The sequence below is a fragment of the Cryptomeria japonica genome, chromosome 1 (genome assembly GCF_030272615.1).
Source record: "Cryptomeria japonica chromosome 1, Sugi_1.0, whole genome shotgun sequence".
Lineage (NCBI taxonomy): Eukaryota > Viridiplantae > Streptophyta > Pinopsida > Cupressales > Cupressaceae > Cryptomeria > Cryptomeria japonica.
This window is the reverse complement of record NC_081405.1, coordinates 53,702,460-53,774,548: the sequence shown is the minus strand read 5'-3', so window position 1 is coordinate 53,774,548 and position 72,089 is coordinate 53,702,460. Positions and strand designations below refer to the sequence as shown.

The window sequence follows — 72,089 nt, the reverse complement described above, 5'->3', positions numbered from 1 at the left end:
ATCTCCATTGATCTTGCTTGATATATTTGCTCTCAAATTTTATATGTGCACAAGAGCTCAACAAAGAACGGAAATGTGGTTGCAAGTAGGATCGCATATGAAAGTGCAAAGGCGTAGTGTAGTCAATTGATCAGGTAGTTAGTTAGAATTGATAATGAAGGAAGCATCTCCTTATATAGAAGACACTATATGAAATGGAGAGATAAGATTGAGACGTGTAAAAGATAAATGGTCGGCTATGATTAGAGGGTAGGTAGAAGAAATAATAAAATAATCAGAGGGTAGGTAGTGTAGAAATTAAGAGATGAATGAGATGTGTCATGGGTAGAAAAGGCTAATGAATAAATTAAATAAATAAAGATTTATTTAATTAATAGAGGAAGTGGGATCAATTAAATAAATAAGATATTTATTTAATTTAGTAGGAAAGGATAATTTAAATAAATAAATGTATTTATTTAAATGATAAATAAGGCTAGAAGAGGATAAATGAATTAATTAAATAAATAAAGATTTATTTAATTAATAGAAGAATTAGGCTCAAATAATTAAATAAAGAAAATATTTATTTAATTGGACATGACAATTTTAGGTGTCTACATTTTGCCCCTCTTTGAGACAATGCAACTTGTCGCGTTGTTTCAAAGAAGATAAGATGAACTGATACAAAGTTGCCCCAAGATGGGAATGATATGCCCCCTCAAGAGATTGGATGAAAATGTCTTGAAAGATCACAGACAATCTCCCGATAAGAAAGAAAGGCTAGAATGGACTGACAAGATAGAGTGATAGAGTCACAGGATAAAGAAGACTAACTCGGGAAATGAGGGCTAGGGCTAGGGCTAGGGCAGTCTATAAAATAGACCATGAGGGGAATACATCTTCATTGTCATCCATACATCCAAGAAATTAGAGCGCAGAGAGAGAATAGAGCAATAGCAGTCAGCAGTTAGCAGCGATGGCATTGGTTCACAGATTCAATCACGTTCGCCAATTTCAGAGGCTAGCAGATGCAGGAGAGCCAGTGAGTACCACAAAACCTCCTTGTACTTTGTTACAATAAATGTTGTCATTAATGCATGTTAGGTAGCGCAATACATACGCGTTTAGGCATGTCAAACAAGGTCAAAAAATGTTGAGGCGTGTCTGTGTTGGTGCTAGGCGTATCTAGGTTAGCTAGGCGCGTCTGTGTTTGTGCCAAGTGCGTCTGTGCAGGAAAAGGCATCTATGTCAAATGCAAGCGTGTCTGTGTTGTGTAGGTGCGTCTGTGCAATGTGGACACATCTATGCAAAGCAGGCACGTCTATGTATTTCAAGCACGTCTATGCAGAGCAGGCGCATTTGTGCAATATGTAAGCGCGTTTATGTCATGAAGGCGCGTTTGTGTCAAAAATGTGCATTTATGTCTTTTAGGGCAAATCGGCAGTTCTGTGATGAACATATGTTGTCGATTGGGTAAGCGGCTGAGAGGATACACTCAAGCAAGTCCTCTAGGGATGACTAGGATAGATCGAGGCACTTTGTGATGAACAGGGAGTACCAAGACATAGTACTTTGTGATGAACAAGGAGTACTAATATGAGCAGCACTTTGTGATGAACAGGGAGTGCAAATATGAGTAGCACTTTGTGATGAACAGGGAGTGCAAAAACATGTAGTACTTTGTGATGAACAGGGAGTACCACTAGGATAGAAGAAACACTTTGTGATAAACAGGGAGTGTCACTAGGATAGAAGAAACACTTTGTGATGAACAGTGAGTGTCACTAAGATAGAAGCAACACTTTGTGATGAACAGTGAGTGTCACTAGGACAGAGTATCATATGATAGATATAAGCACTAGGATAATAAGCAACATTTTGTGATGAACACTGAATGCCACTTTAACTGACACAGTTGATTTGCTTGAGTGCAAGAGTACCTACCTATGCTGGAGTCACAAGAGAGATTCCCATTGACTCAAAGGTTACGACCAGAGATGACATTTGAGGACAAAGCCGCGATTGAGGTTATGGGTTTGAGATTTACTCTGTGTGTGCCTAAGTTTGGGGTGAACATGGGGTTGCTGACTGCACTGGCTAAGAGATGGCACTCAGAGACTTGCATGTTTCATTTGTCAATGGGTGAGATGAAAGTCACCTTAGAGGATGTATACAGGATACTGAGGATACCAATCAATGGGGAGTTGATACCCTATGATCGAGGTGGAGATAGGGATGCTCTAAGACAAGTGTTCCAAGATCTGGGATTGGAGATGAGGGCAGGACATGCCACCTGGGATACCATGACAGTGATAGGATTGGCACTACCAGTGGTGCTAGGAGGAGTGATCAGTGGGTTCTTGTGTTTGGATAGGGTGACACGAGGGTTGGCTGTGGGCTGGGGGAGCACCTTGGAGACGCTGGTGACATGGCAGACCTAATATGCCTAAGGACCATGCGTGCTGGCGCATTTGAACTATAAGCTCCATCAGTTCGTCTACCATGGATCTGTAGGATTGGGCTGCGGAGTGACATTGTTACAAGTATGGGCTTATGAGCATCTACTGGTGACCTGACTAATACATTTCAGAGGCAGGGGCCATGGGCGCAGTTTTGTTCACTTATATGATATGATTACATCTCAGCCGCAGATCGGGAGACTGGAGCACTGGTGCAGGGTCATCGATGAGATTGACACTGTGGTATGGAGGCCATACCGAAAGTGCGAGGAGTGGGAGGATGATGCAGTGGAGCTACCATACACCTTCAGGAGTAGGTATCTAATTGGGAGGATGCCCTATGTACTGGAGAGGTAGTTGGTTGACAGGGTTTGCAGGTAGTTCGACAGGATTTAGTAGATGCCATGGGGTTCCAGGATGTATGCTCGAACAGTGAGAGATCAGGCACACTTCGGGCCTTGTTATAATATGATCAAGTCATGATGCAGCTAGTAGAGATGACTCCCTTACCATGGGATATGTGGCGAGAGATCGAGGATGCAGGGATGGATGCAGAGTATACTACATATTTGGCAGAGAATCCATTTCCACGGTTGACAGATCCAGGAGAGTTGATAGATGGAGATGGCAGAGGGGATGAGGATGATGATGGAGATGGCAGAGGTAGAGGTCAATGAAGGAGGTGAGGTGATGATAGGAGAGAGGAGAGTGGCTCCACGGAGAGAGGGAGGAGAGGAGAAACAGGCTTAGGTGGTGAGAGGCCGAGGTGGTTTACCATTATAGATGCCAGCAGCATAGGGTCCTAGACAAGTACAGGGATAGGGACAGGGACGAGGACAGGGGCAGGGATAGCCACATGAGTAGCCATAGGTACAGGCACAGGAGTAGATACAAGGGAAGGAGTAGCCACAGGTACAGAAGGGAGAGGAGGAGGATGAGCTATTGGAGTTGAGGGAGATCTGCTAGGGACAGGCAGATGAGATCCAGGATCTGGAGAGGGAGATAGCTAGGCTCAGGAGATAGCTAAGGGACATAGAGCAGGAGCGGGATCAGGCCATTCAGCACTACAGAGGTTGAGATGACACTGAGGGCAGGGAGGCAGGCAACAGAGGACACAGAAGCTGGTTATGCTTATGTTCTATGAGCTGGAGAGGAGATAGGCTACTAGAGAGACCTATACTATTGAGCCATGCCACCAGAGCAGGGAGCTAGGAGCTTCTGAAGACCATCATGAATAGCGACGACCACTGGAGGGAGGGACACGAGACAGGTGTCCAGCGGTGGGGTTATGGGTCCTCCACCACCACTAGATAGAGGGGATAGGAGAGATGATCCTGGGGTGGGTCCTTCTAGGGCTCAGACTCCGTCGAGGCCAGGCAGCTCTGAGGGAGGGAGTTCATCATAGCCTTAGAGGGCTCCCTATGTATCAGTTTTGTACCATTTTGTATGATGATGTAGACACCTTCGGGTGATTGTAGCCATATGATTTTGATATCATTGTATCATGACACTTATGATTTTGAGATATATATAAGAGATGATTCATCTTTGCGGCAGCTATATGCATGTGTACCTATGTGATGAGATGTTCCATGATGTATGTTTCTATGTGATGATTATGATATGGATGCAAATATGTACATGATAAAATGCACTATTTTTGTTCTTTTATGTTTTTAATATGTTATGCATATGTGAATGTATGAAATGTAGATGAATATGATAATGCAAAGAACTATTTACATGATGAGAATGTAAAATGTGCTAACATGTGTTGTGTGCAAGATGTGATGCAATTGTGATATCTATATGTATGTATGAAATGCTTATATGTGGTAATGCAGGTGCAACTACATGAAATACAAATGTGTTTGGCATGTCATTATACTCAGTCATGTGATAGCAGGCTACACGGACTCAAGAAGGACGATGGAAGTCAATCAAGAAAAGGGGATGAAAGGTAGAAGATATGAAAGTGAAAGAGCTTCTTGTGCATTATCATCATTGAGCTTTATTATGGCAAAATAGGTTATGATGATCGAGGCATATGTTTGACCTAGAAAGTCATTGTACCTGTTTGCATGGAGATAAGACAGTCACAAACAAGGAATGCCCCAGTTTATACTAGACTCACAGTGTCCTCATATCCTTGGACAAGTCATAGCATTACTAAGAGACAATCCACAGACAACAAAAGAAAAATAGGTGATGATACCCCATCCTTGCCTTTCTAGTCAAAGACATATTGGAGATAGAATCTCTAGTCAGAGACATCCCAAAAAAGCTAAAAGACATGTCACCAAAAAGATAAAATCAAAATAAAACCAAGACTCGACACCAACATCCATTGTAGTCCTCAAGTTTAGTGTCTCTTGTCACTTGTATGAGTCATATTTGATTGTGGTCACAATGTTAACTTTCACAAAAAGGATAGATAGCACTAAACCATATATTGTCTGAGTCTGTTGAAAGATTTGATTTGTTGAAGTCCATTGTTGTTGTTGTGTCTCATCTGAAATTGACTGAATCCATGAAACAGATACTTTATTGCGAAGAAGATGAAACTTTACTATGGACTGGCGATGCGAATGTTGCTTTATTGTGGATTGGCGATGCAAGTGTTGCTTCATTGTGGATTGTGCATGGATAGACTGAAGAAAGTTGGAAGAAATTGTACTCCTTGAAACGTGTGATGCTCTTAGTTCCACACCCATCACTAGACGTAGGATTTGCCTTAGCCACATATAGGAGCTGATTTATTATGGATGGAAAGGGGTGAAAAGGGAGGTTTATTATGAATAGATCAATAACAAGCCATGATGGGAATGTGTAAAGTTTATTATGGATGAAGAGGTTGTGAGTGTGTGGAAAGTGAAAGGATGCGATGGAATTCTGAAGGAGGGAGGAGCAATGTCTCTACGCATGGTGTTGGTGACCCAGTTTTCACCATGGTACTTGCCCAGGGCACCACCGAAGTGGTTTTCACCGTTGGACGAAATATTTTTCTATTTTTCAATTTATTTATTTTTTTGTGTCACAAGGCGCCTGTTTGCCAGGTTTTCACCAAGTAACGATTTTTTATTTTTATGATTTTTTTTGTCTTTTTGAATTTTATTTTTTGTGTGTATTTTTGAATTAGGATACTCTGAAGAGCTATGTGTAAAACCTACGAAGGTGCATGTTGTTGATAGGATCATCCTAAGGTTCACCATCTGTGGTTGAGAGCTGATATGCACTAGATCCATATGTTGTTGTGATGGTGTAAGGACCAAGCCAATTTGGTTCGAATTTGCCCTTCTTCTCTCTGTCTTGCTGATTTTTAGGATTTTCTCTGAGAACCAAGTCACCTACCTCAAATGTGTGAGGCTTGACTTTATGATTGTAGCTGCGACTCATTCATTGTTGATAAGCCTTGAGATGATTAAAAGCAGTTTGTCTTCATTCATCCAATAGTTCAAGTTCTTGTAAGCGAGAGACCCTTTAGTCTTCATCACTGATAATGTTTTGCAAGGAGACTCATAAAGAGGGTAACTTTACCTCAATAGGAAAGATAGCTTCAGCGCAGTAAACAAGTGAATAGGGTGTAGCTCCCGTAGGTGTGCGGATGCTTGTACGATAAGCCCAAAGTGCAGGATTAAGTTGGATATGCCAATTGCGGCCAACGTCGTCGACTGTCTTTTTTAGGATTTTGAGGATTGTTTTATTAGACGCATTAGCTTGACTATTACCTTGGGGGTAATAAGGTGTGGAAAAATGATGGGTAATATGGAAGCGGTCACAGAGTTCATGAACATCCTGATTTTTGAAGGGATGCCCGTTATCAATGATGATGGAAATAGGAATACCGTATCGACAAATGATATAGTTAAGAATGAAGGTAGCAATTTGTTTTCCAGTGACTTGTGTAAGAGGCACGGCTTCGATCCATTTTGTGAAATACTCTATGGCAGTGATGATGAATTTATGATCATTGGAAGCAGGGTTAATCTTGCCTATGAGATCAAGTCCCGACTGATAAAAGGGCCAAGGAGTCGCAATTGGTTGAAGTTCTTGTGTTGGTGCATGGATGAGGTCTCCATGAAGTTGACACTTCTTATATTTCTTTACAAACTGATATGAGTCTTTTTCCATATTGGGCCAGTAATATCCAGTCCTGATGAGTTTCTTGGCTAAGGTAGGACCACTAGAATGTGGACCACATATCCCTTCATGCACTTCACGTAACACAATTTTAGCTTCGTCTCTTTCTAAACATCTAAGAAGAGTGCCATCTAGACGTTGATGGTATAGGATATCGGCTAAAATGACGTATCAAGAAGATTGGCGAATGAAAGTGCAACGTTGGTTATTGGATAGGTCAGAAGGAAGGTTATTGTCACGAAGGTATGTGAAAATGGGACCATATAACTGGGACTCAAGACCGACGACACATATCATCTCAGTAGCAGTGATCTCATATGAGGGAACCAAAAGGTTATCTACCAAGAACTCATAGCGGGTCTCATTCTGTGGTAGATCGATTAGTGAAGCAATTGTAGCCATGGCATCCGCGGCTTGATTCTGGTCTCTTGATATCTGCTCAAAGTCTAACTTCATGAAATGTTGTTTTAGGTCATCCACCATTCTTTTGTAAGGCATTAATTTCTCATCCTTTATTTGGTAGTCATCAGTTGCTTGATGAATTACAAGTTGAGAGTCCCCAAAAACATGAAGTTCTTGGATCTTCCACTGAACTGCAATCCGTAATCCAATTGTTAATGCCTCATATTCCACTATGTTATTAGTGCAAGGAAATGATAATCGATATTATTTTGGTATAGAATCCCCTTGAGGAGTTATAAAGAGGATGCTAGCTCCTGCCCCATGCTATGTGTATGAGCCGTCAAAGTATAGCTGTCAAGGCTTTGCATGTGACACTATTAAGATGGATTCATCTGGAAATTCTAAAGTTATAGGAACATCATCTATCATGGGAGCATCTGCTAACTAATCTATGATAGCTTGTCCTTTTATTGCTTTTCTGTCCACATACTCAATATCAAATTCACTCAGGAGCATCACCCATTTGGCTAGTCACCCAGTAAGCGTTGCTTTATTGAGAAGGTATTTCAATGGATCGATCCTTGCAACCAACTTAGTTTTATGAGTTAGCATGTAATGTCATAATTTCTGTGAAGCAAAGACCACAGCGAGACATGCACGCTCAATTGGTGTGTAATTTAGCTCATATCCCACCAATCTACGACTGATATAGTATACTGCCTTTTCTTTGCCCTCGGCAACCTGTTGTGCTAAGAGTGCCCCCAATGTTGTTGAAGTAGCTGATATGTATAGTAATAGAGGTTGATCTGGAACTGGCGGCATCAAAAATGGCGGATTCAGAAGATAATCTTTGAGTGCCTGGAAAGCTTGTTGACAATTATCATCCAATTTGAATTTGATGTTTTTATGTAGCAAGTGCTGAAAAGGATTACATTTATCTGCAAGTTGCGCTATGAATCTTCATATGGACTGGAGTCACCATTGCAAAGATCAAAGTTGACTGATATTTCTTGGTGGTTGCATCTCTAAGATGGCCTTGACTTTTGTTGGATCGGCTTCGATTCCTCTTTTTGAGACAATGAATCCCAGGAGCTTCCCGGAGGTTACTCCAAAGACACATTTCTTGGGGTTTAATCTTACTTTGTATTTTTCCAACCAATCAAAAATGACTGAAAGTATGTCCAAATGTGTATCTCTGTCTATTGATTTGCTCAAGAGGTCGTCAACATAATCTTCCACAGTAACGTGCATGAGATCATGAAAGATAGTAGTCATGGCTCTTTGGTATATAGCGCCAGCATTTTTTAGCCCAAAGGGCATGACATTCCAACAGAAATTTCCCCAAGGACAAGTAAATGTTATTTTGTGCTAATCCTCAGATGCGATTTTTACTTGATTATAACCAGAGAATCCATCCATCAAAGATAAAATCGCATGACCTGTTGTGAGAACAATGATTAAGTCAATATTCGGTAATGGAAAACCGTCCTTAGGACAAGCTTTGTTGATGTCTCTGAAATTTGTACATATTCGGATGCTACGATATGGTTTACTGATAGGCACTAAGTTAGAGATCCATTCAGGATAATCAATTAGGCGTATGAACCTGACATCCAATAATTTCTTAAGCTCTGCCTTGACTAATAATGCCACTTGTGGATGCATCTTTCTTAATTTGTGTTTCACTGGTTTTGCCCCTGGTTTAACTGTCAAATGATGCATTACCAAATCCAGATCCAATCCAGGCATATCAGTGTATGACCATGCAAAATTGATTTGTCGCTCTGTGAAGAAACTCATGAATTTTGATCTTTTTGTCTCTGTCAAAGATTGAGCCAGGAATATGTTATGTGGAACCTCTTCTTTGCCAATGTTTGTTTTGATGGTTTCCTCTACCAGCATGGATGACTTTTCTTCATAGGATGTTGGGAGAATGTCAAGCCTTCCATCCTCAGGTGCCTCAGAGAGGTTTTTGCCCTCAGATACGTCCTTTCTTTTTACTTTTTTGGGGTCAGACAGTGCCACAACATGGTTTTCACCATAAGACCCTTGATTTGTTTTTATTTTTATGTTTTTGTGACTGGAAGGTCCGACACCCTCACCAAAATATGCCACATTGTTGAGTTCTATAGTGTATCCTTCTTTATGGTCCCTAGGGGGAAGATCATCTCGTATGCCTAGATAATCAATAAAGGCTTCATCATTTTGGAATGTGTCACACTGTGCAAGTCCTTCACGGTCCCAGTCAATAAGTTGGTGGTGAACAAGGGGAAGGCCTTCGATATCTTCAAAATTAGCGGGGTTAAGAGTGAAAATGCAATTATATTCAGGTATGTTGAGGTAATCATCGAGGTCATCGTTGGCACTCCCCTCATCTGTCTCGATCATGAACGAATCCAAATTAACATCACTAGTAGCCCATTCTGGGATAGGTGTTCTCATTCTATGTGATTTCGACCTAGAACCTAAAAGCAAGGACTGTGTGGGATCCTCAGGGGTTGTTTCTTGACCAACTTTGAATTTTCTATAAAATTCCCCTTCTTCTGTGGGTTCACCTAGTTCTCTGAATGTCTCGGTGAGTTCATAGTCACTGGAGGATTTGTCTGAATCCCATTCCCATTCATTGGAGTCTGTGGAATAGCGATTCTCTTATTGAATTTTTGCAGCTTTGATTTGTAATGCTTCTTTTGTCTTTTGAATGTTTTCCTTGGAAGACATGAAACCAAGTCCTTTCAAGCATTCCTTTTTGAATGTCAATTCAGGTTGTAAAGGTTCAATGATGCCTTCCTTTCTTAAGCCAAGAGGACTTTTGCCATCATACCCAAATTTTTGTAGGATCTTGAATCCTATGCCATATTTTTCACATGTTATACTGATGTGATCTTGTGTATCATTTTCAGGGTCTTTGTAAAGCATTTTGTATAAGTCTTCTTCTTCCAGTTCACCCCATCTTTGAAAGATAGTAGGGTCCCATTTGAGTATAATGATAGAGACCTTCTTATTAGGATGTGGTGTTCCATATTCTTTTGGTGAACTCATAACTTGTTGCAAGCACATGGTTTGATTCAAAGTGCATTCACCCATGCCCTTGTCCTGATATTTCCCTTTAATCTCACCTTGTTTTGATGTTGAAGGCTTTAATGATTCAGGATCAATGTATGCAGAAGAAGGGACAGCTTCCCTATTACTTGGAATGATCGTCTTAGTTTTTGGTCTCAAGTTATTGCAGTATATGAATGGATTAGGATCACCATTAACTGTTATTTCAACTCCATTGTGAGGAAACTCAATGCATTGGTGATATGTAGATGGGACTGCCCTCATTTCATGAATCCAAGGACATCCTAGTAATATATTGTATGTGAGATCCAGGTCTAGGACTTGAAAAACCACATCCTTTGTAACTGTCCCAACTCTGAGAGGCAAGGTGATTGTGCCTTTGGATGAACACTCTTCATCATCATATGCCTTGATGGTAATTTTGTTTGTAGAATTCACAACTTTATCTAAATATCCCAATTGTTTAATAGTGCTCAATGTGCAAATGTTTAGACCTGCTCCTCCATCTATCAGGACTTGTTTTATTCGATGTTTGTGTATGAAGGCTTCAATGTGTAATGGTGCATTAAGTGGCTGACTTACGGAGGTGTCATCGGCTTCTGTGAACTTAAGGGAGTGTGGAACAGAAAAGTATCACACCATGGCTTGAAACTAGTCCACGTTCAGATCAGTAGGGATAGCCATGTCTCTCAAGATTTTGTCAAGAATAGCTTTATGTGCGGGGGATATGCGTAAGAGCTCAAGGATTGAGATAAGCGCGGGTGTCTTCCCTAACTGTTCTACAAGGTCATACTCAAGTTTGGTCGATGAAGAAGCAATGTTTTTAGCTAGAGCACCTTGCAAAGTGAATTTACCTTAACGAGTTGTAACATTACATTTAGAGGTAGGTTTGGAAGAAGATCCAATTCCTTTTAGGATGATTTTGGGCCTTTGGGTAGAATTATCAGGCGTTTTTTCCTTGATGATAATGGTAGAGACATAATTATCCATTGAAATGTGATTGATAGTTGAATCGTAGTTATAGGATGCTCTGGTATAGTTGGTTTGGTCATCCATGGCTGTAGCTTTTCCCTTGTCATCTTTTGGGAATGGTTCCTTAAACATCTCATGTTCTTGATTGGATGAGTGTCCTTCAATCTCAATGTCACCTCTATCAATGAGATCTTGTATGATGTTCTTCAGTCGATGATATTTACTTGTTTTATGACCTTTGCTCTTATGAAATTCACAATATTCATCATCATTCCACCAATTTGGTTTGACCTTTGGCTCATATGGAAAAAAATATGGAATTGTGATTATCTTGTTTGCCACTAGCTTCTTGAAAATAGACTCAAGTGGTTCTCCCAATGGAGTGTACTTCCTTCATGATTTGGAAGTTGTTTGAGTATTCACTTGATTGTTTGTAGATCTTGATCCAGAAAAAATGATTTTGGGTCGTACCATATTGGCATTCACAACACCATCATTGACTGTCTTCTTGTTTTTTTTCCAAAATCTTGGCTTATCTTTTCCTTTAAAGTCGTCTTTATTTTCTTTGAATATCTTAATGACTCCTTGTTCAATTAGGACCTTTTATGTTGCCAAGCCTTTTTCAATGACATCTTTGAAGGTGGACAAACAAGCTTTTCTTAGATCATAACCAATATCTTTGTTAACATTCTGGATGAACATCTCTACCATTTGTTTTTGTGGAATTTCACAAGAGCATCTGCTAGCTAGATTTCTCCATCTTTGTAAAAATGATGAAAAAGATTCTCCATCCTTTTGCTTGGTATTGCACAAGGTAGTGACTGATATTTCTGTCTCTATGTTGTATGAGAAATGTTGGATAAATGCCTCAGTTAAGTCACCCCATGACTTAATTCTAGGTGGAAGTTGGGAGAACCATTTCATAGCTTGATCTCCTAAGCTCTGTGGGAATAATCTCATCAAATATGTCTCTTCTGCTGCTACCTCAATGCAAGTTGTAAAAAACTGTCTTATATGTGCCTTTGGATCCTCTTTTCCTCTATACTTATCAAACTTAGGTGTCACAAAGTGTGTAGGAAATGGAGGCATTGGAATGCTTTTGTCAAATGGATAAGGACATATGTCTCTCATTGTGTAAGTTGGATACGGTGTATTTATGTCCTCCATTTTCTTTTGTAAGTTCTTGATTTGTTGTTCCAAATTGTTCTTAGGTGGAGACTGACTTCTTGGACCATACCCCATGCCTGAACCATCGGGTGGAGAAGGAGCATGTTGCATATATGGATGATATTGATCATACACATGTTCATACGGAGGAGGTCTATAATGATGTTGTGTATATGGACCACTTGGTATAGAGTCATGATGAGGAGCAGCATATCTGCTTTGTCCTTGTATGCCATACTCTATAGGAATGTTATGAGTTTGTTCTAGTGTGTTGCCCCCAAATTTGATGCGGGGTTTCCTTGTGTCCAAATTTTGAACATGTCTTTGGATATCCAATTGCTTTGGTGGTTGGCCCTTATCATGGGCATGTGATTGAGCATATTTTTCTGCATAAGACTTCCAAGATGGTCTGCGAAGATGAGTGTCATATGCTTGACCATGTGTGTATGGGACCTTTGGTTTTTGAAAAAAAGATGATGGCGATTCAGGCACCATATGCGGTCCTCTAGTGCCTCCACTATTAGGCCTCCTTTGATCCATGTTGGAGTGACGTTGCAAAGGTCGATTTTCCATTATTTGAGACATGTCAAAATCATGAGGGATCTTGGCTCGACTTTGTGCCATCACTTGTAAGAAATATTGTCTATCTCTCCTCATTATTTCCTCAACCAATCGATTGAAACGGGGATCCATAATGGTGTCTTCCACTTCTACTGAATGTACTAAAAAGTTATCCATGTTGTCATTGTGTGTATCATTGTTGTTTGTAGTGTCCATGTTCTCAATATTTGGAATGTTTCTATAAGCATCCATGTCAGGTAATGTAGTATGATCAAAATTAAAAAATATATCATTGTCATACTCATAGGAACTCATGTTTGCAGACTCTTGAGCCTCTTTAGCTTCTCTCCTAGATTTTTGGGAACGGGTTTCAACCATGAACTAGGTATTGACCAAGATGTGTGAGACTAGATGAAAATGGAAAGAGTATGGAAGACCAAGAGTTGGATGGAATGTAAATGAATCTGAAGTGTACTTGCAATGTCCAAAGTGTAAGACCAAGTATGTATGTAGTAGAGTAGGTGTGGCTTCCAAAGAGGTGATAGTTTCTCTTGATGAGGTAAGTTGACCTTGACTCTAAGTAAGACCAAATGAGACCCAAAGCTGATAGACCTTGATGAGGGACCACTTAGCAAAATGTTGTTGTATGTAATGTGTTGACAAAATATGATAAGGACAAGCAAGTGACCTTTTGACTCAAGTTTAGAAAAATGTGAATGTAATGAAAGGTGTAAAGCAATGATGGACTTTGTGAGACCCAAAGACAGGTTGAATTCTAGATGAAAACCCAGAGAGATAACCTAGGAAGCTCAATAAGTCTGAAATTGCCTGTTCTTGTTTGCCGAATTATGAAAGTTTTCAATCCTGAACACAGACGTGTCTGTATATTTCACAAACACGCTTAAAGGACACAGATGCTATTCTGTCAAACGCAAACGCGTTTCTAAGATGTTGTAAATGCAATGTTGCTCAAAAGACACATACGTGTTTCTGCCCTTCACAGACGCGTTTAGATGACATAGACACGGTTCTGTCAAACACAGACGTGTTTCTGCAAACTTTGTGCAATGTTTCCAATCTATGAAGTTGTTTTGTTGTGACCAAATCTAAATGCTTGACTATTTTTTCATGACAAGAGGACTCAATGTTTGCAAGTGTTTAGACTCAAAAATGACTCAAAGAAAAGTGTGTTGTTTGATGTAAAATTGTTTTGCATACACTTGAAGACACAAAAGACACAATGTTTGGATGTTTCGTCTTGAATGTTTGAATGTTTAAAATAATTCAAGCACAATTCTTATGGCTGGCCAGGACAATAGTTATTGATTCCCACATGGGGTTTCCCCCGAGGCTATGCTATTTAGAACGGATACTTAGATGCTTGACCCCACTGGCTCCACCCTCGACACTCACTTCTCGGGGCAGCCAAGCATCAGTCCCCATGAAAACTCCTCGTGGTGAACTTTGTATCTCTACTAAGAACCATATGTGTGTGGGCCGCTCTAGAGGTCCGACCTCTTGCCCCAACAACTAGAAGGATTTTGGCTTCTAAAACAAAAAGGTGCTAGTAAGGGCATCCGCTCGTGTGGCCATACATGTGGCACTTTCAGCTCTGTAAATACAGAAGGCTCCCAGTGGGTAGGGGTTACGCCCTACATCTGATCAAATAAATTTGATCAAACGGGTTTATGGGGAGACATAGTGTCGGTATGAACTAATCAGCACACGTTATCTATAGTTTTCACCATGAATACAGTTGTTTATAGAGGTTTGGAAGAGGTGGGTTTTCCTCGCTACCACTTGTGTCGTTCTCTCCTCACTAGTAGTCCTAATGACCACACGGGGAGACAGGCCCTCTAGAGATTAAACAAAAAGAGCCTATTGCTCAAGACACAAAAGACAATGGTTCAATTTTAGTGCACCAATTGAAGTGTTTATTAATCTATGAAAACAAGGCACATAATAAAGATCAAAAACCCTTGCCAAGGTCCTGCAACAAAGATCTATTAGTAGTTTGGATTGTTTCAAATGATCACCCCTTCCTGCAAGTACACAAGTTAGATAAATTTTAGATCCAAAAGACTTTGTAAAAATAGGGGCCTTCAACAAAACAATTTTGCTTTCAAGACAAGTTGCACCAATTTCATTAGCTTGATCTGAAGATGTTAGCTCAAAATAAACCAGATCTGAAATTCGAATGATGAAAAACCAAATCAAAGAAACACAGACGCATTTATCAGAAACACAAACGTTATATAAATTCACAAACGTGGTTCAATTTGACACAGACGCGGTTCTTGAACACAGACACATCTGAAAACCTCACAGACGCGACTAGGGAACACAGACGCATTCCCGAAAATCTACAAAGAAAAAATAAAATACTGTCGAAGGCGCAGAAGCGATTCCAGAAGTCACAGACACGGCAGAATATCAAAGATGTGATCGGAGAGTTTGCAGACGCAAAAATATCACAATGTTGTTGGAAATGTCAGATCTGCAACTTCAAAAACACAAAGTCTGCAACAAAAGATGTTAAATGCAAAAAGGGATAGGGGTCCCACCGGGCGTGCCAAAATGTATATGGTGAAAATGGATAACAACAATATTGAAAGACTAAATGAATTCAACCACAAAACCCTAGCCTAACAACAACAAAGATCCACCATAACATATGAAGATTACCTAAGACAATGCAAAACAAATGAAATCACAAAGATTATACCATCACATGTCCAATAGGGTTTGGATCTCCATTCTTCCTATCTCCATTGATCTTGCTTGATATATTTGCTTTCAGATTTTATATGTGCACAAGAGCTCAACAAAGAACGAAAATGTGGTTGCAAGAAGGATCGCATATGAAAGTGCAAAGGCGTAGTGCAGTCAATTGATCAGGTAGTTAGTTAGGGTTGATAATGAAGGAAGCATCTCCTTATATAGAAGACACTATATGAAATGGAGAGATAAGATTGAGAGGTGTAAAAGATAATTGTTGGCTATGATTAGAGGGTAGGTAGAAGAAATAATAAAATAATGAGAGGGTAGGTAGTGTAGGAATTAAGAGATGAATGACATGTGTCACGGGTAGAAAAGGCTAATGAATAAATTAAATAAATAAAGATTTATTTAATTAATAGAGGAAGTGAGATCAATTAAATAAATAAGATATTTATTTAATTTAGTAGAAAAGGATAATTTAAATAAATAAATGTATTTATTTAAATGATAAATAAGGCTAGAAGAGGATAAATGAATTAATTAAATAAACAAAGATTTATTTAATTAATAGAAGAATTAGGCTCAAATAATTAAATAAATAAAATATTTATTTAATTGGACATGACAATTTTAGGTGTCTACAGTTCTCTTTAGCAGCTATTTTGTTTGGAAAAATTTCATGATTATATTTTGTTCTGTTGTATTTGTTATCCATGCTAGACATCTCCATCTTGTGAAGCCATACATGGTTGCAGTACAGAGCAACAGTGTAGTTTTTGTTAATAAGGCTTTGAATGAAATTTATGTAGAAGAGGAATATTATGATAGGCTTCAAGAATCTATAGATATGCACGATAACTTTGATCAGATAGGGCTTGCTCAGAGGGTAAGAGGAACTTCTCTATTGGTTCTTTCATTTAAGTTAAAGTGGGATGTAATTTAGCATTTGAATAGTTTTGTAATGATCTTGAATTTTAATTAGTTTGAGAAACATGAACTTCTTGAATTCCGGTTAAAGGCTTTTCTATAGCAAATTTTCGAGGAGGCAAATGATCTTTGAATTTTGTCTAGTTATATTTATTGCTTGCTGAAAATTATGAAATGCTTACTTATAAATGTTTATGAAGTTGTGCCTGTATAAATTAAAAGGATGATTCTTTGATGATTGCTTCTGAAAATACTTGATTTAATTATATCAGATCAACAATAGACCAGTGCCTTCATCCCTTACTGATTTCATACTATTTCAAATTGAAAGATCCTATGTATAACCATGGAGACGGTTTTAATAACTAGTTTTTAAAACAAGACCATCACATCAAAAGCATCTATATGGATTGTAACTGAAATATAAAATGTAGTTAGTCTTATTAAATTTTAAATCTACTTTGAAAGATCAATAAGACAATTTGAAAATTACCAACCAACCTTTCAAACTGATGCTCAAACTAGAAATTAGTCTCAATCACAATAGCATAAGATAGCACATTGACGCAATCTAATAAAATAGATTTATCACATGGAACTAATCAATCAATTGAAAAGAATATACCATTCAGATTGAAGAACACTTGAAATTTATATTGAAAATAGATAATCAAACCAATTGATTTCAATATGTATCATCCATCAACTTTGATATTTCCAGAAAATAAACTGCATAAGTGTTGTATAAAATTGTCTTGATAAGATCATAAAACTTGAGGTATCTCCCCCACTTGTTCTAAAAGATCCTCCATTTATAGATGATGATTCAGTTTGAAAGTGAAAGGGCATACCCTTTCATTAAAACAAAAACTAACTAAAAACTAACTTCCTAAAAACTGTCTTTACAATATGAACATATTGTAAAAACTTAGAAAAACATGACTCTGAGCTCCAACTTAGACATCAAGTCTAGTCTCCCAGCATCTTATCGTGGTTCTGGATATGCTCCAAGTACTTCTCTGACTTATATGTGTCTGCATCATGGATTATATCCCTTACAATGACTTCCAGCGTGATAAATTTTTCTATCTGTTTCACAGTCTCTTTCAATTCAATTTCATCAATTTGGGAAATATCAAGGGTGGCATTGAGAAGACTACGGCATTTCAAGATCCATTCATCTTTATCCTTTAGTTCACCCTTCTGATCAGTTAACTGTGGGAAACCATGTTGAACAGTGTCTTTACATTCATCATATTCAAATTGTAATTGTTCATCAAATTTATTGTGTTTAGCCAGCAACCTCTTTATTTTTTCAATTTCTTTTGTTTCCACTTTGGCCATTGTTTTATCATGCAACCTTGTTCCCAATCTATTTGAAATTTTGTTGTGTGAAACTGCATTGTCCATGTCCATGTTCTTTTGAAACATTGTCCAGAATTCTTTCAAAAAGCCTTGTAAAACCTCAAATCTTTTAGTTAGTAATACACCAGCAGTATCTGCCCTCACACTTTGCATCTGTTTTAATATCCTTTTATTTTCTTGCTGCAACTCCTCGCATTTTTTCTTTCATTAAGAGCTATCTAGAGTAAGAACCATTGGAACCTGCTGCCTACTTCTCCTTAGCATTTCTTCATACAACGCCTTGTACTGGTTCCTCTCCCTCACTACTCTGACCATTTGTGCTTTATTGAATTTTGAAATATCCACTCTGATATTAGCATAAACAATTGGATCAATTTCACCAACTTTTAGTTTCATCATATGGCCAAAGGCCTTGTCAACATCAATGATCTTTGGTCTCTTGTGGGGAGGGTACAAATCCCATAACCTCAAAGATTCCTCATCCTAATCAAATCTTGAACCAATAAATACATCATTTACACCTTGTATATCCAATTTGAATTCCTTGTTTTCTGAATGCAATAAACTGTCAAAGATAAAAGAAGCACTGAGGTCCCATCCGGGAAACAAAATCACCCCAGCCTCTATAAGCAGTTGCCTCCCCTTTTGAGGGGTCATTGTGGTTATCTATGCATCAATTTCCTCTTTTAATTTCTTTAACAACTTAGCCTTATTATCAGGCGTTATGTTGGGAATAGAGTCCCTCAATTTCTTCCCTTTAAAATTGTAAAAAGAATATTTTAAATTTTTTGGAATGAATAAAAACATCATCAGCAACAAAAGTAGAAAACTCCTCTAACTGAGTGTCAACATGAGCTTCTAATGTTGTCTCTATTTGGCTTTGCATTTCTGGATCTTCTTCCTTCTCTGTCACTTTCCATCTAGAGACAACTGCATTCTCATCAGATTCACTTTCTGCCTCCTCCTCGGTTTCAATTTCCTCGAGTCTCCATCTCTTTTCTACCAGTTCATTATTCAGTTGATAAATTACCTCTTTGGCCTCTGCATCCTCCATGTTCTTGAAGATATCTTCAGCCTCAATACTGACATGTAGATAACCTCCCAAGTTATGCCTCTTCTTGCAAGACTGAATGTATCCTTCAGGATCATAGTTTTTCTTGGCATAATGCTCATACAAATTGTATTCTTCTATCAGCTTATTATCAATTATTTCATAAGCTTTGGTTGACACTATGGTGAAATCACCAAAACTCAATGTCCCAGGCAGGAAGGCTTGCTTAAGCATATCTGCAAAATGTTTAGCATTGGACACACTCAATTGTCTCACAATCTCTAGATAAGTTATTTTGTCTGGTACTAGTTTTGGCAGCATGTAGGGGCTCCCCTCAAATCCATATACTCTAAAACATGTAAAATCCTTATTCACAAACCAGTCCCCCCAGTTATGATCAACAATGTGTCTTTCATCATAATCCCTAGGTCTTAGGAACCTCTTGATCTCGTTAGAGATAGACCCTTCACATTAAATCCCATACATTTGGTACAATGGCATCATGATAAGTTCTTCAAACTTAATATAGTTGGACCTCACATATCAAGAATCCCAAAGAGATGTCCACAATTGGACAAGTTGCTCCTCACCTTCCCTATTCTTGGTATTTAATTTTAGGCCCTCGGCCCAAAAACCCTTTACATATCCATAAAATAACACTAGATGCATCAATAGTGAATAAAATTTGAAATTGGGATGAGTATCATCCCTAAGGTTTAAAAAACCTTCGTGCAACCTCTCCACCAAATATGTTGCATAGTCAAAAATCCTAGGTTCATACATTTGTATATCAGAGGCTAACACCAACGGCCCGGTGCTTGCCAAATCAGGCACCTCCACCCCTCATACTTGCCCACACAACATATATGTGTACTGCAAGTAGTGTCTGAAAAAATCAATGTTGAATGGTGGCCTGTCTTCCTCTATTAATTATTTTACCTGCCTCTTGTGAATGGCAAATTTCCAGCCGGTATATGTAGTGTCCATTCTGAGGTATTCTTCCTCCAACTCCCAAAAGGACAAGGGCTTATTGGGATTGGGGTCTAAATTGAAAACCTCATTTATGGTACCCGTAGAAAATCTAATAAATTCTTCCCCATTTGGGAGCTAAATGCACCTCTTCGTCGAATTATAATTCCTCACCAAAACCTCTAGCAATCTTATGTTTACAAAAACATTGGGGATTGTTAGCTTACCCAAATTTGTCATCCGAGGATTGCAGAGCAGCATCTCCTTGCTCCTTCTCAAAGAGTTGAACATAAATAGTTCATGTCCCCTTACCTTGGTCCAAACATCTCCGACCTCTCTGTACTTGTCTTCTAATTGGTCTCTCCCTGGTAGTTGTTGCTTCGACCTTCTGGATTTTGGGTCGGGTGCCTGCATTTGGTCTATCATGTCTTGGTTTAACTTCCTGACTAGAGGCACCTCTTTAGTTTTTCCTTTCTTCACCTTAGAGTCAGGGCTCTTCGTCACCCTCTTCTTTCCTGTTGAACTCAAAGTTTCCATTTCTGCAATTACAATCTTCTACTCTATTTTTCAAAGGCGCGATGTGTTCTATCTATGTATTCTTCTTTCACCAACGCAATATTTAGACAAGGCAATTTCTAGTTCCATCGTATTCTTTTTCAATAATGAACTTCTCATAAAATTTGCCTCATGCAAACCATAGATGCATATCTACTGCAAGTATTAAATAGAAGACTTTTAAAATTTTCAGTTTTGAATTATGATATGACAATGCGATGAATATTTCCCTTTTGGCGCTCTCTAAACAACCCTTTATCTACTTTGACATCTTACTTTCTCTTATCGGGATACCCTAAGCCGATGAATCATTTTCCTCCTCATAAGTATATCTCAAACCAATATTCTCATCAGGCGTCTGGTGAGCTCATTTAGCGTTATAGCGATAGGCATTGTTTCCCCGATGGGCTTCACCGTCGGCATAGATCTTCTCGATGCAGTAGGCTTTGTCGCCATGAGTCTTCCCAATAGTGTCTTCGCTCCGCTCAATCAATCCGCTCCCTCATCAGGTATCAGGGTAATCCGAAATGAAACATATAGATAAGAAAAGTCTTCTCGATAGAGTATGTTCCATTGGTATATGTTTCACCAATGATTTATTTGAGCATTGGGGTGGCTCAAAGTAACACATGCCGATCACTTTGGCTAAACTGATGCAACCGGCTTCATTTCCATGAGTCTTCCCAATAGTGTCTTCGCTCCACTCAATCAATTCGCTCCTTCATCGGGTATTGGGGTAATCCGAAATGAAACATGCCAATAAGAAAAGTCTTCCCGATAGAGTATGTTCCATCGGTATATGTTTCACCAATGATTTCTTCGAGCGTCAGGGTGGCTCAAAGTAACACATACCGATCACTTTGTCTATACCGATGCAACCGAATTTATTGCCATGAGTCTTTCCAATAGTGTCTTCGCTCCACTCAATCAGTCCGCTCCTTCATCGGGTATCGGGGTAATCCGAAATGAAACATACCGATAAGAAAAGTCTTCCCGATAGAGTATGTTCCATTCGTATATGTTTCACTGATGATTTCTTTGGGGGTCGAGGTAGCTCAAAGTAACACATACCGATCTATTTGGCTATACCGATGGACTCTTCTTTTTGCCACTCTTATCGGTATAAGTCTTACCGATACCCTCATCAGCTATCAGCAAGACAATTCTCCATTGTTGTCGCTAGTGTTTACTATGTCAATGGTTCATATCAATATAGTTTTTGTTGATGCATCAATTCTCCTCAAATTTTCTCCTTGATCGGTATAACTTCTACAGATGATTACAACTCTAGCTTGCTACACTCTCTCATCGGTATATGGTATCCCGATGCCTCCTCACCTCAATCGGGTGATCGTGAACTTGCAAAGGAATTGGTGGTGTATTTTGTGAAATAGGTATATAATTGGTAACACATATAGTTGGTTGTTCTCTCTCAAAAGGTAAAGTATATTTTGAATTTTCATTTTGGATTAGGGCACTGAAATGGGGCTTACTTTTGCAATTTGGAACTGCACGGCAAGAAAGAATGCTTTGCTTCATGCTTGTTCATATGCTATGACTTGATCAGACCAGATGTGGCTTTGGAACTTGCATGGATGAATAATATGATTGAATTTGTGTTTCCATACCTACTTCAGGTTCTTGATATACTCTGATGATTTTGTGAATATTTTAATTTTCTCTTTAATAAACATTTTAATCTTTTGCACAAATAAATAGCTAATATTCAAAGACTTTCTTTTTCAAAGTTCATTTGAAAATACACGACAAAAGTTGATGAGCTTGTTAAGGACAAGTTAGAGGTTGTCCAAGAAGATAAATCTAAGGAGAAGGAAGAGAAAGATCTTGTTGCTCAACAGGTATGCATTTTGCTTAATTGAGCCTCAAGGAGAACTTGTTCTACTCTACTGACGGTTTTTAAAAATTCAACTAAATATGTGCCTATTTTGTTTACAGAATATAGCATTTTAAGAGCATAATTAAGGAAATTATAGAAAATAGCATGCGCATTTTTAAGAGCATAATTAAGGAAATTATAGAAAAATAGCATTTTTAAGTAAATTATAGAAAAATTATGTGCTAACATATTGCACTATCTAAAAAGGATAATCTTTACAAGGATGCAATGGAAACTAGTTCTCAATCGGGTGATCATGAATTTGCAGAGGAACTACTGGTGTATTTTGTGGAACGGGTATTTTGTGGAATGAGTTAGAGGTTGTCCAAGAAGAGAAATCCAGCGAGAAAGAAGAGAAAGATCTTGTTGCTCAACAGGTATGCATTTTGCTTAATTGAGCCTCAAGGAGAACTTGTTCTACTCTACTGATGGTTTTTAAAAATTCAAATAAATATGTGCCTATTTTGTTTACAGAATATAGCATTTTAAGAGCATAATTAAGGAAATTATAGAAAAATAGCATTTTTAAGGAAATTATAGAAAAATTATGTGCTAACATATTACACTATCTAAAAAGGATAATCTTTACAAGGATGCAATGGAAACTAGTTCTCAATCAGGTGATCATGAACTTGCAGATGAATTGTTGGTGTATTTTGTGGAACAGGTATTTTATGGAACGAGTTAGAGGGTGTCCAAGAAGAGAAATCCAAGGAGAAAGAAGAGAAAGATCTTGTTTCTCAACAAGTATGCATTTTTCTTAATTGAGCCTCAAGGAGCACTTGTTCTACTCTACTGATGGTTTTTAAAAATTCAAATAAATATGTGCATATTTTGTTTACAGAATATAGCATTTTAAGAGCATAATTAAGGAAATTATAGAAAATAGCATGCGCATTTTTAAGAGCATAATTAAGGAAATTATAGAAGAATAGCATTTTTCAAGAAATTATAGAAATATTATGTGCTAACATATTGCACTGTCTAAAAAGGATAATCTTTACAAGGATGCAATGGAAACTAGTTCTCAATCAGTTGATTGTGAACTTGCAGAGGAATTGTTGGTGTATTTTGTGGAACGGGTATTTTGTGGAACGAGTTAGAAGTTGTCAAAGAAGAGAAATCCAAGGAGAAAGAAGAGAAAGATCTTGTTTCTCAACAGGTATGCATTTTTCTTAATTGAGCCTCAAGGAGCATTTGTTCTACTCTACTGACGATTTTTAAAAATTCAAATAAATATATGCCTATTTTGTTTACAAAATATAGCATTTTAAGAGCACAATTAAGGAAATTATAGAAAATAGCATGTGCATTTTTAAGAGCATAATTAAGGAAATTATAGAAGAATAACATTTTTCAAGAAATTATAGAAAAATTATGTGCTAACATATTGCACTGTCTAAAAAGGATAATCTTTACAAGGATGCAATGGAAACTAGTTCTCAATCAGTTGATCGTGAACTTGCAGAGGAATTGCTGGTGTATTTTGTGGAACAGGTATACAATTGGTAAAACATATAGTTGGTTGTTCTCTCTCACAGGCTAAAGTATATTTTGAATTTTCATTTTGGATTGGGACATTGAAATGGGGCTTACTTTTGCATTTGGAACTACAGGGCAAGAAATAATGCTTTGCTTCATGCTTGTTCCTATGCTATGACTTGATCAAACTAGATGTGTCTTTGGAACTTGTCTGGATTAATAATATGATTGAATTTGTGTTTCCATACCTACTTCAGGTTCGTGATATACTCTAATGATTCTGTGAATATTTTAAGTTTCTCTTTAATAAACATTTTAAATCTTCTACAGAAATAAATATGTGCCTATTTTGTTTACAGAATAGGTATGCTCAGCTTCTTCCCCTTTGCTTTTCCAGCACGTCCAATGCTTGGCATGGGAGTGGGCATGATAGGGAGATACTCAAAAATTGGCTTAAATTGTGTGTTTGTAATCAATTTGGCTTGCAAGTTCCCTCAAAGGTAATTGTTGAAGGTTTTGTCACTTATTTAGGTCATGTTTCTTTGATGGCTTTCCTTATCTATACTTCATACCAACCCTGAGGTCTTCCTACCATGTTAGTTCTCGTTTTCATTCAAACTTGCTCTCAAGTCTCACAAAGGTGAAACTTTGCTTCTTAGCTCCAAACACCAAGATCACTAACCAAGAGTTGCAGGAGGTTTAGAACATTGTCTAACATCCTCTTAGGCTTAATTCAACTTGGTTTGATGGTTTTTCAATTTGTCTTCTTACCTGATTTGAGGAAAAGCTCAAAACAGGGCTACAAGGAAAGAGCCCCAATTAGCCCTCTGAAACTGCTAAAATGCTCATAACTCCACAAACTGCCAAAACACCTCATGAAACCTTTGCATTTATGGATACCCTTTATGGAGATATTTCAATTTTTTTCTATGAGGAGGTCTGGCAGGGCCGTACAATGATTGTCCTATATATGTGCCTAAAAACAAGGGTTTTTAAGGGTTTCAAGTCTTCTAACACGCCAACACCGTTCCAAACACTTCTTCAGACCACCAAATATCTTGAGAAGGTATGTACCATCATTATGAAGCCTTCCAACTTCCTTCCCTGCAAGCATAAAGACAAACACTTGATGTGCAACCAAGTTTCAAGAGGAAAAGTGCTCAAAATCCATTGTATTTCAATACTTTGGCTGCTCAAAATGCATTTCTCAACTAATTATTCATTGGAAAACTCTTCCATATGGCTTAAAATCTCTGATAAAACTTCATTCCACCTTGGGAAACTAAAATAAGGTTCACTTAGTGAGGGTTTGTAGAGCAACTTTGTTTTCACCATGAAAGTTCACTAGTCAGGCTATAAGAGCTCGCCTAGTTAGCAACAAAAACCACTTTCTTTTCCATTACCAATAAACAAAAACTTGTGTGTGTGGGAAAAGAAAGTCAATAGAACTTAAAATGTGAAAAATGAAGCCTAAGGAGCCTTGCTCACACACCCACAGGACTTCTTGGTGCAAGTTATGGAGTCACGAAGAATGACTCAGCTTCCCAAGGTTGGTTCCATGGTTCTCTATCTCACAAGGTCCCTCAAACCAATGTCTTTACTCTCAGATCACTGAGAAAAATGGTTTAGGGATGACAAATGCAAGAACAAGGGATGTTTTGATTGATTTTATTATGAAATTCATCCTAAGCTATGCATGATCTTACAAATGCAATAAACTAGATTATAAGATGACAAGATTAGTAGCAAGATTATCCTAGCATGATATATTAGTCTATGGTTAAGCTAAATGATAAGGAAAATACTCTAAACATGCATATTTAGATTAATTCCTACTTAAAAGAGAGGCTAAATGATGAGCATAAATGAGATATTAAAGCTTGGATGGATTTGAGTATAAGTATGATTCTAAAGACTAGGATATATGAAAATGGAGGAATGAGAGCTCTATTTATAGCAAAAATAGGGCAATGGATGGCCAGGATTGAAAGAGTTAATCAAGGGTTGAGTTTGAAAGTTGCTCAATCCATGCTTGATATTTTCACCAATGAAATGGTGACAATTGTCAACATAAGATTGGGTTGAGAAGAGAGGTAGGAAGCATTAAATGCTTGAGAAGACCTCATGGTTACCTTAGGGGGTAAGGGTTAAGGTTAGGTTAAGATTATCCATTGGATAAAGCTTTTACCCAAAGGATAAACTCTTGTGCAAATGATTAAGGACTAACCATGGTCAAAGCAATAAATGCTTGATGAGACCCTTGGGTTACATGGAGGTTGAGTTTAGAGAAAGTCTTTAATCATGCTGGAGGGTTGAGTTAACCATTAATGGTTTGGAAGAGAAATTTGTTGGAGACTTGAAGCCTTTAATGGTTATCAAAGACTTTGAGGATTTGAGAAGTGACTTCCTCTTGCTTAGGGATGTGACAATATTTAGGAGATGGGTTAGGCTAATTTAGAAGTGATTAGAAGAATCTAGAATAGGGTTAGGAATAGGGTTTAGGAGGCAAGTGGGTGAGGGATGATAGGTTTAATTAAAATAAATTGTTTTATTTTAATTTGGTTGCAAGTGGAGGTTTTTAAATAAATTAGATTTATTTAATTGGGATTCCCTATTTAATTAAATGTAAATTTAATTAAAAGGTTGAGAAGAATAGATTTAATTAAATAAAATGATTTATTCAATTAAATGACCTAAAAGGGGTTAATTGAATTTAATTAAATAAATTGAGTAATTTACTTAATTAAATAGAGGAATGTGGATAATTTAATTAAATTAGATTTAATTAAATAGAGAAATGAACATAAAATATTCATTTAGGAATATAGTCATTTTTATACGTCTACAACTTGTATGTATAATAAGGCTATGTACATCAACTTGACTCTCAAAGGCCATGGAGAAAGAGCCAAAGAAAATCAATTTGCTTCCATTTTTGAAGCCAAACCCTTACTCAACCGAGAACAGGGTAAAACAAAATAATTTTGCTACAATGCTAAAACTTCACACCAACACACAAACCCAGGTAAAAACTATTCAACACAACATGGCACAACTTCCCAAATGAAAATAGTATGGCCAAATGCTCAGGAAGTACGAACTGTTATACCATTTGGAGCAAAAAGTGTGCGAAAAATGACAAAAATCTTGAGTTTTTGTATTGAAATCTTCTTTTCTTCGAATGAAAACCTGATAAAAATTTGTGTGAGGATTTAAATAGACACTCACCCCCCAAATCATTCCCATGTACGGACCAATAACCACCTTTTGCCTTATTTTTACAAATTTTCCAAAAATTGTCAAAATGTTGCTTGACAACTTTGACAATTTTTAGTACAATGAGCATTTTTGACTTGTGAGCCAAATAGACTTAACTCCACCATGTTAAATGGTTTACTATAACCACACAAACATATTTCAATTCCTAACAAGGCTTTATAAGGTGTTTTGACCATTTTTCCACATTTTGCCCATTCTAGGCTTACAAAGCATAAAATGTCAAAAATAGACCAAAAACTCAACAAACAACAAAACTAAGACACAAAGGACACTTAAACACACTAAACACACCCTTTGGACATACAAAAATTCCATTATTTAATTGAGACCAACATAGGCCATTTCAAACCAAAATTTGATGAAGTGCTCCATGAGCTTCACTAGGTGCTCCTACACCAGGGCATGGGAGGTTGCTTTTAACCAGGTATGAGTGGAATGGGAATGCCTCCCAGGCCATGTTATGGTATACCACCTATTGGTGGCTATTGATGGGATTGAATAACTTAACGTGGGACACAATTCTTCAATCGTACATGGTTTTTTGAGGCTGATCTTCGAGTGGAAAGATTAGATTGTCAAATTATTTTTATTGTCGTTTGGTTGGTTGATACAAAATAATGAATCTTTCGTATTATCATATTGGTCAATAAATTCAAATATTTCCATCCACCAAGCATTCGGCACTCGAACCATCGCATGATTAGATTGTCAAATTGTTTTTATTATCGTTTGGTTGGTTGATACATAATAATGAATCTTTAGTATTATCATATTGGTCAATAAGTGCACACCTTTCCATCCACTAAGCATTTGACGAGGATGTTGTATGTCTGATAGCATCCTCATCGGATAAGCATGCCCACCCAATTTATTCCAATGACTATTGAGTTTTGCCGACAGCTAAGCAATGAGAGGGCGTCGAAATCCAATTTATTCCAACAACTATTGAGTTTTGCCGATGGCTTCCGACGCCCACCCAATTTATTTTGATGACTTATTAAGTTTTGTCGACGCCCGGACCATCGCACATAAAACATCCTCATCGGTGTGGATGCCCTCGTAGCTGTCGGATATCTGATGGCTAAACCATGATGGGGTTGTCTAAATTCAGATGCCTAAACCGTTGCACATACATCATCCTCGTCGGTGTGGATTCCCTTGTTGTCGTTGAAATTCCAACGGCTACACAGTGATAGGGCCGTCTAAATTCAGATGCCCAAACTGTTGCACATACAACATCCACGTCGGTGTGGATGCCCTAGTTGTCGTTGGAATTCCGATGACTTGTCGATTTTTACTGACGGTTAAGCGGTGAGGGGGCCATCAAAATTCCAATTTATTCCAACGCCTTAGCCGTCAGAACATTACCTGCAAGGCATTGGAATTTCGACAACTTATCATGTTTTACCAATGGCTAAGCGCAGTCATGGCCGTCGTCGGAAGAGTCTTTGACTCTGTCGAAATTCCGACAGCCTTGAGCACCGTCGGAATGTCCGACTACAAGTTTTCGACGGCGTTTCTCGTCGACAATCTGACAAATTTTAGTCAAAATCCCGACGAACTGTCATCAAAATTTGAGGCCAAATGTACTAGTAAACCTACCCACAATGAGATAATACCCTATTAGGAGTAAATGAAATATTACAATGGGAAATGCACATGCATTCAAGCACACTGCCTAGAGATCACTGCTCAAATCACAAAATAAGAAGGGCTACAACCCTGAGGAAGACTCATTGTCTTACAAAAAGATTTGGATTACATCCAGAGAATTATGAACTGATGAAATAGCATCTCCTCATGCCTAGTTACAGTTCCATTTAAGCACATAAACTCAAACTCTACACTTTCACACTTTTGCACACTTCTCCTCTGCTAGTGAAAGATCAAATCAATGTTCGCATATGCAAATACATCTCTCAAATGAATATTACATGTATTTATACAAATCATCAACCTACATTTCAAGGTCTGCTAAACCCTTAACGCAAATTACAAAATAATAACAATACATGCAGACCAAAACAATGACGGCTAAGACATATAGTCTGGACCCAAATCAATACTGCAAAAACAAAATACCTCCAAGAATTATGCCTCGAACATCCACAACATGCTAAAATCACCATAAAAGTCGCATAACATGAAGAACACCACCGAATCAAGAAAATGATCAATAACACGCACAATGATCAATGTGGACCAACAACATAGATAGAACATGATCTAGAAACATACACAAGCAACGTGAATTACCACAGCAACAACCACAACATCACATCTTACTAGAATATTCATCATCACTATATCGAACCTCAATAACATCAACTCAACTAGTTGTCAAGCTGAAAAATTCACTTGCAGACCTCCAAATCATGAACCATCCAAATTGAGGACACGCCAAAATGTCCCAAACACTCTGCCAAATCCACAAACCAAAATATTACAATTTTGGAGCAATGCGGAGCACAATCCAAAATACCGAATAACATGAACAACTGAACACCAACTTGAATACCGGATCACACAACTCGATCAAATCATCATGCAGACTATAGAAACTTTCGTTGAATCAAATAGAGATACTTATCTCAAAACCCATTAAACCGCAACAACACAACTGCAACACATTGGCCATACCAACTCATTTAATCTCACTGCAATACTAGAACACACAAAAGAATATGTTGGCATCAATGACAAAACATTGTTCTGGCAAACTTCTCAACAATATCCAACATAGAGTGCAAGTGGGAATGTTAGGAGGATGTGATATGAGGAGAGATAATGAGTGGAGGAATATAAAATTGGAGGATAATGATGAGCATGATTAGGCTAGGGTTAATTAGGCTAAATGATAGGATTGGAAAGGGGGACTTGTAGGAGTCAAGACATTAGTTAATTAATTGAGATTAATTAACTAATCAAGATTGGAGAAAAATATTGAATTTATTGGCTAAGGTTGGGAATTGAATTGGTTTTAGAAGAATGGGGATTTATATAATCAATTGATAAATTAATTATATATCTGAGTGATAAATTAATTATATGTCTGAGGGATAAAATTAATTAAATATAATTTAATTAATTTTGAGAAGATTAAAGACTAACATAATTAATGGAATTAATTATGCGAGAAGGGGTAAGTTAATTAAATATTAATTAGGTATATCAGTATAGCAACCTAGTAATTGTTGTTGGCCTAATTATTCATTCAATTCCACGTTCACATGGACGTCACAAATGGAGACTAGATAGTGAAGATCACGAGAAAATATTAAATGTTATTGAAAACCGAGTTGAACCACTTGACATGGTATGAGTATTTAGTTCTCATAGTAGTGTTTGAGCTCATGAATTAAACTTATATCTAGAGTAGTGTTTGAACTTTTCATGGTATGGCTTAAGAGGATGATATTTCTTAAATGTGATAAATTGTTTATTTTTATGAAATTTTTATTACAATTTCTTATGTGATCTATTTCAATTATTGTATCTTAACATGTTTAACATGATGTTTAAATGTCTTAAGGGGATGTACAATTAGGACATGGCTAGAACAAGTAAATTGGCATTAAATTGATTAATTGACCCCAAGTAATCTACATAAGACCCCTTAGGGCATGATCTCACATTGGCCTCAAGTAAGACATACGACCCCTTAAACTGACATTAAATTGAAAGTATTTATGCATATATGATATATTTATAATCATTTGAGTTTGTAAATTATGCATATGAACTTTAAAAATTTTGATATATTTATAATCACTTGAGTTGTAATTGTTTCAAGAATGAGGCATATTTCAAGTCAAATTCATGATGTGGCTTAAGGGGATGATATTTCGTATGTGATATTGTTTAGTTTTAAGAAATTTTCATTGCAATTTCTTATATGATCTATTTCAATTATTGTATCTTAACATGTTTAACATGATGTTTAAATGTCTTAAGGGGATGTACAACTAGTACATGGCTAGAACTTAAATTGACATTAAATTGATTAATTGACCCCAAGTACTCTACATAAGACCCCTTAGGACATGATCTCACATTGACCCCAAGTAAGACATAAGACCCCTTAAATTGACATTAAATTGAAAGTGTTTATGCATATATGATATATTTATATAATCACTTAAGTTTGTAAAGTATGCATATAATATTTATAAATTTTGATATATTTATAATCACTTGAGTTTGTATTTTTTTCAAGAATGAGGCATATTTTAAGTCAAATTCATGATGTCGCATTTATTATGTGATATTGTTTAGTTTTATGAAATTTTCATTGCAATCTCTTATGTGATCTATTTCAATTATTGTATTTTAACTTGGGGATGCAATTAAAATGGCTTAAGGGGATGTAATTAGGACATGGAGCTAGAACTTGGGGATGTAATTGAAATAGCTTAAGGGGATGTAATTATTGTATCTTATTCTTGACAATGTTAAATAGATTAAACTTAGATCTATATAAACATCTATAAACATGTCTAATCTAGATATAAACATATAATGTATATAAACATATAACATATAAAAAACATCTAATCTATTCTAATATATAAAAATCTAACATGTATAAATATTTAATTTATTTAAACATCTAATATCAGAGATATAAACATCTATAAAAATCATCAAATAAACAAAATATAAACATCCAATCTAGATATATAAACATTTATAAACATCGTCAAATGAGCAACATATTAACATAAAGAACTAAATCTCAACAAATGTACATGTATCGTCAAATGTATAAATGTCAAACATAAATGATATCAAATGTATAGGTGTATCATCAAACATGTAATCAAGTCCCTAAATACATGTATATATTAGATGGGCACATGTAAACATGTCTAAGAAAGTCTATATAAAGGTAAACATGTAGATGGTTATGCTCTAAGTGGTAGCTCAGTCATCATGTCAGTTATGAATGGAGTGACCCTCTAAGTGATAATCTTGGTCCAATGGATGTGCAACTGATCCTTGAAAATAGTACAACACATTAAAATTAATAAATGTACACACACACACACACACACACACACACACACACACACACACACACACACACACACACACACACACACACACACACACACACACACATATATATACACAAACATATGTACATAAGAATTAAAAACTCACATGTCCACTAGTAGGTGTTGCATCAACTAAATCTCACAAGTATGCACACTCTATGAACTCAGGCTGGGAGTAATGTGAGCTAATTATGCCTACAAATATATATAAATTTGTAATGTTACATGTGTATATTAGGACTAGAAATAATTGAAAGTTATAAAAACTAAAAATTAAATAACTGAATATTTTTAAATCATTTATTATACATGTACCTAGCTATCAGGTGTTGAAGTCTGATCATCTGCTACCATCGTATTTGCCACAACAGTTGCATCTACATATTTTTCCATGATAATCTTTATGAATGACGATTGTAGGGGGCTATGCAAATGAGAGGGCATTGATGTAGAGTATGACCATAGTAGCATCTCCATAAAACCAGTCTAGCTCAGCCCCTGTAGTTGCTCCTTGAACGAATGTAGACCCTCTGGTGTGATATGAACCTAGTCAACCTATATCTCCCACTCTCCAACAACAGAGTGGTTTTTCGATGGGTCTTGTTATGTAGAGTGATGAGAATGCTGTGAATTTCCTAGAGTCTAACTTGATGTTGCAACCTACGACTCTCTAAGAACCTCATGCCTAACCTCATCTAATGGTATATGAAGGCGAGATGAAATAAAACATTATGCACATAAGAGGTCCTCTACAAAATAGTGAGACATATGCATTTGGTGAGAACCTCTTGAGATAGCTACTATGTCTTGTGGTGTCGACATGCTAGTAATAGAATAATGATCATTGGCCGCATGACTAGATGATGCATGTGTTAATGGTCTCGGTCGTGGTCAACTCATCATATATCTGCTTAATCGATCAGAAGAAATGATAACAACATCAACTACAATATCTCCAGTGCTATCAATTTCTTCCCTCTAGGAAGAAATGACCACCCAATCTATTGTGGAGGTGGGGGATGGGGATATCTCAAGAAACCTATGACCAACCAATGTCTATAGGCTGGCACCTGTCAATCAACTCTGCGATACAGCTCTCGATCTGTCACTCTGCCACACCTTTGTCCAGAAAAGGTTGGTAGGTCAAGGTAGTTGACCTTTAGGCACAAATGGACCTCAACATACACCTACTGAGAAAAGTATAATGGAATCTGATTGTTATTAGGATAAGAACCATGTGCAACAAGGAACCGATGATATATGATCTAAGCCACTATTTGATTTGTACATTGTGTCACCTAATATGCTCTCACATTTGCCTTATCTTGATAGTAAGGAAATATATTTTTTTTAATAATTTCCTTAGGGACACAGCGTTGGACCTCCTCCAAGGAAACATCACTCGAGACCTCTACCCTCAACTCCCTAAAAATGGCATCTACAATCTAAGGGGAATATGAGGTGTGCTAACCTAGGCACTCTCTAAGGCACTCTATGCTCCTCAAAATAGTCTAGCATGTATCCTATGAATCTCCTAATCGGTATAAAGAAAAATGTCACCATACTCAAGTGTTGGATGTGGAGCTTGATCAGCCATCTAGAGGTGTCATAAAGTTACAAATTATATAAGTGTACGTGAACACACAAATGAAAATAATGAAATTTACTCTATAATGTTTTTAAAAATTGGATGTTAAGATACGTAACTTATTTACAGATGTATAACAACATAAATTTAAATATTGATTCAGTTTCTAGTTCTAAATCTTAGGCCTTGGTTGCTCAGACTCCTACATCTATAGGAAAATATAGAAGAAGTAGAAGAATAATTGTATACAGTCTACTAAGTCACCTCTAGCTTCAGAGTCTCATGGACATTATTTATATTCTTCCACCTATTCCAAGAGGTCTTCATCTAGGAAGGACAAGCACACTTGAGCATGCATCTAATTGTATCTCTCATGCATCGAGAGTAAATCAAAAATCTTATGAGAGGTTTGGTCACTTGAACCTATGTGTGCTTCACTCATCCACTGTGGTTCCAGAGACTTGTTTTGATCCTCCTCCACCTCTTTCTTCCTTAGATATCAGTTCAATTTAGCAGGTTGATTGTTCCCTTCCAATTTTATCAAAGTGGGATGAGTACTTGCCATATATATCACACACTCCATACATTGGGGACATGACCAAGGATATCACATTCCTCCTTGATGGTAGTTTGAGCATTCCTATCATCCCATCTTCAATACCTTCAAAGGTTGTTCAACGGGTATCTTTACAATTGTTTGGATTAGCTTCAGTTGATTTGGCATAACATGATTCAAATAGCTGGATAGTTGAGCAGTCTTCTATGACATATATCATGAGACTTCCTTTCATTGCCTTTCATGGATTTGTTTCAACCTTCGCCACTTGATTTATTTCTTCCTAAGGGGAGACATGTGATTTGACACTCTTGGAGAATTACTATCAACATATGTCCTCAACCCTTCATCTTCAGCATTGGAGCTTCTTTCTTATGGGGGTTACATCATCTCGTCTTCTCTCTCTTATAGGGGGGATATTCATTGTACTTATGTGACTAATGCTCTACTGGGGGGGCCACTTGGAGTCCTTCATTTTAGTCACATGTAGTACCTTTTTCATTTTATTGCATCGCTCTCTTTTGGAGGGGTTTTTTCCCATGTGATTTTTCTTATTTTCTCTGTTTAAAGAGACCTCATTGTTGTGAGTTGCAGTGCTTTGTATTGGTCTATACATGAGTACCTAATCAAGCCTAGTTGTCGAGACTGATTCATGAATGCATTTTGCATTCATCATTAGCTCTTTATATTATCCCTAAGTTAACCTTAAGTAGGTGTGTTGGAGTAATTTTAGGACAATTATCTAATTATTTATTGACTAGGTCCTTTAATTGTTTTTTCACTTAAGCTAAACTTAGGTGCTTTTTATTATCTAGAGTTTGTTTTTCTAGTTTAAGTTCTAGATGTAGTTGAGCTTAATTTAGCTCCTACTTTACAATGGTTCTCCTAATTTTAGCATTGGGTTTGCACCAGGGATTTCACTCATCCTTTATAAGGATTTGTTTATTCATTGTAATTGTACCTCCAATATTGTTTTGTGCAATAATATAGAATTCTCTAGTTGTTATAGAGTATATTATGTTTTCTTGATCTCTTTTGTGTGATAGGTTTTTTTTCTTGTAGATGATTCTTGGCTCTTGTGGTTGATCATCAACTTCTGCAACCTAACACCCATCTTGTATATATTCAAGTGTTCTCATTTGGTTATGTACTTCATCAATTCAATTCATGCCAATTGTTGTGTTAATTTTTATTTGGCTCATTTCTCATTTATACACCTTGTGAGTAATTATTTTGATGTGACTTGTGATCTTGGCTTCCCAACACTTAAGATACATCATTATGTTATCATGAATGATTTTATTATGTTATTACTTTCTTATGCTCTGCAAAAGGATGTTAGGAAGACACACAAACACAAGGAGCATTTCAAACTTTGGTGTTAGTGTCAGAAATCATAAATGAAAGACTATCCTAAGCTAGTGGATTTACTAATCAAATAAATAGTAAATATTCATTTAATTAAATGGACAAATTTATGTGACTACACTTTCTTGTATAGTATTTTAGATCTTTTTTTATCATTCCTTTTAGCTTAGTGAAGAAAGCATTTATGCGCCTTAACTTCCTTTCAATTTTCTTTATTTGCTAGAGTGAAGTAGATTTTTGACTTGGCTAGACATATTTTAATTTTATTTATTGACCTTGTTAGACAAATTTAGATTAAGCTTTCACGAAAACTTCATAAATTCTTACATAATGTCTCCTACATGCTCTATTTTTTTGTCCCCTTCTAATATTATCTCCCCTTCTTCTTTGAATTCCTTGATTTTGCTCTCCATCTCTATCTATATCAAATTAAGTAAGATTTGTAACAAATGACATAAACTATAAAATGTACATAAAAAACTTCTAAATTTTGGAACTTTTAAAGTATTAAATGTTATGAAGTTTTTTTAAAAAAATTATATGCATTTTATATATATTACTATTATTTTATAAATTAAAAAGATATCATTATCCAATCAACCAAAATTTTATAAATTAAAAGATATCATTATCAAACCAACCAAACGAATAGTTAAATTAAATATTATATTTTGGCCAAAAAAAAACATATCCACATTCAATGTCAACCATTTTGATCCATCGAATCTTTCTCTGAATGTGGCCAAGATTTCCTGACATACCCACGTGTTTGAAGTGACAAATATCACACGTGTAGACAATGTGGATAGTCTTCGTCATACGCGCGAACAAATCATCCATACTCGTGTTATTCCACACCAAATCTTTCTTTATACTTTGTTGAAGTCTTTTTATATTATTATAAGGAGGAGATAATAGTATATCTATTAAAAAAAATGAGTAATACATTTCACAATTTAAATGAGTTAATTGTTGAAAAAGCTAAAGCTGTTTAGTGGCTATAATTAAGAGGTGGAGCTAGTCCTTATTATCTGGTTTTTTTTATAACATTAGCAAAGTGTAAGTTATCTAAGAGAACTTCCCATCTAGAAACACCTTATGTTTCTTTGCAATAGAATGTTGTATATAGGTAAAATGATAAAAGGAAGTGAATATATATATATATATATATATATATATATCACATTTATTGTCTTGGTTTTAAAGAAGTAAAATGAAGGTCAGATGTTTGAGGACATTCAAGTGGGATTCTTGAATCTTCATAAAAGGGTTAAGAACCATGTTACTATAATCGTAAGTTTTTGAATTTAATTGTCTAAGGCGAGTTGGGGTTGGTCCACAGTTTCATAGGATTATATCCATTTAATATAAAATAAATTTATGGAGGTTTGAGACTCAAACACCCAAGAACAATTGTGTCCCTAAATCTTCATAAGGGGACTAAGAAGCACATGAGTATAACTGCAAGATTTTGAATTTAATTGTCAAAGGCAAGGTGGAGTTGCTCCACAATTCCATGAGATTATATCTATTTTATGTAAAATAAACCTATAGAGGTTTGAGAACACCCAAGGGTAGTTATGTCCCTAAATCTTCATGAGAGGACTAAGAAGAATATGAATATAATTGCAAGATTATGAATTTAATTGTCTAAGGCAAGCTAGGTCTACTCCACAATTCCATATGACTATATATTTATATAAAATAAACTTATGGAATTAGAGAACACCCAAGAACAATTATGTCCCTAAATCTTCATGATGGGGCAAAGAAACATGCAAGTATAATTGCAAAATTTTGAATTTGATTATTTAAGGCAAGGTGGGGTTGCTCCACAATTCCATATGACTACATATATTTATATAAAATGAACTTATGGAAGTTTGAGAATGCCCAAGAATAGTTGTTTGTAAATCCTTATGAGGGGGCTAAGAAACATGTGAGTATAATTGTCTAAGTCAAGGTGGGGTTGCTCCACAATTCCATAGGTGGTGTTGCTCCACAATTCCAGAGAGAGAGAGAGAGAGAGAGAGAGAGAGAGAGAGAGAGAGAGAGAGAGAGAGAGAGAGAGAGAGAGAGAGAGAGAGAGAGAGAGAGAGAGAGAGAGAGAGAGAGAGAGAGAGGATATGTCTTAAATCATCAAGAAGGGGCTGAGACACTGAAGAACAATTATGTCCCTAAATCTTCATGAGGGGGTTAAGAAACATGTGAGTGTAATTACAAGATTTTGAATTTAATTGTCGAAGGTAAGGTGAAGTTGCTCCACAATTCCATGGCAATATATCTATTTTATCTAAAATAAACATATGGAGGTTTGAGAACACCCAAGAACAATTATGTCCCTAAATCTTCATGAGGGGACTAAGAAGCACATGAATATAATTGCAACATTTTGAATTTAATTATCTAAGTCAAGGTGGAGTTGCTCCACAATTCCATGGGATGGTATATATTTATATAAATTATGTCCCTAAATCTTCATTACGAGGCTAAGAAACATGTGAGTACAATTGCAAGATTTTGAATTCAATAATTTAAGCCAAGATGGGGTTGCCCCACAATTCCATAGAATGATATATATTTATATAAAATAAACCTATGGAAGATTGAGAACACCCAAGAATAGTAATGTCCCTAAAGCTTCATGAGGGGGCTAAGAAACATGGGTGTATAATTGCAAGATTTTGAATTTAATTGTCTAAGGCAAGGTGAGGTTGCTCCACAATTCCATATGACCACACACACACAAGAACATACATGCCTTTGAATCTTCATGAGAAGGCTAAGACACGTGTGAATATAATTGCAAGATTCTGAATTTAATTTCCTAAGACAAAATGGATTACTCCACGATTCCCTAAGATTATCTCTATTTTATATATAAAATGAAATTATGAAAATTTAAGAACACCCAAAAATAATTCTATGGACGACTTGAATATAATTACCAGATTTTTTTTACAATTACCCAACAAAAATGAAATTGCTCCACAATTCCTCGAATTTAATTGCCCAAAACAAAGTAGGATTGCTCCACTATTCCAAGAATTTAACTGCGAAAGGCAAGTACAACAGGGAAATTCCAGGTAGCCCCCTCCATGGTACCATATGCTTAGACAAGGGGAACACTAAAGACATATCACAAATAGCACGTGAATTTCGTGGTGCGGCGTTTTAAGAGAAATCGCGTTATAACAGTGAGTGACGAGAGTGGGGAAGATGAAACAGAGTAAAAGTAGGTACTGGTATAGCAGTCAATGGGTATTCCCCCAAAATGCAAATCAGCGTTGAGCGACGCGGATAATTTGGGTTGACCCACCACAGGATTGAATCCTATAATACATTCCCGGATGCCCCAGATGTCTGTATCTTCAAATGGAGCTCAATTCTTGTCCTGTAACATTTTCACAGGCTTCCCATGGAGAAGGGCATAATACTCTCTCCAGAAAACGCAAATCTGATTGTGCTTTTGGAGGACTGTACTATGCCATTACACCTTCCAACAAGAAAACCAATGTGGTCGCAGAGCAAATGAGGAGAAATCGTATGAAATTTCTCTGTGCCAAATTGCAGTCCCTTGTGCCCACTACCACTCCAAAGGTAATTACAAAACCAGATTTTTTTTTGTTTCCCTGCAGGAAAATTTATCTGTGGGACTGTACTGAGATCATTTTGGTATTATTGCAGGTTGATAGATGTGGGTTGTATGAGGAAGCCAGTAATTACATTAAAAAATTGCAGCAAGAAGTATTCCATCTGAGGCAACATAGAGACAATCTCAGAGCAAAGGAACGCCATGGGAAAACAAGGAAGGAAAGCAGAGAGGTTAAGGTGGATGTGGGCATTTTTGGCAGGGAAGTTGTGATTACTGTTACCAGCATAGCAAGGCCAAAATGCTTTTGGAGAATGATTGAGGAGATTGAACAACATGGTGTAGATGTAAACATGTCACAACTTTCAACAAGTGATTTCTTCGTGTTTCTCTACTTCCATGCCAGCTTGAAAGACAGTGTGACAGAGCATGACCCTGCTAAGTTACAGTCTTCTCTGGAAAGAAGGTTGTCTATGGCCTATTAAGCATTTGTTATAGTTTATAGGACCACTTTCATTTGGGAAATGCTAACTTTGTACTGTAGTGGCTACCTCTATTGTATAGTAAATCCTCATAGACCAGAACTTAGATTGCTCATGGCTACCTATACTGTGTAGAAGCATTCAGAATGAATGCAATCCCATGAAACATAAATTTTATACTTGTGAATAGATAAAGAGCTTTATGTTTTCAATTATAAAAAGGTTCACTCTTTTCTGAAATGTCCATTGAAAAACAAACAAAATTTAATCCAAAAACAATCTTATCTAATCAATGGTAACTACTATTACCTAGACACAACTGCAGCTGAAGTCTGGCTTAGGACTTCATGGATTGGTTGATGATGCAAATGAATCTGATCTTTCTAGTGACCAATTGGTGCTATGAAGGGCTCTTAATGGCTGTTGGATTCTTTGCAATTAATTTTTTTTCTAAATTTTTGGTACTTTTTTTCAGTGATTGGGACAGGGCAGAGCATGAATTTCAAGAACTTCTGTGGAGTGCACAGTAAACAGCAACAATCAGTTTCGAAAGTTCAGTTTGATACTTAAATTTTAGAATCCTGGAGATCCATCTATAAAGGAACCATTACACAAAATAATCCAATGATACCTAGTAGGTAGAGGCTGTACGAGAAATAGAGGAACCATTTTTTCAATAAAGCAGCAGAATGCTTTTGGAATGAAAGTGGAGAATTTTGACTTTGTTAAAGGCAATTGTAGGAAAGGCAACAAAAACTGGTAGCACAGGAGATACGCAGTTCAAATTTGTGTTGGAAAAGTAAAACAGCACCTATTCTAATTTAGAGTTTTTTTTATTGAACAACATACAATAGTAAGGGTGAGGACCGGATAGTATCTCAGGTGAAATTAGCATAACGGATATCTTACAGTTTTTGGTTTTTAGTTGAAGAGGTTTCGGTCTATAGATTTGTGCTCCCATGTCAGATAGCTAAAACTACTCTGTGAAGACTCTTGTTAGACTGGTGTGCTCTCTAAACCTCTATCAGAAATAAAATAAAGACCGGCAAATAAGAAGAAAGGCAACAAAATTCAGATTGAAGGGCCAATACAATAGACATAAGAATCAAATACAAATCATTAAAAGCGCAGCTTAAACAAGACTCAGAAAATTAGAAATTTAGTAATTTGTGTAAAAATAATAAAAAAGCAAATCAAATTTAAACTTATTATAAATGAAATTGATTCATAGAAGGTAAGAATATGTTTGTTTTTTCCTTGTTCTTGAATGGTTGTTGATTATTTTCTAATATGGAATATGATAGACAATCATAATAAGCTTTTTTTTTTTAAATGAATTAGGATTGTCTAAATTATAACAAATATATTGAGCATGTTTATTATGTTATTTGAGGGAGTAATAGCTACGCAACACCTGAGAATACAACATCCCGAATGCATTAAAGAACGTACCCAACCACATCAAACAATTGAGTCATCTACACTTCAATACTAGACAATATTTATGCAACAATTCATGCAATAATGCTTTCCACTCACTTGCAACCATTTACTACTTCAATGCAATGCAATCACATCCTCATGTGAGAAAACATATACAAGGAAAGATAATACCACATCCACACGAGATACATTCACTTGCAAGGGTTAAACTCACTTAGAAAATCAAATTCATGAGGAAATTTGTGATCACAAGGGTACTATAAACAAGATTCACCTTACTCACATGTTCACAACACAAGGCCACTTCAAGGTACATTATGAATTCAACATTTGGGTACTTGCATCTTACATATACCATGGCGACTCACCTAAGCCTCGTCGATACTATCCACATAAGGACATGCATATACTCACATTACGAATGCTATCACATATTATGATAGTGATATCCACATACTTAGCAAGAACAACTTGACAAGGCAGTTTGCCACATTAACGCAAGGTTATCATGGTGTATGAGTTACATTAATAATACCAACTGCACACCAAGGAAAACTATAAGAAACCCCCCCCCAGAAAAGGTGTAAAAACCTGGCGAAAGCTGTATAATTCTCGAGGAAAATTTTAATTTTACTTGTGAATTTTGCGGTTTACAGAGAAAAATAATAATCTCCATTGGCGAATTAGCCGTGATCACTCAAAGTTTGTGAAAAATCCTGGCGAATTGTAATGTTTTTAAAACCAAAAAAATATTTGCATTGGCGATTTCAAGTTATTTTCAAACCATTAAAAAAAATATTGGCGATTTCAACCCATTTTCAAACCATTAAAATAAAATATTGGCGATTTCAAGCTATTTTCAAACCATAAAAAAAAATATTGGCGATTTCAAGATATTAAGTCATTAAAACACGTGGCAAAACTTTTACAGAACCCGGCAAACAAGTCCATGTGTCAAAATCCCCATCTTTAATCACACACTCGCAATCGGTTATAACAATTTGGAAAGTAACCGGCGAGCTACCAACAATGCTACCAAATCCTCTTAATCGCAAGCTCGCAACCCCTTTTACGAATCCTCAAAGAATCGCGCGAGTGAGTGACAATCGTTGATCTTCATCAAACCCTTCAGTCGCAACCTCGCAACAGCATTTGTAATATTCTTTCTTTACCTGCGAGCTGGCGACCACTACAAATCTAACAAAACAACTTATTTCATCGCAACTCAAAACTTAACTTGACTTAAACCCTTGCGATCTCGCGACAACAAGACACTTAACCACCATCGCATGCTCGCAACACTTTTTGACTTAAGACTTACAAATCCGCGAGCATGCGATGACCACAAAATCAAACCAAAACTTACCTATCGCCAGATCGCAACATAAAATGCTAAACAACTTCAAAACCTGCGAGCAAGCAATGAAACCAACTAAGTTGCGATACCAACCACATCGCATGATCACAAATTAAAATGACTTAACCGTGAACACCTCGCGACCTTGCAATAACATAAAATCACACGCAGTCGCAACCTCGCAACATAAAATGGTCAAGTGCAAAACATCTTGCAAGGTAGCGACAACTAAAATCTCCCAGTACTCGCAAGCTCGTGACTTAAACTGACTTGATGATAAAGGACCTACGAGCTAGTGATAACCTTAAAATCTCAAAACTATTTATCTCTTGACTGTAGTGACCCAGCGAGTACCAACAAAAATCGATGTTTTATGTTAATTATTATTCCCTTCATAAACATGTGCGAGTAGTGGCACACAGACCATTAATGACTTACTCGCTAACTCTCACGGCTATAATGCATGACATCAAACCAATTCGGGACCTCGCGACCAAAGTAATTTCATTAACAATCTTCAGCTCACTAACATAAAATGCTAACACTCAAAAAACTAGAGACCCCACGATTTAAACCCAAACCAACATTCGCTAACTCGCCACTTAAATTGTTAAACATGAAATTTATCTACGAGTTAGAGATGAAACATTAAATATGTGTAATTCATCTTTTCACCCAATGTAAATAGTTTTAAAAGTAAGGTAATTTATTAATCATTTAATTTACTTAATGTAATAATAGATAAGTTACTCACAAATTATATTAAATAAACATTAAAAACATAACAATATATTTATGCAAAAAAATATATTCAAGAAGGAACTTTTATAAACATCAATTATATCAATAATTTAAATAGTAAAACATTAATAATAATAACAGTGAAACATTAGGGCAATGACTATAAACAAAATTGATAAATACATATCTGTAAATCATGGAGAGGTTGTTTTCCTGCACACAGAGAGAGGATTAGTTATAGGTATAGGGTTTTCAAGCAAGGGAGCACTCCAGGAGGACACGGTTCTTACACAGAACCTCACATGCCTTCACGGCATGAAATAAACACGGTTCTTACACAGAACCCCACATGCCTTCATGACATGAAATACACACAGCCCTGGCTAGGACACTCCTAGGTGTACGCTGTACCCCGAGTTGGACACACACTGTATGCCCCTTCTCCAATGCCCAATGCCCAACCACCAGACCTTAACTATCCCCTCTCTTGTGCTCCTTTCAATTTATCCTTCTCTATATTCTTCTCCTGTGCCTCCTCCCCCATTCTCTATTAATTTACGGCTTTTTAATAATACCCCAAGGGTGGTTACAAAAGTCACACCCTTTCATTATAATAATATTTCTTAATTACTTTGAAATTTATATATTCCTTTATTACAAATTCTTTCATGGGAAAATGTCCCATAACAATATGTCTCATTGTCTGACCAACCGCTTGACCACACTTGACATTGACATGGACAAATAAAGAGAGGACAACTCAGATTTTCAACGCATGACAACTTCGATTTACTAGCCAACTAAGACAAAAAAAAAAAGAAACACAAAACCCTAATTGCCGTGAACATCATGTTAAGCATTTAATGTAGAACAGTAGAAAGGTTCTAACAGTTATGCAATATGAATAATTTTATGGATCTTGTGACACAAATTGTTGCATTTCATGTTCAACATAATGTGGAACCAATTTACTAATAATTCAATTGTTTACTAATAATTCAAAAAATAAATTCTAATTGTTTATTAATAATTCAAATTCACAATTAAAAATATGAAATAAGTATCCATTCTGATTGACAAATTCAAGGAATACAATATCAAAAATCATCAACGACAACTATAGTATTGCAAATTGTAATATGACTCAAGAACTGTAGTATAAATACCTAAAAATTGATTGTTAATTCACTTCAGTGACTCAGTCTGAGGCTTCTATATCCCAAATGGACTCAAGATCCGGAAACTCACTAGTACTAACAAGTTCATCTTCATTCTTAGTCGGGTATTCAGGATTGCAAGATTGTTACTCTGGCCCTCCGCCCTACAATGAACTTCGACATTCTAACTCAAATTGCGGAATGAGAACCGAGAGCTCCCAAATTTACTAATCAGACACGAACAAATTGTAAGAAAGAGTGTATTTATATCAATCCATAATTGCATTTTTGACTAATTGTGCGGGCGTTTCAAAATGCATCTTGATTTAAGCGAGGCGGAATGGGTCCTCGAATGCTTATAATGTTTTAATTGATATTGGCGAATTTGGCCAACGCGTGCAATGAACATTTAATTTACCGTTGGCAAATTAGGTCCTGGGTATGTGGTTTTGTTACTATTTTTGGTGAATAAAGGAGGTTATCTAATACCCACGTCCGAGTGATTCCATGCGAATATTACGAGCATGCACGTCGAATAGTGTGTGGTCAATGGCGAAGCCAAAATACAGTGTATTGTTAACCCCGAAATTTTGGGCGATTTGACCACTATGTTGCCCCAGACTATTTGCCATTTCCTCAAAAAAAAATACGCAAAAATACGCAGAATTCGCCAATTGGTGAAGATTCGCCACTAAAAAACTCTCTATTGCACACTTTACAAGATAGAGTCCACACAAGGCCGTGGCCAACAATGTGGAATACTCCTTAGAACACCTTATGATACACTATGCAAGGTGGAAACAACACGAAGCCATGATTCACAATGCACGATATACATAATGTAGATGAATTGAATGAAACTCGTGATCACCATGAAGTAGGTTAACACATCATAGGGCCATGACCAGAACACAATGCATTTAAAAGTAAAACATAGAATGAGAACCCAAGAGCATCATGCAGCAACAAAGCATCCATAAACAAGGACACATCATCACAAAATGCCCACATCATCATACTGCAAATGGTAAAACCATAGGCACAACACCAAATCCAAATCACAAAATATTCAACACAGAAGAGTAACTAGGAGAGGCATTACAAAGCATAAACATTTTCATAGGGAGAGAGAACGTGAAGCTTACAAATCTTGCAACTATTTCATGAGAAGCTTCAGTGCTTGAACATTTGGGTGTTGAGGATGATGCTCTTCTAGATCTGGCAAAGACTAGTGATATGAGGTAAATGTCCCCCTTATCCGAAGTGGATCAAAATACTTTTGTCTCCTCCCAATCTCAACATGGATGGACATAGGTAAAGAGGAAATCATCTCCTGCACGCAAACATCAAATGTTGCTTGGATACTCTATGAAGGGAGAAATAGTGGACAAAGTGAACATCTACATGAGAGGGTCTTAGAAAAAACAAGTTAACACTATGTTGTAACTTGTGTGTTAATTGAGTAGGGATATTTTGTAAGCACAAATTTGTGTTGTTTTTGTTGCACCCCTTGTGGCAATGGCATGCATTTGATTGATTTTGGTTCTTTATTTAGGGGGTACAACTCCCTTATACCGAACTTACATAACAAAAATAATAATAATATTTTTTAATAATTGAATTTATTATGATCATAATTTTCTTGGAATGTCAACTTTTGTCTAAATTTTTGTTTTTCTTTTAAAATATATCCTCTTGATAAAAATTCTTTAATCTATTATACCATATATTTATAGTATTTTTTTTGTATACATACATGTGTGTGTGTTTATAGAAAGAGAGAACAATAAACATTCTAAAAAATTATAATAAAATAAATATCTTAGAATAAATTTAGATTCTAAACTTAGAACTTTAAAAAAAGATATTGTGTTTATTTTTTAATGAAGTTTGATTGGAGAAATCTAGATTTAAGATGAATTTTTGTAAAAGGTATTTCATATTTTTAATGAAAGTACTTTTGAGATATTTTTTAACAAAATTATGTAACTTTTTATTGAATTTTTTTTATTTATTTTTTTTAACTTTCACTTTCTTCAGTGGACAAAGCATGAAAATAAAGAACTAATGGAGGATGCGAAGTAAACAATAATTGCATTTTGTGGTGAGGCGTTTTCAAACAAATCGCGTTGTAACAATCATGAGCATGGGGAAGACTAAAGAGAATGAGTTTTCCCCCAAAATGCAAATCAGCGTTGAGCGACGCGCATACTTTGGGTTGACCCATCTCAGGATTCAATCCTATAAAACATACCCAGATGCCCCAGATGTCTGTATCTTCAAATGGAGCTCAATTCTTCTCCTGCAACATTTTCACAGTCCTCCCATGGAGAAGGGCATCATACTCTGTCCAGAAAACGCAAATCTGATTGTGCTTTTGGAGAACTGTACTATGCAATAACACCTTCCAACAAGAAAACCAATGTGGTTGCAGAGCAAATAAGGAGAAATCGAATGAAATTTCTGTGTGCCAAATTGCAGTCCCTTATACCCACTACCACTCCAAAAGTAATTTACAAAATCAGACTTTTTTTTGTTTCCCTGCTGGAAAATTTCTCTGGGGAACTGTACTGAGATCATTTTTGTACTATTGCAGGTTGATAGATGTGGGTTGTATGAGGAAGCCATTAATTACATTAAAAAACTGCAGCAAGAAGTATACCATCTGAGGCAACGGAGAGACAATCTCAGAGCAAAGGAACGCCATGGGAAAACAGGGAAGGAAAGCAGAGAGGTTCAAGTGGATGTGGGCATTTATGGCAGAGAAGTTGTGATTACTATTACCAGCATAACAAGGCCAAAATGCTTTGGGAGAATGATTGAAGAGATTGAACAACATGGTGTAGATGTAAACATGTCACAACTTTCAACAAGTGATTTCTTTGTGTTTCTCTACTTCCATGCCAGCTTGAAAGATAATGTAAAAGAGCATAACCCTGCTAAGTTACAGTGTTGTCTGGAAAGAAGACTGTCTATGGCCTATTGAGCAATTGTTATAGTTTACAGGACCAATTTTATCTGGGAAATGCTAACTTTGTATTGTAGTGACTACCTCTATTGTATAGTGAATCCTCATAGACCGGAACTTGGATTGCTCAGGGCTACCTATACTGTGTAGAAGCATTCAGAATGGATGTATTCCCATGAAACAGAAATTCCTTATGTTTTCAATTATAAAAAGGTTCACTCTTCTCTTTCTGAAATGTAATCTGAAATGTCCATTAAAACACAAGCAAAATTTAATCAAGAACAATCTTATCTAATTGATACTTAACTATACACAACTGCAGCTGAAGTCCCTACTTAAGACTTCATGGATTGGTTGAGGATGCAAATGAATCTGATCTTTCTACTGATCAATTAGTGCTATTAATGGTTCTTAAATTTAGTTTGATATTTAAATTTTAGAATTTTAGAGATTTATAAAGTAGCAAAGTGATTTTTTTGTTATTTATTAAAGCTGAATGATTATAATGTAAATAAATAACAATCTCAAGATAGGACTGCACAGAAAAGGAAAGAAAATGAAAAAGTACAGCACTAGTTCATACAATAAACCAAACTGCCCCCTACAAGATAGCAAGAGAATATACAACTAACTGTTCCAACCAGTTTTTACAAGCAGCAGAGTGCTTTTGGAACAGAAGTGCCTAGAGAATTGACTTTGTTAAAGACAATTCTAAGAAAGGCAACTACAACTCATATCACAGGGGAACTTGTGTTGGAAAAATAAACAAAATCTATTCTAATTTAAAGTTTTTTTTTAATTGAACAAAGCTGAATAAAATATACATAAAGAATAGCTATTCAAAAAGGAGATGCAAATAAGAATCAGACTGAAAGACCACTACAATAAACATTAGGATTCAAATACGTATCATTAAAAAGATAGCCCAAACAAGGCTGAAGTAATTTAGAATTTTAGTAGTTCATATAAATATAATAAAAAAGCAAATCAAATTTAAACTTAGAGTTGAGATTATAACTGAAATTGATAAAGAGAAGGTTAGAATATGTTCACTTTTTTTAATTCTTATTTCTGAATGGTTATGATGATTTTCTAATATCTATTATGATAGACAATCATAATTAGCTTTTTTAAATTTGAATTAGGATTGTATGAATTAAGATAAATCTACTAAGAGTGTTTGTTATATTCTTAAACAAACTTGTGTGTGTTCTTATCTTTCTAATGTAGTTGTGTCTTCGTGACAAATTGATGTCTTGTGATCCTTTTCTCCTCGGTATATAAGGACCTATATATTTGGAAATAAACGGTGTCACAAAACACCTTAGAAACTCTTTTATATGTAGAGAGAAAGTGATGCAAAAACATCTTAGGGGTCAAGTCATTATTATCTACAACAAAAATTGTTACAATTGAGTGTGTTCTTGTACTTTTCAAATGTAAGAGACAATCTCTACTCTTCAAATATTTTAATTCAAATGGGTTCCCTCTCATTTAGATGTCTCCTTTGGTTAGGATCTTTGGAAGGTCTCATTTAACTCCTGCACTCTTGTTTTTGAACCTCCATGGAAGTTGAAGAGTCACAATTCAATGAGGGCATTTGGGATTGTTGGCCACTTGTCTTTTGTTTATTCAAATTACATTTGTAAACTCCATTTGCATGCCTTATCATTGAGCACCCATGTGGGAAAGAGTTACAATTAAGGATAATCTTGCATGGCTAATACTATTGTGATGACTAGATGGAGGGGGTTACAATTGTTAGAGCTACACTCTCATTGCTTTAACCCTAAGAATGACACTATCTCATAAGAGAGTTAGATTTTCTTAGAGTGTGAACCTTCTCATTTTGGCAAGATTGTGAACCTTCTCATTTTGGCATTCATACTTGGAGAGATGGATAAAAAACCCCATGTTAAGATTGGGTGCAAGAAGGAGATGGAATGTTCTTCTTTGATTGTAGATCATTTGGAGCTCAAATGAAAAACTAGGGAGTACCCAAAAGGGATGAGATTGAGGAGTAATTGATATTATTATTTTTGCATGGATTGTTGTTGCATGTTGAATATCAAGTGTTCTTCTAGATTTATTGAGTAGGAAATTGAGTTTTATAAGGGTAAATTTGGTCTAATTTTTCTCAAAATTTTATAGAGTTGTCGCATGTTATATTTCGATTTTGAGTTTGGTGTTGGGTTTTATTTTCTATGGATAAATATAATCAAGCTTTTTAAAATTCTTACGATTGAAAGAGTAAATATTGAGCACACACAAAAGTGTTTATGTTTTTATCACTCAAATCTAGCATAGCTTCTAATGTTAGGTCTTCTATTTTTTAATATATTATGTATTTTGTAAAACTAATTGTTAAAAATATAGTGTAAAGTTCAAAATTGTATCATTTAAAAGCATAAATGAAATGACCAACATAAAAATAGTTTTTCAACTTGAAAATTAAATTTATGTTTTGAATTTTAAAATGATATAGACTAATAAAATGTAGAACTCTTTATTTACTTCCAATCTTGCAATCGTTCCCTCATTCGGCCAAGGAATCTACAACTCTATTCCACTTTCGAAAAATGTGAAAAAAGGGTAACAGAGTCAAAAGACTTGGCTAAAAATCTTCCCAATGCAACACAAAATTCTCTCATCTTTTATTTCTTTCAACACATAGACCCAGTAGTTGAGCGCGTTCCAATTGTTGTGATAACAGTTGTTGATTTAATACCCATATTTGTTGATTTAATGTCCAATTGTTTGGACAACATTGCACGAATAGTTGTGACTTTAATACCTAGAATTGTATGAAATGTACCCTTAGTTGTAAAAAGCAACTAATTATGTGATGCCATAGCTGCACAAGTATGGGGGCTCCTTATGCATGACTATTAGTCTCACCTTTTTCTTTTCTTATTGGCTGTTTTAGACACCTTAGCAAAAAGCTTGCAAATGTGACATCATATTTGATGATGTGACCCTCAAACCTTAGTTATAAGTAAGCGACTTGTCAAATATGCTATTGTAAACAATAGGAAGTGATTTGAAATTTTCCAAAACCTAGAATTAGGGTGGTCAACTAGATCCTCTACCCTAGCTCACAGCATTGAACAAATCAATGCTCGATAAACACACATTAAATCTGCAACATGTCTTTACTGCTTTGGCCCTCTCATGACCTCTTTCTTCTCTCACCAGCATCTGTGATTTCTTTCTGCACACATCACCATTCTCCTTCTCTGCTCTCTTGTTGCCCAAACACTTTCCAGTCGGGTCACTTGTGTTGAGAAACATGTGTCTCAACCTTGCAGTCTTTTTCTGGAAAATTCCAGAATTTGTTTGAGGTAGTTCTCCACATGTTTATGCATTGGAAAATGGTTAGTGAGTTGTTAAAAATGAGTCTTGTCCATAGTAGAATATAGGTGGGCCATTTTTAGAGCCTTAATGACTCATTTTGTGACTTTTAAGAGGGTCTAAGCAAGGGGACAAAATTATGGACAAGATTACTATTTTAACCTGGTTGTTTTTCCATTTTGGAAATGTAAATGTCAAAAATGGGCACCATCTGGCATGGTGGTTAAGCCCATGGTTTTGTAAAACCACAAGTGGTTTCCAGGTTGTAAAATCACTATAAAAGGAGGGCTTGGGGAGGAGTTTGATCATTGAGTTTTTTGCAAGACTGGATGCTAGAAGGAGTCTCTCTGAGTTCGAGTTGTGGTGATGCGCTCATGTAAGAACTTGCATTGCACTCATGTAAGAACTTGCATTGCAAGTGTATTGTAATCAGCTTGATTTGATAATACATTGTGCGAGTTTTGGAGGGTGGGGTTTTTCTCCCAGAAGGGTTTCCCCACGTTAATCACTGTGTTATGTGTTCATTGCTATTTTGTTTATGCTTTATTGTGCATTTCTTGATATCTTAGTAATATTTAAGTTGAAAGTTGCATAACCATCATCTCAAGATTAGCGTAGGAAGCGTTTTTGCACACCTTTGCTTCCTTACAAGTGGTATTAGAGCTTGGCCAGTTTTGGTTCTATTTGTTGGGTACAGGGTTTTTTGAGCTAATCAAGGTTTGAGTGGAAGCTTGTGCAGAGTATTTCATTTCTGTGTTGCAGGATTGAAAAGATGGCAAGCATTTCAGGGAGGATTGATGTAGAGAAGTTTTCTGGCACAAACTTTGAGATGTGGAAGCTGAAGATGGAAGATCTGTTGATTGATCGAGATCTATGGGATGCGATTGATGAGAATAAGCATAGGCCCGCAGATCCGACTTTAGCCGCACAATATGATGTGACTGATAGAAAAGCTAAAGGTCTCATCAGATTGTGTCTTGCAGACTCTATCCTGATAAATGTCCATGAAGAATCTACTGCAAAGAAGCTTTGGAAGAAGCTAAGTGAGATCTACCAAGCGAAATCACTTGTGAACAAGATCTTCTTAAGGAAGAAATTGTATTCTTTGAGAATGAAAAAAGGTGGACGAATTTATGAGCATCTGGAAAGCTTTAATATGTTGGTAACTCAGTTGACCTCTGTTGGGGTGCCAATGGATGAAGAAGAAAGATGCCAAATCTTACTATGTTCATTGCCAGACTCATGGGACAGCCTTGTGATGGCCATAGGGAGCACTGCAGTCGTCTTGAAGATGGAGGATGTTGTTGGTTCTCTACTTTCTGAAGAGATGAGAAGGAAGGTCTCTCTGAATGCCAAAGAGGCTTTGAGTGTTCGAGGAAGACCAAAAGAAAGAGGCAAGAACGAAAAGCAGCATGGTCGTTCTAAGTCCAAGAATAAGGGGAGATCAAAATCTCCTGCGAAGTCCAAGGCAATTTGCTGGAACTGTGGCAAACCCGGACACTTCCGAAAGGACTACAAAGAGGAGAAGAAAAAGAAGAAGAAGAAGCAAGATTCTGATTCTGAGTCCGAGAAGGAAGATGCTTTCATCGCAGCCTTGGCCACTCGTGTAGGTGATAATGCATGGTTAATAGACTCAAGTGCATCTTTCCACATGACTCCTAATAGAAATTGGTTTAATAAGTATGAAAATTTTGATGGTGGTAAGGTGTATTTGGGTGATAACTCAGTACTTGATATTGTTGGTCGTGGAAGTATTCGTGTGAAATTTTCTGATGGTAGAATTAGAAGATTTGATGGTGTCTTGCATATCCCGGGACTAGCAAGGAATTTGTTATCTGTTAGCAAACTAATAGATGTGGGTGTGCATGTACAGTTTTCTGAAGCAGGTGTGAAAATGGTGAGAGGTGCTATGGTAATAGCAAGAGGAAGCAGATTGGGTACACTGTACCAGCTTGATGCATGCACAGTTGAGTGCAATAGTACTTCTGATAAGATTGTGAAAAAGACTACTCAGTTGGAAAAGGAGAGGGTTTCTCTTTCAACAGATGGTCATGGTTTTTGGGTACCCAAGGGTGCTCTGTCTACCGAATCAAAGTTGCTTGCAGAGAAGACCATGTTATGGCACCAGAGACTTGGCCACATAGGTGAGAAGGGTCTACGGACCTTGAAAAATAAGAACCTTGTTGATGGGTTGAATGATTGCAATCTTGAATTTGATTTTTGTGAGCATTGTATCTATGGTAAACAAAACCGCATTCAGTTTTACTCGAGTTCTCATAAGTCTTCATGTATTTTGGATCTAATCCATTCGGATGTATTTGGTCTAGTTGATGTTCCTTCTATTGGTAGATCAGTTTATTATGTTTCTTTCATTGATGATTTCAGTAGAAGAACATGGGTTTATTTTCTTAGGAGTAAAACTGAAGTTTTCAGTCGTTTCAAAGAATTTAAAGCAATGGTTGAGTTGCAGACTGGAAAGAAAATAAAATGTTTGAGAACTGATAATGGTGGTGAATTTTGCTCCAATGATTTTGACACATTTTGTAAAGATTGTGGTATTAAAAGAGAGAAGACAACTCCGTATTCTCCACAACAGAATGGAGTTGCAGAAAGAATGAACAGGACCTTGATGGAGAAGGCTAGGAGTATGTTGAGTGGAGCTGGACTAGAACAAAAGTTCTGGGTTGAAGCTGTAGCCACTACCTGCTACCTGATAAACAGGTCTCCTACATCAGCTCTTGTTGATAAGACGCCAATGGAAGCGTGGTCGGGCCACAAGCCTTCACTTAGACATCTGAGAGTGTTCAGTTGCGAAGCATATGCTCATGTGCCAAAGGAGAAGCGGACAAAATTGGACAACAAAGCTGTTAAATGTATTTTCATCGGATACAGTTATGGTGTAAAAGGATACAAGCTTTGGAATCCTATTGAACAAAAGGTATTTTATTCAAGAAGTGTTATTTTTAGAGAAACTAAGCCTTCTTCTATTAGAGTGCAGCCAGAACAAACAGAACAAAAGAAAGATGTGATTCAACTACTTGCTACACCGGAGAAAGTTGAATCGAGGCCCTTAGAAAGACAAGAAGTCGAGGAGAGCTCTATGAGTTCTGAATCATCAAAGGAAGAAGAGGTACCTGAAGCTGAACCTGAACCAGATCTTGCTCGAAGGTCTACTAGACAAAGGAAATCACCTGAAAGGTATGGGTATTCTCCTGATGATTGGAGATGCATATTTGCATTGAATGCTAACATTGATGAACCAAGATCTGTAGAAGAGGCTCTTGGTATGAATGATTCAGAGTCCTGGAAAATAGCCATGGATGAAGAAATGGCAGCACTTAAGAGGAATGAAACATGGGACCTTGTACCATTGCCTGAAGGATGAAAGCCTATTGGTTGTAAATGGGTGTTCAAGAAAAAGATGGGTTCAGATGGAAGCATTGAGAAGTATAAAGCATGTTTGGTTGCAAAAGGTTACTCTCAGGTTGAGGGAGTAGATTATGATGAGATTTTTTTTCCAGTAGCCAAAATGACATCCATTAGATTTTTACTTTCTATTGCAGCAGCCTATGATCTAGAGATCGAGCAAATGGATGTGAAAACAGCTTTCCTTCATGGAGATTTGGAGGAAGAAATTTACATGACACAACCAGAGCACTATGTGATGAAAGGTAAAAGTCATTTGGTCTGTAAGTTGAAGAAATCCTTGTATGGTTTAAAACAGAGTCCTAGGATGTGGTACCAGAAGTTTGATACATATGTGTTGAGTTTGGGATTTGTGTGATCTAAATCTGATCACTGTATATATTTTAAATCTGATGGTGATCGTTTCTTGGTCATTGCCCTATATGTCGATGACATGTTGTTTATTGGCAAAGGAAAAGGTTTGATTGCAGAGTTAAAATCTCAACTCTCGATAAAGTTTGAAATGAAAGATCTTGGTGCAGCTAGGCACATTTTGGGAATGGAGATTGTAAGAGATAGACAAAACAGAAAGCTTTGGCTAGGCTAGAGCAAGTATGTTGGTACTATTTTGAAAAGATTCAATATGCAGGATTCAAGACCATTGAGTGTTCCTATTACAATGGGAACAAAGCTTTCTAGTTCACAGTGTCCTACATCCCCATTGGAGATGGAAGAGATGAGTCGAGTACCATATCAGAGTGCTGTTGGAAGTTTGATGTATGCTATGGTCTGTACAAGACCAGACATTGCCCAAGCAGTGGGAGTTCTTTCTCGTTATATGTCTAATCCAGGAAGAGCACATTGGGATGCAATAAAAAGAGTTTTCAGATACTTGAGGGGTACTTCAGAGTACTCGATATGTTTTCATGGAACAGGAAATGAGCATTCCTTAGATATTCGAGGCTATGTGGATTCAGATTGGGCCGGTGATGTTGATAAAAGAAGATCCACCAGTGCATATGTGTTTACATTATTCGGTGGTGCAATCAGTTGGATGAGCAAGCGACAAGCTGTGGTCGCTTTGTCCACTACTGAGGCAAAATATATGGCAGCTACTCATGCATGTAAGGAAGCCATCTGGCTAAAGAGATTGTGTTCAGATATAGAGTTCAAACAGGGTGCAGTGACAATTTACAGTAACAGTCAGAGTGCAATCTGCCTAGCGAAGAACCCTACTTTTCATGCCAGGACCAAGCACATTGATGTACAATATCATTTTGTGAGAGATATGATTGAGGATGGCAAGGTGAAGCTGGAAAAGGTAGAAACTTTGGTGAATGTTGCTGATGCATTAACTAAGCCCGTGAGCACAGAGAAATTCAGATGGTGTTCAGAGTCTATGGGCCTCTCAGCCCCTAGCAATTAAGTCCATGATATTTTGGATCCCCTAACTCTTGCAAGGTGTTCGACAAGTGGGAGAATGTTGAGAAATATGTGTCTCAACCTTGCAGTTTGAGGTAGTTTTCCATATGTTTATGCATTGGAAAATGGTTAGTGAGTTGTTAAAAATGAGTCTTGTCCATAGTAGAATATAGGTGGGCCATTTTTAGAGCCTTAATGACTCATTTTGTGACTTTTAAGAGGGTCTAAGCTAGGGGACAAAATTATGGACGAGATTACTATTTTAACCTGGTTGTTTTTCCATTTTGGAAATGTAAATGTCAAAAATGGGCACCATGTGGCATGGTGGTTAAGCCCATGGTTTTGTAAAACCACAAGTGGTTTCCAGGTTGTAAAATCACTATAAAAGGAGGGCTTGGGGAGGAGTTTGATCATTGAGTTTTTTGCAAGACTGGATGCTAGGAGGAGTTTTTCTGAGTTCGAGTTGTGGTGATGCAAGTTGGGGTGATGCGCTCCTGTAAGAACTTGCATTGCAAGTGTATTGTAATCAGCTTGATTTGATAATACATTGTGCGAGTTTTGGAGGGTGGAGTTTTTCTCCCAGAAGGGTTTCCCCACGGTAATCACTGTGTTATGTGTTCATTGCTATTTTGTTTATGCTTTATTGTGCATTTCTTGATATCTTAGTAATATTTAAGTTGAAAGTTGCATAACCGTCCTCTCAAGATTAGCGTAGGAAGCGTTTCCGCACACCTTTGCTTCCTTACAACTTGTACTTCTCCACACTGCGCAGCCTTCCACCTTCTTGACAGCGTTCCACACACTTCCCTGTTTGTTCTACATAGGCCTCTTCTCTATCGTTTGAATATCCAATCGATTCCCATTCTCTTATTCTGTGACGGGCCTCTCTTTCATTTGAAAAACTGCTTCATCTAAAATTATTTTGCTCGTTGAAAATGTGACACATTTCTATAATTTAATCCTATAATTAAATGACTCCTACAAGTTGTACAGTTTTTTAAATTGAATTTTTTGTTTTTGACTTTTTTTTGAAATGGATGTATTCTTAAAAACAAGATCACTACCTAGGTGTGCTTGTTTCCAGGGATAGGAACAGGGCAGGGCATGAAATTGAAATTGTGTGGGATGTAAAGTAAACAATAATTGAATTTTGTGGTTCAGCGTTTTAAAACAAATCGCGTTGTAACAGTGTTAGGAATGGTGAGGATGAAGATAAGTATATGGTTACTGGTATAGGAGTCAATGGGTATTCCCCCAATATGCAAAGCAGCGTTGAGCGACGCGGATACTTTGGTTTGATCCATCTCAGAATTGAATCCTATAAAACAAACTCAGATGCCCCAGATGTCTGTATCTTCAAATGGAGCTCAATTCTTGCCCTGCTACAATTTCACAGTCTTCCCATGGAGAAGGGCATCATACTCTCTCCAGAAAACGCAAATCTGATTGTGCTTTTGGAGGACTGTACTGTGCAATTAAACCTGCCAACAAGAAAACCAATGTGGTTGCAGAGCAAATGAGGAAAAATCGAATGAAATTTCTGTGTGCCAAATTGCAGTCCCTTATACCCACTACCACTCTAAAGGTAATTACAAAACCAGAAAAAAAAAAAATTGTTTCCCTGCTACAAATTTCTTTGTGGGTTTGTACTGAGATCATTTTTGTATTGTTGCAGGTTGATAGATGTGGGTTGTATGAGGAAGCCAGTAATTACATTAGAAAACTGAAGCAAGAAGTATTCCATCTGAGGCAACAGAGAAACAATCTCAGAGGAAAGGCATGCCATGGGAAAACAGGGAAGGAAAGCAGGGAGGTTCAAGTGGATGTGGGCATTTATGGCAGTGAAGTTGTGATTACTATTACTAGCATCACAAGGCCAAAATGTTTTGGGAGAATGATTGAAGAGATTGAACAACATGGTGTAGATGTAAACATGTCACAACTTTCAACAAGTGATTTCTTTGTATTTCTCTACTTCCATGCCAGCTTGAAAGACAATGAGAAAGAGCATAACCCTGCTAAGTTACAGTCTTCTCTGGAAAGAAGATTGTCTATGGCCTACTGAGCATTAATAGTTTATAGCAACAATTTTATTTGGTAAATCCTACCTTTGTACTGTAGTGAGTCAGTGACAATAGTGAATTCTCATAGACCAGAACTTAGATTGCTCATGGCTACCTATACTGTGCAGTAGCATTCAGAATGAATGCAATCCCAGGAAACAGAAATTCTATACTCCTGAATACATAAAGGGCTTTACAATTCAAAATTCCTTTATGTTTTCAATTATAAAAAGGTTTACTCTTTTCTTTCTAAAATTTAATAACAAAATTTAATCCAAAAACAATCTTATCTAATCAATAATACTATTACCTATACATAACTGCAGTTGAAGTTCCGGCTAAAAATTTCATAGATTAGTTGAGGATGCAAATGAGTGTGATCTTTCTAGTGACCAACTAGTGTCATTAATGGGTCTTGGATTCTTTTTCACAAAACAGGTAAAAAAAATTTAAACACAAAGAAGATTACAAAGCAAGAATGATCAACAACAAAGAACAATGAATTATCCAGTCTTATATTCCTCAACTAATTGCTCTAACATATAAAATAAATCCAAAGACAAATGTTCCTTATCTATAATATTCCAACCATACATTACATCAGATGCCCATTTTAACAGAAGTGCACTACTCCATTCCATTCTCTGAAAATATGACAAAAAGTAACATATTATAAAGATTTACTCAATACATCTTGAATTCTTTAAATTTAATTATTTTATCTTTCCATTTCTGGGAATTTTTTTCAGTGAATGGGACAGGGCAGAGCATGAAATTGAAGAACTTTTGTGGGATGCACAGTAAACAGCAACTATCAGTTTCAAAAGTTCAGTTTGATACTTCAATTTTAAAATCCTGGAGATCCATCTGGTAGGGAACCATTGCACAAAATAATCCAATGGTAGTGGGTACAGACTGTAGTAAAAACAGGGGAAACATTTTTTCATTAAAGCAACGAAGTTTTTTCATTGAACGAAGTAAACAATATACAGATTACAGAAACAAAGTCAAAACAGCTGCAGAGGAGACAGTCAAAACAAGCAGCAGAGTTCTTTGGGAATAGAATTGACTTTGATAAAAGAGAGTTCTCGGAAAGGCAACAACTGTTACCAACTTGTGTTGGAAAAATAAACAAAACCTATTTTAATTTAGAGTAAATATTTAGTTCATGTAAAAAAATAAAAAAGCAACCAAATTTAAACTTGGACTTATAAATGAAAATGGTACAAAGAAGGCTAGGATATGTTTAAATTTTTTCTGGCTCTTTAAAGGTTGATAGATTATTTTCTAATATGGATTATGACAGGCAATCATAAATAGTTTTTTAAATTTAAATTAGGATTGTTTGAATTATGGTAAATCTATCAAGCATGTCTATTATGTTCTTAAACAAGATATATCTATGGTCCTGTTTTTTTAGTGTGGTTGTGTTCTAGTACAAACTCATGTCATATGATCTCAATTGAGCATTGTTATGTCACTCGGAGAAGTTGAACAATGCTCAATTGATAACTTAGTCCCCACCAAAATAATAACACATAAATGTCCATAAGATGACATGTTGACTATCTCTAACATTGAGTCCACATATTTACTTTGGCCAAACAAAATATTTTTGTCAATGTTTATCTCTTTTGATCTCCATCTCAAGATGTACCTCTAGCTATGCTTAAGTCCATCTCATACTATGTTGAAAGAAAAAATTTTAACTCATAAATCATCTTCCTCATGTTTGTGATGGATAACATATCATCAAAATATAATACAATAATAAGGAAATACTTATTATATATCTTATAATAGATACAATGATCGAATTCGAATGTTAGAAATCTCAATCCCACAACAAATGTGTCAAACTTTTGGCAGCACATCCCACGAGATTATTTAAGACCATGTAAAGATTTCATAAACTGATATACCATTTTTTATGATTTTTAGTGCAATGCTTTGGTTGTGACATAAATGTACTCCTCCAAATCATAATCAAAGAAAGTTTTCTTCAAAATTATCTACTCAATCTCAAGATCAAAAGTTATTGTAATATATGATAAAATTGATTGGATGTTAAATTAGTTATTGGAGAGAAAGTTTCGCCATATGTAATAAATTCCCTCAATCTAAGGATAATCCTTCACAACTAATCTTTCTTTGTACTGTTCAACAATGCTAAATCAATTTTCTCATTGAACACCCATTTGCATCCAATGAGTTTATGTCCATCAAGCAAAGGTATTAGGTCTCATGAGTCATTTTTTTAAATCTAACTATTTCTTCATTCATGGCAACTTTTTAGGACTACATCATATATATCCATATCCTCTTTTGTAGCCCTATTCTCAACAATGTTAGTAATTAAAGAAAAAATACAACTCAAATTAAGAGAACTATATTTGTCTGGTTGGTTTTTCCATTGAAAACCTCTTCAGAAGTTAAGGTGGAGGTTTCAACTCTTTTTAGATCCTTATGGGATTTTGGCTCAAAAAATTTAGTCTTTAAGGGTAGTTGAACCACATTTTTTTATTCATCCTTTCCTAGTTTTAATACAATGGAATAAGACATAAGTTCTTCTCTAAAGATGACACTTCTATAATATATAAGTTTCTCCACTAGATAGGACTCCAAATCTTTCAACCTTTCACAACAATCCTAGATAACCAATTAAGATGCATTTTATATTATTTTCTCAGACTTTGACCTCTTCTCTATAGGCACATGAGGATATGTCTCACAACTAGAAACTCTAAGATGTCTCGTTAAAGGATTTTTACATGATCACATCTCCATAGATAGCTTATTATTTAAAAGGGTTGATGTAAGAGACTTGTTTACTAGATAACTAGTCATAACAACTTCATTTACCTAAAAGAATTATTCCAAGATGAACTCACTAAGCATCCTCTTAGCCCTCTCTATTAATGGAATCTTCATTCTTTCTACATCTCTATTCTATTATCTCTATTCTATTGAGGGGTGTATGGAGTTGGTTTATGTCTTTCTATTGCATAATTTTGTAGAAACCAATAAAAATCTAATGAACAAAAAAAATTGTAATTAGCGATCCTCAAAATTATAATCTATTAAAGTTGGCAATCAAGAATTTGATGACTAAATAAGCCTCATTTCTTAAAATCAAAGTTAAAACCTTTATAAAAATAAATAAAATTAGATTTATAGGAATATAAATATTAAAAAAATATTCAAATAACATTGTACATAGAAACTTAATTTAACTGTATTTTAAGTTGCTAAGGGTTCAACTCAGACGAATATCATCAATCCTAATTTACCTAGTTAATTCATACGGAATTCACCTTACCTATTGAAACTTCTTTCAAAATTATAAAGGTTAAGGTTAGCTAAAATTATACCTATAGACTATGTTAATTTACCTTGTGGATAGGTTGATGTGGCTTATGGTTTAGGTTGTACTTTCACCTTCATGTACGTTATGTGATGAATTGACTTCTGAGAGTCCAACCCAATCTAATCTAGTTTGCAAATGAAAAAAAAAATCGAGAGACAGATATAACTAAAAGATATAAAAGACAAAGAACAAGAGACTAGTGGAAGAAAAAAAACCCAAAACCCATTAAAAAACATATAATACTTAAAATTCAAAATATAAGCATAGAAGTTTTTACATATTAAACTCATGTTTATATTGAATCAATTTTACTAGTTCAACAGTTGAATGTTGATGATGCAATAGACTAAACTGCAATTGTTAATAGATTGGGAGAACATGATTAAAAGTGAATGAAGAAAGCTAAGAGTTGAGTGTACCATTAATTATCAACCTTAAGCCTAATGGAAATTTCTGATTTCAATTAGATATAAAGTTACCGAGATCTCCTATAGAGTCTCTAGTTATAATTTTCTATTACTTCTCTCTATTTTGTGGTATGAATGAAATTTCACTTAAACAAATGTAATTATGGATGATTGTTTCTTTGGTTGTTTTATTTTTCACAGTAATGTAATAAAAGAAGTCTTTTCATATAGCAATCTTACTCCTTAATGTACATTGAGGATTATTTTAATGATATTGTTTCATATAAGCTCTATATTTTCATAGATGTTTATTTTTTCAATAGAACATTATTTTGTTTTTAAAGACATATTATATCTTATTATAATTGTCTATCTTATTGTACAATTAAAATTCAGCTCTACAAAATTTAATATAAACCTCTTTAAAAAATCAGACATGTCAAAGAAGGAAAGAATTCTAATTGCATATAGAGAGATGAAGTTCTTCATCCTTTTTAGAGTGAATTCTTGTATTTTCTTTCAAAATAATGTGACATGGGAGTTTACCTCTTTTCATGGAAAAGACCAACCTCTTGGTATTTACGGAGATCTTGTAGGACTAACATCTTGTGAAATCAATGTCTAGATGGTATAAGCGATAATAGTTCTTTAGAAGGAACTATTTAAGTCGTCAGGGTACATGATGGTAATTTGGATTTTCAATTCTCTAAAGGTAAGGTCCATTGGTCTTTGGAAATTCACTCTAACCTTAATTAATTCAAAGGGAATCATCTAGTTGGAGAAAACTAACCAAGGCCTATTGAAAATAGGATTGAATTTATCTTCTAGTGTGACCTCGTTCTGACTATATAATTATCTCAAGCCCAACCACATTCTATAATTATGATCAATTATTGGTAATAGATAATTACATTTAAGTGGTGACTAATTTTCTTTTTACATAAATAATTTTTTCACCACCCATATTGCATACAAATACAATGTTAGCTATTCAAGTAGAGTGGTGAACAATAATATAAATGCTAGTATGATGAGCATCTTAAAGATTTATTCATATTGATGTATGAAACATAAGAGATAGTCTCTCTCTTTATAATTGAATTGAGAAACATATATCTCAATGTTAATCTTATATACAACCTTCAAAACTATCTTAAAACGTCAATAAGATTGCAAAATATACAAATACAATTTTTCAACCACCCGTATTGCATACAAATACAATGTTAGCTATTCAAGTAGAGCGGTGAACAATAATATAAATACTAGTATGATGAGCATCTTAAAGATTTATTCATATTGATGTATTAAACATAAGAGATAGTCTCTCTCCCTATGATTGAATTGAGAAACATATATCTCAACGTTAATCTTATGTACAACCTTGAAAACTATCTTAAAACGTCAATAAGAATGCAAAATATACAAATAATATATCTTCAACATGATGAAAAATCAATGAAAACATGAAATGAAACATAAAATGAATTAAAATATACACAAGAACAATAAAAAGATTCTCTATAGAAACCCTAAACTGTAAAAATTCAAAATAAGTCTCATTTCTTAAGATCAAAACCAAATCCTTTATAAAACAAAATTTAATTAGATTTATAAAACTATAAATGAAAAAAAAAAACCATAACCCATTAAAAAATATAATTTTTAAAAGTCTGCAAGTTTTTCCACATTAGAAGTTCAATAGCTGAACATTGATTCTGCAATAGACTGAACTGCATCCGTTAAATTTAAAAGTAAAACAACTTTTACTCTTTTTCTTCAATCTGAGCCGTACGCCTCTACTGAGGATCGAATCCTCAATCTCTGGTTTCGTAGACCAGCGCCTTATCCATTGGGCCATAGAGTCCCCATATTAGCAAATGGCACTGCACATAACAAGACTTGATCTGTATTTTTTCTTCCCACCCAATCACATCTCAATTATATTTTACTGCTTGCTCAGTCATCTGTATAGATTTTGGCTTTGGATTTCCTTGTGTTTTGCTTGGTCTAATGAAATAAAAACTAGAATTAAGTTAAAATATTAAGATAAGACTAGAACATTTCCGCAATGGTGTTGCCCAGGTTCGAACCGGGGTTCTTCAGAGAGTAAAACTATACGCGTTATAACTGAATACAGCACACAGCACCATGCTTTCATGGCGTTGAAAGGTCTTTTAACCCTAAATTTCGGAATGCAATGCATCAATCGGGACCGTAAAATAAATACTTTTTGCTCTCCTTGTAAGATTATTTACTGCCGAATACAAGTGTAGTCTTCTTCTGTACAAACAATGAATCTTATACAGTGGAGGTTAAAATAATTTCTTGTCAGTTTGTTTCCCTTTTTATAATAAAATCAATATGCTCTTAAACTCATTAGTGACAACAGGGTCAAGATGGCCGAGTTGGTCTAAGGCGCCAGTTTCAGGTACTGGTCCGAAAGGGCATGGGTTCGAATCCCATTCTTGACAACCTTCTTTTATAGCTGAGCTTTTTCATATATTTTTATGGTGTAGCAGATCTCTGTCCTAATTCTTTGTGTTTACACAACATATGTTACTCCTTTATCTTCCCATGATACCAAAAACGAAAGAATAAATATCAAAATAGTTTATTTAAATGATAAAATCTTTTCAATTATATTTATATAGTCATATTTTCACTATGTCCATCAATTTGATGTTTTCGCATTCATTAAGGCATTTATATTTTTATTGAGATGTCTCCATTGTCTTCTTATTAGGTCAATTAAACATATGGATGCTACAATGGTAATGAGATTAATTGGATTCATTATAATTTATTTAAACTCCTTCACACTTTGCTATGAAATTCTACATCTCAATAGTCTTATCTCATTTTTCTTACATCTCAATAGTCTTATCTCCAACAACGCAGTTAACCTGTTCCCGCGGAAAGAGAAAGAGAGGGCTAAAATTGGCAAGGCCACTAGGGGCTACTACGAAGCTGCAAACATCAAGAAGTTGTGGGGCTGGGTTCTGAACGTAATTATGGAGTACATCACGGTTAAAGGTCGTTTCTCCAAGGCCCACACCTACCACTTCATGCTCTTAAACCATTTCAGACACGACAAAAAGTTATCCCTGCCCTACTACCTTTTTTGGTCCCTCTCCAGGTGCCTCAACAAACACAGGATTAACCCTTCCAGCCCGATTCTCCACTACGGGCTTCTGCTGCTCATCTATGAGCATTGCAAAACCCTCGCCCTACTGGAAAATAAGAGGATTTCCGCCTCTCTGGGCAAGAGAAAGATGGAAGAGGGAGAAACTAGCAAGGAGAAGGCGTCCTCCAGCAAAAAAAGGAAAAGTGTCCCTGGGTTGGAAACAAAGGACATTGTTAAGGAAAGCAACTAAATGGAGATGGACGACTCCAACGGTGAAGACAACTGGAAAGACAAGGAGCTGGGTAACGAGGAAGAAAGTGGCGATAATGAGCCTGGTCAAGAAAGCCCTATCCTCAGCGAATGCCCTGGTAAGGACAACAGCCATCTGATGGAAGAAGCGGATCCCAAGGATAACGAGGAAACCAGAGTGAATTCTGAGAAGGAAATGAACAAAGACTTTGAGAAGGACCTGACTGAGGATAGGGATAGCGAGGACAAGGAAAGTGTTGGTAAAGGGCTTATCCTGGATAACCTCAAGAAGCTCTTTGAGGCTAGAATGGATTTCGATAGATGGACCTATGAGACCCTGAAAAACCTAGAAAAGAAAGAGATAAATATGGATGAAAAGAGGGAGGATGAAAACAAAGAGCAAATTAATTGGAAGCAGGAATTGGAGAACAAGGTAAAATCGCTGGAAGAGGGAAAAAAAGCAATGAAAAATCTGATGGGAGTTATCTCAAGTATCCTCTCTGTTGTCACTAAAAACCTGGAGGACATCACCAAGGTCTTTGATCATACATGCACTCCTAAACGAGTTGTGGATCTTGACTTGGAGGAAGAGACCATCCAGACTGGAAGCAGTGATGCTACTCCGGTGGGCGGTACTATGAAGAGAACCAAGGCCAATATCAAGAAAGTTGTGGCTGCTTCAGCAAAGGATCCCCCTAACTTCAAAGACAACATCAAAGAGCTGTATGAAATCAGCAACACCCTGGCTAAAGTCTTGGAAAAAATCTGAATGCTGGAAGGCCTACTGGCTTTATGGGGCTTTTTTGGGTTTTCTTCAGTTTTCCGTTGGGTTTTTGTGGTTCTGTTCTTTTCTGTTTCTCGTAGCTTTGTTGTTTAAATTCTGCTTGTAAAGGGTTTTGAGGCCCCTTCAAAACCTGCTTTTTCCTTAATCAAAAACAAAGGTTATTAAAAGAAACAATCTTTGAAACTTCAAGTTTACACAACAAACATCAATCGGGATCGTAAAATGGAAGAACAAACATCAAAGGATTTGATTCAAATCCTAAAACCCTTTGAATTCCACTCCCTGTCCACATAAATATACTTTTATCACTTTCACCAAACTAATGTTTTTGCATTCACCATTGTGACATTTATTGGCAATGAATAACTATTGGTAATTTTTCATCACCAATAATTATTAATAAATAATTATATTTAAGTGGTGACTAATTTTATTTTGACACAACTACTTTTTTCACCACTCTTATTGCATACAACTACAATGTTAGCTATTCAAGTTGAGTGGTGGACAATAAGATAATCCTAGTATAAAGACCATCTAATAGATTTATTCATATTGATATATGAAACATAGGATATAGCCTCCTTGTGATTATTGAGAAACATATATCTCAATGTGTAACCTATATACAACCTTCAAAACTATCTTTAAACCTTAATGAGGATGCAAAATATACCATACCAAACGTTCAATGTGATGAAAAATCAATGGTTAAATGTGAAAGTGGATCATAAGTTGAAATAAAACATACATACATATGACAACAGCAAAAAGATTCCCTATAGAAACCTTAAAGGGTAAAATATCCAACAAGAGTAAGCATTTTGCTTCTCATACCACTATCTCAATCAAACATATAAATGTTGCAATGACATTGAGACTAATTGGACCTATTACATGTTTTCAAACTCCTCCATGCTTGTTATGGAACTATCTTCAAAAACCATGTCTCTTCCTTGATCAATTATGAACATAGTGTAATTATAGAAATAGGAGCCTTAACTTAGGGATACAAACTAAGATCTTATTCATTCCCTATTTTCACATTCATTAATTTTTCATTAGGGAACAACCAATAAGGTTTGACTTCATTCCAAAAGGAGAGATAAACACTTTGATTATCTTTCTGAAGAGTCTGTTTGATATGAAAATGCAATGTCTAATAAAATGATAGAAAATTGACAACATTCAACATAAACACAAAAAATACATTTTAATAGAATACAGACTTATTAAATACTCGACATGTCATGACTCTATTGGAGATCGAACCCAGAATCTCTGGTTTCATAGGCCAATGCCTTATCCATTGGGCCTTAAAGTCACCATGGTACTAAAAGACATTGCATGTAAGGAATTTTTGTGTTTACTTCGTTTCTATTTTCTATCGCCACTCAATCACATCTCAATTATATTTTACTGCTTACCCAATCATCTGTATAGAATTTAGCTTGGGATTTCCTTGTGTTTTGTTTGGTCTTATGAAAGAAAAACTAGAATTAAGTGAAAATATTAAGAGATGACTAGAACATTTTTTGCAATGGTGTTGCCAAGGTTTTAACTGGGAACCTTCGGGGTGTAAGACCACCTTTTATAACTGACTATAGCACAACATTGTTTTCATGACGTCAAAAGATATTTTAATCTTAAATTTTGAAATGCAATGCATCAATCTTAAATGCGATCTAAGAAAGCAAATAAAATTTAATCTAATAATAATCTTATTTATCTCAAATTTATGTCCTATAATCCTTAAATCTCCTTGGTATCTAGGCACCGATATATTTGGAGATAAGTGGTGTTGAAAACACCTTAGAAAGTTCCTTATGTATATAGAGAAAGTGATGCAAAAGCATCTTCGGGGTCAAGCCATCATTATCAACAATAGCAACAAAAAATGCTACAATTTATTAGTTTGTCCTTGTGTCTTTTAAATGTAGGGGAAAATCTTTATTTTTTAAATATTTAAAATTCAAATGAGTTCCTTCTCATTTAGATGTCTCCTTTGGTCAAAATCTTTGGAAGGTCTTGTTTAACTCATGCACTTTTTTGTATGAAACTCCATGGGAGTTGAAGAGTCACAATTCAATGAGGGCATTTGGGATTGTTGGTCACTTACCTTTTTCTTATTCAAATTACATTTGTAAACTCCATTTGCATGCCCTATCATTGAGTTCCCATGTGGGAGAGAGATACAAGTAAGGACAATCTTGCATGGCTAATATTATTGTGCTAACTAGATGGAGGGAGTTACAATTGTTAGAGCTACACTCTCATTGCTTTGACCCTGATAATGACACTATCCGTAAGGTACTTAAATTTCATCATCTGGTGAACCTTCTCATTTTGACATTCATAATTGAGAGATGCTTAAAAACCCCTTGTCAAGATTGGTTGTAAGGAGATAGAATGTATTTCTTTAATTGTCATTAGGAGTTCAAATGAAAAAATAGGAAGTGCCCAAAAGGGAGGAGATTGAGGAGTAATTAACATTAATTTTTTGTATGGATTGTTGTTGCATGTTGAATATTAAGCATTTTTGTAGGTTTATGGAGTAGGAAAGTTTATTTTATAAGGAAAATTTTGGTCAATTTTTTCTCAAAATTTTAGAGTTGTCACATGTTATATTTTGACATTGAGTTTTGTGTTCCCTTCTCATGCTAGGGCTTACCTAGTGTTTTTTCTTCGCATGGCAAGGAGTCTTCCCCTCACTCTTCACCCGCTACACCTAAATCTAGGGGTTTTCAGACTCAAAAGTCCATTATGATCTTTCTTCTACTTCGCTCGGTCCACCTAGAGATTTGGATTCAATAAAGATGGGTGGCTTTGACAAGCAAAAAGAGGAAGTTTATGTTGTGGTTGGATGTGATAAGGATCATTTTTTAATTTATTTACAACACTTTGGGCTCATTCCAAAGATAAGTGTTAATGGGCCAATTCATGATAGCGAGGACTTCCTCCAAGACCATGCTCTCATTTGTAGATTCGTTAAAAATTAGCCTTAAGCTATGTGATCTTCATGCATGGATCACTTTCCACTAGAAAAATGGATTGGAGGATGAGATCAATATCTTCCCCTATGCAATGTTTTTTTTCATCCTTGAGTTCAAATCCTTGGAGGATAAGGAGAAGGTGCTAAAAAATGAACTATGGATGTTTCAAGGCAATTTCTTATGCATGAAGGCCTAGTATCCATCCTTCAACCCTCATACAAAGATATTCACTTCTATCTTTCTTTGGGTTCAATTACCATACCTCTGTATCCAATTTGGAGAGTTGGATTATTTGCAAACCATTGGTAATGGCTTGGGCAAATTTGTATGTGTAGTTGAGGGAACAATTAATTATGCGAGTATTACTTATGCTTGAATTTGTGTGGAGATGGATCTTTCCTTAGGTCTCCTAATTGATATCTCATTGAAAGTGGGAAAGAGGTGTTGGAGGCAGCAAGTAGACTATGAAAATTTTGTCTTCAAATGTATAAGGTGCTTCTCAATAGAGCATTATACGCCTCAATGTCCAAAATTAAAAAGATCTAATTTTGGATACTAGACTGCACGTAGCATGCCCACATGGTGGATTGGTGTTGAATCTCATCATTACTTGATCTCAACCTAGAAGGGGGCAAGCTCCTCTAAAGCACCTCTTTTAGTTGGCTAAAATACAATTTCTACTTGCCTTTTAGACAATATTCAAGATTCGAGTTCTGGGGCTCCTCGGGACAATATCAACACTGCTTCTTCAAAGGCCATAAACACTTTCACAAGGATAGAGAATACCAATCTTACAAACCATGCAGTTGTTTAGACTTTAGAAGCTTCAATGATTGAATATTTGAGTGTGAAGGATGATGCTCTTCCAGATCTAGCAAAGACAGATGATATGAGGTGAATGTCCCCCTTATCTGAAGTGGATCAAAACACTTTGGTCTCCTCCCAGTTTGAATATGGATGGGCAGTGGTGAAGAGGAAAAAGTCTCTTTTAGGAGAACATCAAATGTTGCTCAAATCCTTTGTGAAAGGGGGAAATAGTGGATAGGTGAAAACATCTATGTGATGGAATCTTCAAAGAAAACAACAAATTAACACTATGTTGTGATTTTGTTTTAATTAAGTAGGGATATTTTATCAACACAAATTTGTGTTGCTTTTGTTGCACCCCTAGTGGCGAGGGCATGCATTTGATCAATTTTGTTTTTTTATGTTATAGGGTATGGCTCTCTTGTGCCTAACTTGCAAATAAAAAATAATAATAATTTTTTGAATAATTTCTCAAAGTTGAATTTAATCAAAACATCATAATTTTCCTGGGATGTCAACTTTTGACTAAATTTTTATCTTTTTTAAAATTATATCCTCTTGAAGAAAATTATTTCATCTAGTAAATCATATATTTATATTTATATATATGTTGAAGGTGTCTTAGACTCACATATGGATGCAAAAACATCCATCAATAAAAACTAAAAGCATTTAATTTGACATGCGTGTGGCACTTAAATGCATGAAAATTAAAAATTCATTTTATTATTATTTTTATTACAAGATTAATATGTATATGTATATGTATATTGAAAGTGTCCTACATAAAATCCACTTTTTTTCTCAAAGATAAGAATAAGAATGAATATAAAATAATAAAAATATAATTATCTATGATAGTATAATAATAATGTAGTATTAATAGATTTTTTTTTGGTCAAGAGTTTAATAGAAATATAAAAATATAATAATAATAATTTGATACTAAAAGTTTTTTTTTCTTTTGTAAAGAGTTTAATAGAAACATAAAAATATAGAAATATAATAACAAAAATATTTTTTTTAATAGATAAATTGATTTTTATTTTACATTTTACAAACATAATCTGATAAGCCAAAAAAGGCTCCTTCGATGAGCATATTATCATCACACTACAAAGTGTAAGCATAAAATATATAATATAGAACCTATATTCTATATGCATACAACTTCAAGCTTTAGAGTAATGACAAAAGAGAGGAAAAAGACCACATAGGACGAAACCATCCCTCATCCTCGGTTGACCAGTCCTCATTCGACCTTGTAGGCTATTGCTCCTTAACCACCTTATTCATGAAAGCAACCATCCACCTAGTCCTGTAATCAGCTCAATGTCCATATATTTTTCAAAAAATGAGCAACCCTCAAACACGCAGCTATGGTGCTACAAAATTGTGACCACTTTGAAGATGCCCATAAAGGAGTTCCAAGTCACCGTGATTGAGGAAGTGGGGAATGTCACTAGGGTTGGGGATTCTAATACCTAGACAAGATGCTACCAAAACAATCTCAAAGTCACCAAGGAAGTTAGATTTTCACTAGTGTGTTGGCTAGCTCCAAGACCCTCCCCTTAGGATCACCCGAGTCCAAAAGGGAAGCCACAAATCATGAGGAGACATCCATGTTAACATGACACCGATCATCTGCAATAAAAAATTCATCTCCTAGGACCATTTTAATTGCCTCTAGCATCAAACCATTTGGAGCTAAAAAAACAACATTGAGTTGTTGGTCTGTGATTTTACCTAAAAATGTTATTTGATGATGAGCACTAACTAGCCTTACTATGGTGACCATTTCCACTCCAAGTCTCATTTTGTTCGAGCTAATAATTTGAATGCCTAGAAAACACCTCCCAGTCGCTTTATAGGTCTATAAAACTTCATCCCACACAAGCCAGTGAAACCATATGAAGTCATTATGGAGAGAGAGAGAGAGAGAGAGAGAGAGAGAGAGAGAGAGAGAGATGAACACCTTATAGGAGTTAGATCACCTCAAATAAATTCAGATCGCAGCATACATAATTTAACCTGCATCAAAAAGAGCATAAATGAAGGATACAAATGACAAGATTGGGCTTGATCTGGGTGTTGGTGCTAAATGCCACTTGTGCCTTTAATAGTTGCTTGGTGTCATAGGAGGACCTCCAATCCTAAGAGATGTGACTGATATGACATTAAAGGCTAGGCAATTCGAGCATCAATATTGGAGAGAACCACAAGACTCATGCCAAGTAAGAGGATATGAAAGTTTGATGGTTGGGTACACTACCACTACAACAACCAACCAAGGTGAAGGTACTGAGGTGAAGGAAGTTGCACCATCTATGGTAGGGTTAAAAAGGGCATCAACCTCTAAGTTGGCTTCTTAGTAGACATGATTTGCCAAGTAATTGGGAATGTGGACAAGGATGAGAATAATGTCATCCAAGAGTGCTTGGAGTCACCAACTGGGGGTGACACACTTTCGAACAACATTAATCACCACAAGTAAATCTCCCTCTATTTTCAAATGTGTTATTTGTTGAACCTCACAAAGTTTAAGCTTGTGGAAGAGAGTCTAAAACTCTACCTCATTATTAGTTCCCAAAACTAATGGAAAGGAAGAAGTATAAATTATTTTTCATTGAGAATTATGAAGAAGACAACAGTCTCTTGATGATACAGGATTTCCTCGAGAGGCTCCATTGAAATTAAGCTTCACCCACCCAGCTGGTGGGCGCGTTCCATATAGTGTACATGCTTGAAGAGCACGAGATTCAACTCCACAAACCTCATTAATGGGGGAAGAACTAGACCAAACCAACTTTTCTAAG

General features: G+C 36.0%; 3 protein-coding genes and 1 non-coding gene across 5 annotated transcripts; all 4 read left to right on the top strand.

Annotated features, from left to right (window-relative positions):
- Window positions 1-38,809: 38,809 nt before the first annotated feature.
- LOC131060271 (uncharacterized) lies at window positions 38,810-39,872 on the top strand. Its single transcript, XM_057993450.2, has 2 exons — window positions 38,810-39,158; window positions 39,246-39,872. The coding sequence occupies exons 1-2, from the start codon at window positions 38,934-38,936 to the stop codon at window positions 39,633-39,635; spliced, it is 615 nt and encodes a 204-aa protein (XP_057849433.1). The 5' UTR covers window positions 38,810-38,933; the 3' UTR covers window positions 39,636-39,872.
- A 6,689-nt stretch (window positions 39,873-46,561) lies between these two features.
- On the top strand, window positions 46,562-47,533 carry LOC131060270 (transcription factor bHLH162). The gene is made up of 2 exons (XM_057993449.2): window positions 46,562-46,838; window positions 46,927-47,533. The coding sequence occupies exons 1-2, from the start codon at window positions 46,614-46,616 to the stop codon at window positions 47,314-47,316; spliced, it is 615 nt and encodes a 204-aa protein (XP_057849432.2). The 5' UTR covers window positions 46,562-46,613; the 3' UTR covers window positions 47,317-47,533.
- Window positions 47,534-55,909: 8,376 nt separating this feature from the next.
- On the top strand, window positions 55,910-57,596 carry LOC131060268 (uncharacterized). Of its 2 annotated transcripts, none has more exons than XM_059221962.1 (3): window positions 55,910-56,074; window positions 56,666-57,061; window positions 57,152-57,596. In XM_059221962.1, exons 2-3 carry the CDS (start codon window positions 56,837-56,839, stop codon window positions 57,539-57,541), a joined length of 615 nt encoding a protein of 204 aa, XP_059077945.1. In that variant the 5' UTR covers window positions 55,910-56,074; window positions 56,666-56,836; the 3' UTR covers window positions 57,542-57,596. The 2 variants fall into 2 exon arrangements, with proteins under 2 accessions (XP_059077945.1, XP_059077946.1); XM_059221963.1 differs by having other exon boundaries at window positions 56,561-57,061.
- Window positions 57,597-63,706: 6,110 nt separating this feature from the next.
- TRNAL-CAG (transfer RNA leucine (anticodon CAG)) lies at window positions 63,707-63,787 on the top strand. The gene has a single exon. It is a non-coding gene; the product is annotated as a tRNA-Leu (tRNA).
- Window positions 63,788-72,089: the final 8,302 nt, after the last annotated feature.

Excerpts from the sequence above, each read along its gene's own strand:
- LOC131060271 (XM_057993450.2), top strand. The coding sequence starts at position 38,934 with ATGGAGCTCAATTCTTGTCCTGTAACATTTTCACAGGCTTCCCATGGA. Across the intron at positions 39,159-39,245 it reads TGCCCACTACCACTCCAAAG|GTTGATAGATGTGGGTTGTA; the intron begins GTAATTACAAAA and ends GTATTATTGCAG.
- LOC131060270 (XM_057993449.2), top strand. The coding sequence starts at position 46,614 with ATGGAGCTCAATTCTTCTCCTGCAACATTTTCACAGTCCTCCCATGGA. Across the intron at positions 46,839-46,926 it reads TACCCACTACCACTCCAAAA|GTTGATAGATGTGGGTTGTA; the intron begins GTAATTTACAAA and ends GTACTATTGCAG.
- LOC131060268 (XM_059221962.1), top strand. The coding sequence starts at position 56,837 with ATGGAGCTCAATTCTTGCCCTGCTACAATTTCACAGTCTTCCCATGGA. Across the intron at positions 57,062-57,151 it reads TACCCACTACCACTCTAAAG|GTTGATAGATGTGGGTTGTA; the intron begins GTAATTACAAAA and ends GTATTGTTGCAG.